This window comes from Aethalodelphis obliquidens, unplaced genomic scaffold, assembly GCF_003676395.1.
Source record: "Aethalodelphis obliquidens isolate GAN/ISIS:26980383/991018 unplaced genomic scaffold, ASM367639v1 scaffold4, whole genome shotgun sequence".
In the NCBI taxonomy this organism is placed as follows: domain Eukaryota; kingdom Metazoa; phylum Chordata; class Mammalia; order Artiodactyla; family Delphinidae; genus Aethalodelphis; species Aethalodelphis obliquidens.
This window is the reverse complement of record NW_020837948.1, coordinates 81,613,137-81,685,225: the sequence shown is the minus strand read 5'-3', so window position 1 is coordinate 81,685,225 and position 72,089 is coordinate 81,613,137. Positions and strand designations below refer to the sequence as shown.

The window sequence follows — 72,089 nt, the reverse complement described above, 5'->3', positions numbered from 1 at the left end:
GGACAAGGGTCTCCAACCCCTGGGCCACGGATAACCAGTCTGTGGCCTATTAGGAACTAGGCCGCACAGCAGGAGGTGAGCAGCAGGCGAGCAAGCGAAGCTTCATCTGTATTTATAGCCACTCCCCATCACTCGCGTTACTGCCTGAGCTCCTCCTCCTGTCAGATCAGCGGAGGCATTAGATTCTCATAGAAGCGGAAACCCTACTGTGAACTGCACATGCAAGGGATCTAGGCTGTGCACCCCTTATGAGAATCTAATGCCTGATGATCTGATGTGGAGCTGAGGCAGTGATGCTAGTGCTGGGGAGCAAATCATCATTAGCAGAGAGATAATAAATCAATCAATCGCTTGCAGACTCATCAAAACCCTATCAGTGAGTGGCAAGTGACAATTAAGGTGCATCTGGTGGCAGGCTTTATAGTGGCAAGTGAGTTGATGTACTTCAGTTGTACAGCTGCATCTGGTGGCAGGCTTTAAGTCAGAATCCGACACTTATTTTAGTCTGCACACGGCCCACCCATTATTTTATTTGCCACTTCCATCCATGCCTCTTTCCCACACTGCACACTTTTCGCAGTCACAGTTTTGGTAAGCCCACAAGCTAGCCCTAGCCAAGATGAGTAAAAAACAAACGTTGCTGGAGAGCTTCTCTGAAAGGGGGGAAAGACCCAATGATGAGACAACAGAAGACTCTAAGACTGCCAACAGAAAGAAAGCTTTAACAGGAGGGCTGCTGATGTGTGTTGTGGACACTGATATGCCTTTATTCTAAAATACTTTCATTTTCTACTTTGGCCTTTGTTTCTTTTGGAAGAAAACCATATTTAAGGATTGTGCACTTGCACAAGCTCAAGGATACCTTGAGAATCTCCTTTATATTGATTCTGTTTTGCTGGAAATCATGACTATTGCAGCCGGTAACCACTGAAGGACCAGATGAAGAAACCATCTACAGAACTAGCCAAAGCCTTAAATCATGTAAGACATAATGATGAACCATGCTGGGTGCATTTGACTTAACTTCTGTAAGAATCAAGGTGCTGGAATCTTCTTAAACATTTAAGGATAAGGACTTAGGTAAATTTCTTTCTGCTGAATCGATTCGTTGTTTGATATATAATTGGGATTCTAGTAAATATTTTAGAGTGTCTTTAATATTTAGATAGTGTGTTAGAGCATACATAATCACCATCATAGGCTCTTTCAATTATGAAGCTGAATAGTAATGCTGGATACTGTAGAAGTGCACTTTGCTCAGTGTAATCCTGGAGTCATTGCAATATTTGATCATCCATTTGACTGTTACAGGAGATTCTTTTCTGGAATAGATCAAGGTTGCCATCACCTACAATTCAACCTCTAGCAGTGAGCCCTTTGTGCTAGACTTTTATATGCTTGAGCTTGTGCAAGTGCACAAGTCTGTTAACCAAAAATTCCAAGAACACAGGGTATATATGTATACGTATAGCTGATTCACTTTGTTATAAAGCAGAAACTAACACAACATTGTAAAGCAATTATACTCCAATAAAGATGTTAAAAAAAACCTTGTATTTGGGGTTTGTTAGGACTGCAGTAGGGGATGCATAGATTCAAGAAAGCACTTGAATTGTGTTCTGATGAACTACAAAATGGGGGAAGCTTAAAAATAGAGCAAGGTTACATGAATTATTTTTTGATAATTAGGATTGGCCTTGGCAAGAAGTAAGAATGCTTGCTAAGCAGGGTTTGGTTGGTGTTGGAAATCATTACATAGCTGTGAAGGGGAGGAACTTTGAAACTACAAGGTTGGTCTAGCAGCTGCTAGCAGGTATTGTTTTGAAAAGGACTGGTGGTGTCCTTGAATTTGATACAGTTCAGAAAGTTCAGGTTCTCAGTGATGCAGAAAGGTGCCTGAAACCATATCCACAATGCCCACTTGGCTCCATTTTGGAGGCCTGAACCATAGTTACTTCATTTTTATTTTCTAAATGATCATAAATATGTCATCAAGTCCATAATTATAGTATTCTTCCAAAAGAATTAAATTACATGGCTCTATCCAGAGGAACAAAGGTATCCTCACTTATTCCAATCATCTTCTATGACATAAAGTATTAGGATTTAAATATTTACTCCATAGATGTCACGTATTAATATTGCATTTTTCATTTGAAACTCAAGCTCACATAGCTAGCAAGTACGAAGGGCTTTGAATAAAACCCAGATACATAAGCAAAGACATAGTGGTGGATGAGAATGTAAGAATATTTGAGAGGAGGGTTCATAAAACAGTAATTGCATAATGTAACTAGTGGATTTTGTCCCAACATTTATATCAATTAGAAGTTGAATGTATTTAAAAATTTTGTTCATTTTATTTATAACTAAATTGGCCATTCTTCTCACTTTCACCTACAGTTTTTTGGGAATAGGGTAAAATGAAGTCTATTTAAACATAATCCAAAAAAATAGCTATAAAATATCTGTTGAAAGCATAATGCAATAAAATAACACGAACTTCTTTATAAATAGAGTAAAATGATGTTCAAACTCACCAAAATTTAAAAACAAAATATTAAACAAACATATAAATTCAAAACATACTTTATTACACCAATGATCATGACATTGTAGGGCAATATACATTTTCTGTAATGCAGTGAAAGTACATTTGGTACAGTAATTTAAAGGGGAATATAAAGATATGAATTAAATTCACAACGAACATATTCTTGACACATAATGTTAACTTTTGGTCACTGTAGTACACAAACAAACAAAATTCCCACAAGTTGAGGATGATCAAATCCAAAACATGGATGTTGGGAAATCTGTAACAATAAGATATTAGAAATTTTAAAAATTGAATCCAAAATGGAATATATGCACTTGAAAAATGCCATGTTATTATGTAGATACAAGATATTAAGTAAAAAAGAGCTAGTTACATAATGGTATGTATATCATGATTCCATTTCTGTTTTTCATTTCTATATAACTAGAAAAATTACAGGTCCACAAAATCATCTCAGAAATTATTTTGGTTGGAATTCAGAATGTGTAAATCATGAAGTGATGATATGTGCTTGCCCTGTAAGACAGTAACCCTGCCTGTGGGGTCAGGACATTACCCAGTAATCACCCATTCCTATTAATATTCATGTTAACTGGATATAGAGTACACTTTAACCTCTTAGATTAAACTCAAAGGGGTATGTCTGCAGAAAGTTTTGGATTTTAGAATTGCTCAAAATAACTGTAGAATTGTACTGCAAATACTACCAGTAATAATGGCAAACAAGTTAATACAGATAAATCACTCTCACCATGATTCAAGGGATAGTTCATTTATTCTCCCCAAATTAAGTATTTTGAAATACTAACTGGAAATGTTGAGGATTAAATGAAAATTTTATTAAATTCAAGAATGTCATTTATTTCCTGTGCTTTCTGATTTCCTTCCTCATGTATACAAAGGACAGGTAGAAACCCAAAGTATTCTAATAAAGGCCTATCAGTGTCTACAACACACATCAGCAGCCCTCCTGTTAAAGCTGTATGTTCCACAAGCTAGCCCTTACTGGAAAAATTCTTTTAGAGTCTGAAAAAGCAAACTATCACCCCGTGGTCCAACAGATTATAAAAATAATATGCTTGCAATTCCCAGTTAACAGGCCAGGGTTTCTGTAACAGCTGAGTCACAGCACCCACGTCTACAGCGGCGGCACATGGAATCCTGGCAGGGAAACGAGGGGGAGGGTGCGGTTGGGTTGCGGTGCCGGAAACTAGAAAAGCGAGGTGAGAAGATTATAGGGGATAGCTCCCAGGGAAGATAGTACAAATTTTCAGACACCACCGAGTTCAATCCTCTTGAACTTTGCTGCCCCTGAGAAATCGCAGTAGGAGAACGATTATAAGTAGAACTGTAGTTAACCTTAACCGAGCGTTTATACCGTGCTGGACATGGTTCTAACTCAGTGCTGTGGCGAGACACATTGTCCCAGAACTTATAGTTTAGATTGTGATGCCTGGAATCAATGGTGGAATGCTTTGGTTTGAAACTGTTTGTACTGAAACTGCTTTTATTGCTAACCCCGTGACTTAGCCTCTGGCAAAAGTGAGCTTTGCTTGCCAAGCATATTGTGAATAGGAAAGTTCTGAGTTCCAGGTGGCCGACCCGAGATGTTAAGATTAGCACGAACATCCTGTTTACCCTGGGGTATAAAACAGCACCTGTGTGAAGGCTCGGGGTCTCACCCTTCTTTTGGGAGAGGCCCCGATCGATCGGTTTGTGTTTCTGTGCTTAATAAACGCTTATTACTAATATACTTTTGATCTACACTGGCTCTTGGTGTTCTTCCTTGGTGCTGGTTCCTCTCCGGGGGAGTTCGCAGGTGTGTGCGGGACCGCAACATTTGGGGGCTCGTCCGGGATCGGACAGTGGAGGTTAAAGATCTGAAACAGGGTCCCTCCCTGTCTTTGGAAGCTCCGAAGCGGAGGTTACAGATCTGAAACAGGGTCCCTCCCTTCGACGACCACGCCTGCATCTCCAACGGGTGAGTTATCAGACCTGGGTTGCCGGCAACATTTCTAAGACTGATAGGGACTTGCCGGACACGGCTATAAGTCCGGAGTCAGGGGAGATCACGGGACGCCGTGATCCCCCGCTGGGGTTTCAACGTCGGGTTCGTTATTCTAACTTCCCGACCTTGAACTGGGACCTTCTTTTGTCAGGTCACTGGTCTTTCTATTTGCTTTCCGCTACTACTGTGTTCGCTTTTATCTTTGTTTGGATTTTGTGGTTCTCTGTTCTAACTTTTCATCCAACAGTAAGCATGGGTCAAGGTAAGAGTAAGACCCCAGCACCCTTGGGACTCGTCCTAAGTCACTTCGGAGACTTTCGGCAGGTCGCCAAGGGCTATGGAAGTCAAGTAAGTCCGGGAAAATTACGTACTTTCTGTGAACTCGAATGGCCTACATTTGGTGTGGGATGGCCATCCGAAGGTACGTTTTTCCCTTCCTACTGTTGTAGCCACCGAGGCAATTGTGTTTAAGGTTCATGATGATCAGATTCCATATATCGAAAGTTGGCGAGTTTTGGTGGAGGAGCCACCAACATGGCTAAAACCCTGGCTCCCCCCCCCAAAACTGCACCAAAAATAAGATTTGTTCTGCAAAACTTACTAGAGATAAAAAGGGTGATTCAAACGATCCAAAAGGACTTTCAGGGCTTCCCTAGTGGCACAGTGGTTGGGAGTCCGCCTGCCGATGCAGGGGACACGGGTTCGTGCCTCGGTCTGGGAAGATCCCACATGCCGCGGAGCGGCTGGTCCCGTGAGCCATGGCCGCTGAGCCTGCGCGTCCGGAGCCTGTGCTCCGCAACGGGGGAGGCCACAACAGTGAGAGGCCCGCGTACCACACACACACAAAAAAAACAAAAACAAAAGGACTTTCAGCCCCACTCATGGAGGCCGAAGAAGAGGAAACCTTTCCTCCTGAAGTTTCCGCACCTCCCCCTCCTTATGTTTCCCCAAATGCAGATTCTAGTTCCACGGAGTCCACTCCACGGAACCAAACAAAGAGACATCATACTCGCTCTAGGAGACAAATCAAGGAATCAGCCCAAACCATCCTCCCCTTGCGTCAGCAGACTTCCCGACCGGGGGAAGCTCGACCCTTTCTTACATACAGGCCATTTTCTACTACTGATCTTTATAATTGGAAATTGCAAAATCCTCCCTTTTCAGAGAAACCACAGGCCTTGATTTCTCTCCTGGAGACAGTTTTTGTTACAACCCACTTGGGATGATTGTCAACAGCTGTTACAAGTTTTATTTACTACCGAGGAGAGGGAAAAGATTCGGAGGGAAGCCCGAAAACAGGTTTTCGGGCCAGATGGGCGACCAACTGAGAATCTAAACCTCATTGAGACTGTCCTCCTGACAACCAGGCCAGACTGGCACCCCAATACAGAGCGGGGGTGGGGGACAGGCCCTTGCCCGTTTTCGCCAGGCTCTGTTGACAGGACTTCGGGCGGCGGCACGGAGGCCAACTAACATGTCTAAGGTCACTGAAGTTACTCAGGGACAAATGGAGTCCCCAACAGCCTTTTTAGAGAGGCTCATGGAAACCTACCGATTATGGACTCCTATCGATCCCGAGGCCCCTGAGAATAGACGGGCTGTTAACTTGGCCTTCGTGGCCCAATCCGCCCCAGATATTAGGAAGAAATTACAAAAACTAGATGGATTTGAAGGGAAAAATTTGTCAGAATTGGTGGAAATCGCTTTAAAAATTTATAACAATCGAGATAACACCGAAATAAGACAATTGAGGCAGGTATCTAAGGTAATGGCGGCAGTCCTAAATGATAGGCCTAACGATAGGAAACGGTCAGGCTTCCAACCCAAAAGAGAGACAAGGACCCCCGGCCCTCGTGTGCCTTTAAAGAAAGATCAATGTGCTTATTGCAAGAAAGAAGGCCACTGGAAAAATAAATGCCCAGACTTGGTGACCAAGAAAGAACAGTCACCAGCTGCTCCTAAGATTTTGGAAATAGATTCAGACTGAAGGGGTCAGGGCTCTAACCGCCCCCCCAACCCCGAGCCCTTGATAAACCTTAAAGTGGGGGGAAAATCCAAGACCTTCCTCATAGACACAGGAGCCACCTTTTCGGTTTTACAAACTGACTCGGGACCAAAATTGCCCGGTACCACCCTTGTACAGGGGGCTACTGGAACCCAGCAATGCTCCTGGACTACTAACCGCAAGGTGGACTTAGGCAGACAGTCACCCACTCCTTCCTGGTCATGCCTGACTGCCCATATGAAGGCCTCTTGGGACGAGACTTATTGCAGCTGTTAAAAGCCAGTATCAAGTTTGACAAAGGCGGCTTCAAATTTGCTTTCGGACCAGACAGGATACCCACAATTTTAATTACGGTCCCTTTGCAAGAGGAAGGACTGCTACTGGGGCCAGACTGCCCTGAAACTGACCCCCTTATTGCTGAATTAAAACAGGAATTCCCCACAATATGGGCTGAAAACCATCCCTTTGGGGGAACGGCACATAGAGTGCCTGTGGTCATCGAACTGAAGGCGGGAGCCTGCCCCATTCAGTTACGGCAGTATCCTACGAATGACCGAGCCAGGAGGGGAATTACCCCTCACATCCAATGGCTCTTGAAGGAAGGAATCCTAGACCCCTGCCATTCCCCATGGAATACCCTCCTTCTCCCTGTGAAGAAACCTAATAGTAATGACTATAGACCTGTTCAAGATTTGCGGGCAGTAAATGACAGGGTGGCTGACATACACCCTACGGTTCCAAATCCATATACGCTTTTAAGCCTACTTCTTCCACAATGCAAAGTGTACTCTGTGCTTGATTTGAAAGATGCCTTCTTTTCCATTCCTTTGGCACCTGTAAGCCAACCGCTATTTGCATTTGAATGGACAAATGAAAAGGGACAACCAGCCCAATTGACTTGGACCCCAACTACCCCAACTACTCCCCTACCCTTTTTAGTACGGCTTTACGATGTGACTTACAGCCTTTCCACAACCAATTTCCTGAGGTGACTCTTTTGCAATATGTGGATGATTTACTCTTAGCAGGGCAGACATTTAAGAAATGTTTAAAGGGGACAAAAGGACTAATAAAATTGCTACGGGAACTTGGTTATAAAATCTCTACGAGAAAAGCTCAGATTTGCCGAAATCGGGTGACTTATTTGGGGTATATTTTGAAGGACGGACAGAGATGGCTGGGGAAATCACGGACACAGGCCATATTGGCACTCCCTGAGCCTAAGACCAGGAGAGAACTCAGGGAATTCCTGGGCACAGCCGGATACTGCCGTCTATGGATACTACGCTTTGCCGAATTGGCCAAGCCCTTATATGAAGCATTAAAAGGAACCACTATAGAGATTGGACAGAAAAGCGGGCCGCTGCCTGTAGGAACATCAAAGAGGCTTTGACCTCACCCCCAGCCCTAGCACTCCTAAATCCAAATAAACCATTTGAACTTTTCATCGACGAGCGGTCGGGAGTAGCTAGAGGGGTGCTAACCCAAAGACTAGGTCCCTGGCGCAGACCCATAGCATATCTCTCTAAACAGCTGGATCCTGTGGCCTCCGGCTGGCCACCCTGTGTAAGGCAGATAGCCGCCACTGCCTTGCTGGTGCGAGATACTAATAAACTGACTATGGGACAGAATTTAAATGTCTTTACTCCTCATACAGTTGAAACTTTGCTGCGTATCCCACCTGAGTGCTGGCTCTCTAATGCTCAAATAGTACAATATCAGGCATTACTCCTGGACCAACCCAGGATAACTCTGGAAATTACATCAACATTGAATCCAGCAACTCTCTTGCCGACCACGGTTCAATCATCAGAAGAAAAAGATTTCCAGCCCCACGAATGCTTATCAGCCCTCCAGACCTACACTACCCTGCGATCTGATTTGACTGACATTCCACTCCAAAATCCTCAATTGACTCTTTTCACTGACGGTAGCAGCTTAATAGATGCAGGGACGCGCAAAGCTGGAGCAGCTGTCACTACAATTTCAGAAATTGTTTGGCAACAGTCCCTTCCCGTCGGAACTTCAGCCCAACGGGCGGAACTGATTGCGCTTACAAAAGTCTTACAACTGGCAAAAGACAAAACCGCTAACATATACACAGACGGCCGATATGCTTTTGCCACAACCCATGTACGTGGACAGATATACCAGGAGAGGGGCCTCCTGACTGCAGAAGGTAAGACCATTAAAAATAAACAAGAAATACTGAATCTTTTGGCAGCAATGTGGGAACCAAAAAGACTTGCTATAATACATTGTCCCGGACATCAAAGAGATGAAACCCCAATAGCCAAAGGAAATAGACTTGCTGACCAGGCAGCCCGACAGGCAGCCATGGGAACTCCTACTAAGGTCTTAACTCAAAAGCCCAAGCTTACCAATTTACTTCCAGATCCATCGCTGCCTCGGTTTCCTAAATATTCCCCCAAAGATTTGGACTGGATTACAAAAAAAGCGGGGGGGATTAACGGAGGCAGAAGGGAAGAATTGGATCCAAGATGAATACCAGCGAGTATTCATACCGGAAACTTTGGGAAAAACATTGATTCATCGTCTACATGAAGGGACCCACCGGGGTTCCACCAAATTATATGAATTAATAAAACAACATTTTCGAATAGCAGGACTAAAGGAGAAGATACAACAGATTACAAGATGCGTGACTTGTGCTCAAGTGAACCAAGGAGCCAACATCTCACACCAGGATTTGAAGAGGTACCGGGGAAATGAGGTTGCCCGATTTTGGGAGATGGACTTTACAGAAATTAAGCCGGGAAAATATGGATATAAATATTTACTTACTGCCATAGACACTTTCTCTGGATGGGTGGAAGCCTGGCCGGTAAGACAAGAGACATCCTCAATAGTAGTAAGGAAATTGTTGCAGGAAATTTTACCAAGGTTTGGACTGCCGCTTCAGGTAGGGACAGATAATGGACAAGCGTTTACAGTGCAGGTCACACAGTGAGTTAGTAAGGCCCTGGGGATAAGATGGAAATTACACTGCGCTTATAGGCCCCAGAGCTCAGGACAGATAGAAAGAATGAATAGGACTTTGAAGGAGACATGGACAAAATTAATTACAGAGACTGGCCAAAATTGGGTAGATGTCCTCCCACTGGCCCTCTTGAGGGTCCGATGCACCCCTTATATGAAGGGATTCTCCCCTTTTGAAATTATGTTTGGTGTTCCTCCTCCTCTTCTGCCTAGGATTAGGGAAGAGCTCCATCTGCTGGCAGAGAGGGAAAATTTAATCACTTCTAGCTTTGCAACGGTTTCAAGGCTTTATTAAACCTTTGTTAAAAGAGCTTTTACATCACCCCCTGCTGTACCCCATGCCTTACAGCCTGGAGGCTTGGTCTGGGTGAAAAAAACATAACCCCCAGACACTGGAGACCAAGTGGACAGGACCTCACCTCATTGTGCTGACCACCCCGACCGCAGTCAAGGTTGACGGCGTGCGGACTTGGATCCATTACAGCAGGATAAAGAAGGACCACACAGTGGGAGAGCCAGAAGGAGAACCTCCAACATGGAAAGCCCAGGCTCATCCGCAGGATCCATTGAAGCTGCGCATTATTCGCAAGTCTTGTTAATATGGGGACTATTGAAAATTTTGGGGGGAGGACCAAATGGAGGAGGAATCATATTGTTAGCAGAAGGGTACCCTTATGTCTGGGAATTGAGAGATGGAATTACGGGCCTCACTATAACTAAAAATGAAACCTCTTCAACTCGGCCCTGTTTGAGGTTCGATCTTTGTGATATTGCCGGGAACAGTCTTAGAGGTTATGGCCACAAAGGCTACGGAAGATTTGGGAGTCAACCCCATGGCTGTGACAGTGCTGAGGTAACCAAAGCCCTTAGAAATACCCAATGGTATGCTTGCCCCAGGGAGGGAAGCCCAGAATGTGCCCTGGAGGAAGAATACTATTGTGGAGAATGGGGCTGTGAAACTTTGGCCCCCTGAGTAACTAATAAGGACCCGTTGATCACCTTATGGCGGGTTCAAAGTACCACCTGCAAAAACCCAAAGGAATGTAACCCTTTGGAGTTGTGTATTAAGGAAGCAAGCTCTGAGGGATGGACAACGGGGCAAACTTGGGGAATAAGATTATATATATATGGTCCAGACCCTGGGGCTTTATTCACACTCTAACGAGTACAAAAGCCCCGAACACTAAATCCCATAGGACCAAACAGAAATCAATACCGACCCCAGGCACCCGTTTTCAATCCAGTCACAGCCCTGAGTTCCCCCAACGAGGAGGCTAAACTGCCTCCTCCTACCCAAAGTACCCTTCTGCAGGAATCACCTCAGGACACCCTCCTTAAACAAGTAGAAGAAGTACATGTCCTCATAAACAGAACTTATCCTTTACTGGCTGAGGACTGCTGGCTTTGTTACAAACCACAGCCCCCCTATTATGTGGGGCTAGCAATTCGGGCTTCAATAGGACAAAATGAAACTCACATCCGCAACACAATGGATGCAAGAGGGTGCTCTTGGGAAGACCCCCATGTAACTTTGGGAGATGTAAAGGGAAATGGAACATGTGTAATTCGTGAAGGGTTTAACGTGACCCTAACACCCTACCATGATATTTGTAATCATACTATAAGCATTCCCAGTGCGTCGGGTTTTGAATATATATTGCGCTCCCCCCGGGGAACTTGGTTTGCTTGTATGAAAGACATCACCCCTTGTGTAAGCTCTACTAAATTTAGCAGCATCTGTATTTTAGTTCATATTTTACCCCAGATTTATCTATTCCGAGGGACTGAAGGAAGAGCCCACCTGCTAGGGACCCGAAGATCTCATCGTGCGGTACCTATTCTGATTCCCCTGTTGGTAGGACTAGGTTTTGCCGGATCCGCGGCTATAGGAACCGCGGGACTCATCACTAGCCACCAAAATTTGAGGAATTTAGAGGTTTTGATAGATGCTGACTTACGACATCTTACTGCATCTATTACAACCCTACAGGATCAGGTGGACTCCTTAGCCGAGATGGTATTACAAAATAGAAGGGGACTAGATTTACTGTTTTCAAAAGAGCGTGGGTTATGTGCAGCTCTAGGAGAAACAAGCTGCTTCTATGCTAGTAAGTCGGGAGTAGTGCGAGACTCCCTTGCTCTTGTGCGGAAGAATATCGAAGAAAGAGAAAAGAATCGACAGGCCTCTGAGTCTTGGTACCAAAGAATGTATACCTGGTCTCCCTGGATGACTGCTCTTCTCTCAGCTTTAGCAGGACCAGCAATCCTTTTATTCCTGGGACTCTTAGTTGGGCCCTGTATACTTAATGCTTTAGTTAAGTTTGTTAAGCAAAAAATTAGTGAAATAAAAATCTTAGCTTTAAGAAGGACATATGCTCATTTAGATACCGATGAAACAGAATCCAGGATTTGATTGATTTACAAGAAAAGGGGGGAATGTGGCGAGACACATTGTCCCAGAACTTATAGTTTAGATTGTAATGCCTGGAATCAATGGTGGAATGCTTTGGTTTGAAACTGTTTGTACTGAAATTGCTTTTATTGCTAACCGCGTGACTTAGCCTCTGGGAAAACTGAGCTTTGCTTGCCAAGCATATTGTGAACAGCAAAGTTCTGAGTTCCAGGTGGCCGACCCGAGAGGTTAAGATTAGCACGAACATCCTGTTTACCCTGGGGTATAAAACAGCACCTGTGTGAAGGCTCGGGGTCTCACCCTTCTTTTGGAAGAGGCCCCGATCGATCGGTTTGTGTTTCTGTGCTTAATAAACGCCTATTACTAATATACTTTTGATCTACACTGGCTCTTGGTGTTCTTCCTTGGTGCTGGTTCCTCTCCGGGGGAGTTCGCAGGTGTGTGCGGGACCGCAACAGTGCCCCATGTCAGCCCCGCACGCGGCGTATACTCTAGTTGAATTCCCCTTTTCTTCAGCGAGGTAAGGCGCCTGGCGCCTTGGAAAGTCCCCAAGAAACTCTGAGAAACTAGCGGTCAGCGGCCGAGAAACTTCGGGGTTGGAGGAAGGAACGGTGCTGCAGCCTACTGGACACCCACTGGGTGCAAATTCGCGTTGTGTCAGGAAAACGGCGGCCCGTTTCGCTCCTAGCGAAAACGCCAACGGAGCGCCAGACGGGCGCGAATCACGGTGCCGCGACGCTGAACCGGCTGGCTACGAACGGAGCGGTGCTAGGACCGAGAAGGCGACGGCACATAGGACCCAGGCCCACGCGAGGGAGAAGAGTTCCCTTTGGTGCCTTGAGGGTGGCGGCCAAAGTGAAAGCGCCCGCTCGGCGCTGCTGGCGAAAGTGCGGCTGAGAAAACGCGGACTGGGCGGCAGGAGCCGGGCCCCGCGCAGCACCCGCGGCGAGCGGAACTGGGCGCTAGCGCGGCCGAGACCCAGCGGCGCTCCTCCGCTCCCGGGCGCAGGCGGCCCAGGGAGCTGCCGCTGAGCGCAGACAGACTCAGGAACTCGGTAGAAAACTACATGTAAATTAAAATACTACAAATGCATAAGAAATCCTAAAATGAAGATACATGTGAAAACAAAACAACAGAGCAAAACACACGGGAAAAGAATTTTTACAAGCCAATCGTTCAGAGAAACTAGCCCTACGAGAAACAAACAGCAAAACACCGTTGAAAGGGGCAGTCCTAGGATTAGATGATCGCTGTCACTCTCGCTAAATCGGTGTTTGCCACGCTCCAAAGCGCATTCCCGGGCACACTCCGACTAGCATGAGTGAAATGTGCAGCATAGCTAATGCGGAACTCTATTTGAAAATGGCTCAAAGCAATTGCGTTGCTGCCAGCCACCCGCTGCGAGGGATGGGGAAGGCCGCGGGGCTGCGACCCTGAGAAAGCTCCGGCTGCACTCTAGTGGAAACTACTTCTAAGAAAACGCCGGCCTAGTGCACTTGCCGGGACCGCGACCGACCAAACACTGACACAGAGCGCCTAAGGGTGCCGGGGCCCAGCAAGGGAGGCACAGCGCAGATAGCGGCGTTGTGGCCAAAGTCAAATGTCCGTTTTGGCGCTTTCGAGGGTGCTGCCACCTAGAAACTGCGGACACTGAGAACTGAGCCGTGCTCACACCGAGAAAGATGGGAGTTGCACGTGATAAGATGAGGTGAATGAAGTGGGGTGAAATGAAATAAAATAGAAACCAGGTTTGAAACCTCCCCCCAGCAAACAAAACCGAATAAGCCACGTAAACAAAACTAAATCGAGTTTATTTCAAAACATAAGGGTAATTTAACTCAAACTATTTCTTGTAAATACCTTTGAAAATCATTTAAAAACAAAAACAAAAAACCCTTGTCTTCCTGTAACGGAATAAGATAATCACTTTAACCAATCCCCTGACCTCTGGAAACCTCCATTGTATTTAATAGCCAATCATTGTAAAGGTCAAACAACTTCCTCTTGTTTATTTTATAAGCTTCCCGGAGATGTCAAGCCTTAGAGCTTCATACGAGTTTTCAGTTTGAAATCTTCATTTTTGCGAACAGTTTGTTTCTTCCTCAATATCCAGTAAAACTCTGAGTTTTCTTTTAAATTATTGTCCTTAAAAGTAGGATGGAAAGACGACCCATGAAGAATCCGGAGGCTGGTGAGTAACTGATGCTGGAACCCATTGTGCTCACTGATTTGTGACTGATCTGGGAACCCAGCTCTACTCCCTTTGTGTTGTGTCCTCCAATTCTGTTGAGGGACCTTTGTGGAAGCTTCTTGGTAAGTCACCCTGCTCTGTTCAAAAGGGGGAAAACTCGTGATTCCATGTTTTTTGAACCGCTGTTGAAAAACGGGCAGAGTTAAGTTGCCTTAGGGAATCTAAAGGCAAAGATGGGTTCTACTTGGTCCAAAACGGGAAATACAATCTTGTGCCTTTTGGGAAAATGGGTGAACTATCGGATGATTAAATTTAAACATAAAACTCTCTCGCTCTCTCCCTTCCTGCACCCCTTTCGGCATCCTTCTTCCCTCGCTAATGTGCATCTGTATCACACATCAACCAGACCTCCTCAAAGACAGTAATGCCTCCTCCACAGCAAAGTTTTTTTTCTTTTCCTGACGCTAGCAATGCAACTTCTTAAAGATTATCATTCTTTCACAACTCTATAGGGGGTCATAGTGACATACTGCTTGCTTTGTATGTGTTTACCTGGACAATGTATTTTTGGTGAACTTTATGTAAAATGTCAGCGTGTCATTTGGTTGTAGGATCGTTTGTCTCAAAAATGTATATGACTGTGCCTTCTACTAACAGGAGGAACAGTTCTCAGAGCTTCTCAGCGTCTGTCTCCTGCGTTATAATCCCCAGTTTGACTTGAATTAAAATTCTCTTTTGCTTCTTATCTTCATTGTTAATTGAATTTCTGTAAACATTTGCTTGGCATAGTTGTCAGGATATCAGAGACACCCACCAGTGGAAACCTGGAGTCTACCCCGAACCGGTGCTTGGTACCAGCCCCGGCCCTTTGAGCCCCACAGGCGTCTAGGTATTCCTCAGGTGCTTTGGTGAGTTCTCCTGATGTCCGGACATCACTGCTTTAAATGACATCCTAAATTTTACTCAAGCTATTTTTCTTGGGACTTGGAGTCCCAGGGATGTACTGACATTTCCTAGGCAAGGACCTAGGGGGAATTTTAGAGTGAACTGGCTTGGCTGGCTTTTTAAGTTTTTGGCTTAAGTTGGAAATATTGTGTATATGTGGTGTATATGTGTATATGGTGTATATGTTGTATATATGTTTGCTAGTGAAATGAGAGACTTAGCCTGCAGCTCAAAAGAAAAGGGACCCTTGCTCCTGCGGCCACAAGGCATTCTCAGGCAACTGGGAACCCAGCAGAAGTGTCTGAGGGTCAGTCCTCATGACTAGCAGTGGCCCCACAGGGGATCCCACTACAACCATTAAGTAAATTCTGCTCATGGGGATGCACAATAATCATGGCTGATCACCCAGTGCTCCAAGCACTCACGGCAGTTTTAGACTGTCAGAGGGAGAAACCGAGACACACAGAAGAGTGGAACCGACCCCAGGGTAACTCCTTGGGGAGCTAGGCTCAGAAGCAGCACACATGGCATTCATCACACTGCCCTGAGAAATTTGTTCAGATCATATCTAAATTAGACTACCAAATTAGTAATGGGAAAACGTGCTTCAAAGGCTCTACAGCTCCCTGATGGACAGCCAGACACTGGAACTCCAGCTGGCTTCATGTACAATTGGAACGAAGCCAACACTTGTAAGCATTATCTTAACTCTTAAATGGCCAGGATAGAGCTCTTCTGACATTCCAAAACTGTTTTTTTCATAAGCAGAGAAAGCCAACTTGATAAAACATGTTTCCAAAATTCTGACTCAGAGAATAAAAGTATTTCTAGGGGAAAGCTTGGATTTATAATACTTATCATGCCCTTGAAATTTAAACACAGTGCTCATCGCCTGAGACTACAGCTCTGGCTAAATTAGAACTTAAAACTGAGAGAATAAAAGGGAAAAGAAACCTTTTTAAACTCAAGCAGGAAAACTATGAGATTTCTGTGTCTTTCTGGATATTCATATGTCTGTGTGTATGTTATATATATGTGTCTACCTTAGGATGGTGTTATCGAAATTAATTTGTTAAAGAGCTGACTTAAAAATAAGCACTTACAAATCAAATATTTCTAAATATAACATAAACTAGCCCAAAATTTTTAAAGAATCACATGATCTAGGATTTTTAATGAATAAAAATAAGATTAAGTTGATGGTTTAATTGATATAGACATGTACTTAGAGTCATCAACATTAAGTATAGTACTTTTAATGTACTATACAATATACTATACTAAACCTAGGTTTACTGAAAATCAGTAAGCTTATGTTATCTCTGTTATAAAATTGGTCAACAATAAAATTAACTTGGTATGATATTTTCATAAGTAATGAAATAGAGATAAATAGAAGTTTTTGGGTGAGCTCTTTAGAAATAATTATGTTTTATATCTGCCTAAAAACAGTTTCTCCAGGTATTTGGTAACTTGAAGCTTTAGAGTTCTGCTAAATTAAATGATGGAAATTCATTGAATGTCTAGATCTTTTTTTTTTTGGCCTCGCTTCCCTGCTTGTGGGATCTTGGTTTCCCCACCAGGGAGCCAACCTGGGTCCATGGCAGTGAAAGCCGGAGTCTTAACCACTGGACCGCCAGGGAATTCCCTCTAGATCATTTTTTAATAAGATAAAATACTGAACATTAATTGCTAAAGGAATTTATGTTTACCTACTTTTGACCTCTTATTACCGAGACACAGAATATGTTCCAGACTATTAATAAATATCTTTTCTGCTTTATTGTAAGATTGTGTTATGAAGTGGTGTGTTTGTAGAAATTAATTTAAATCTAAAAACAGGAACCCTGGATAACCCGAAAGTGGAGGCGGCGGGCGTGAGGGGGGTTGGGGGCGGCGCGCTGGAGCCGGCGTGTCAGCAGCAGCCGTGGCCCGCGGCTTTCTGTGCTGCGCGCGGGCCCCGGCCGCCTGCGCCTCGTCCGGCCACCCGGGCCGCAGCTGACCCGCCGCGGCTCGAAGCGCCACGCCGGCCAGGCCAGCCCCGCCTCGCCCTTCCTGCGCCTCTCCTTCCGCTCCTCCTCCTCCTCCTGCCGCAGGGCCGACGGACTGCAGCCGCCTTGCTTGGCCGCTCGAGGCCGCCCCGATGCCCGAACCAGGCGTCAGGATGAACGGCTTCTCGCCGGGAGAGCTGTGCTGGCTCTTCTGCTGCCCGCCCTGCCCGAGCCGCATCGCCGCCAAGCTGGCCTTCCTGCGGCCCGAGCCCACCTACACGGTGCTGGCGCCCGAGCAGCGCGGCCCCCAGCCGGCGCAGCAGCCTAGCCCGCGCAGCAGCGGCCCGAGGAGGGCACGGGGCCCGGCGCTTGCAGCCTGCACCTGAGCTAGCGCGCCGACTGGCAGTACTCGCGGCGCAAGCTGGACGCCGTCGAGGTCTTCTCACGCACGGCCCGGGACAACCGGTTCGGCTGCATGTTCGTGCGCTGCGCGCCCTCCAGCGGCTACACGCAGCTCTTCTCCCACGGCAGTGCCGTGGACCTGGGCCAGACGTGTAGCTCCTTGTGATACATCGGCCTCCGCTTGCGCATCAACTGCAACATCTTCTCCTACGACTACTCCGGCTACGGCGCGTCAGCTCGGGCAAGCCCTCTGAAAAGAACCTCTACGCTGATATCGACGCCACGTGGCAGGCGCTGCGCACCTGGTATGGCGTAAGTGCTGAGAACATCATCCTGTATGGTCAGAGCATTGGGACCATCCCCACTGTACCCCTGGCCTCCGGGTATGAGTGTGCAGCCGTAATTCTCCGTTCGCCTCTGATGCCTGGATTGCGTGTGGCTTTTCCCAATACCAGGAAAACATAGTGCTTTGATGCTTTCCCCAGCATTGACAAGATATCTAAAGTCACCTCTCCTGTGTTGGTCATTCACGGTACAAAGGACGAGGTCATCGATTTCTCCCATGGCCTGGCCATGTATGAACGCTGTGCCCGGGCCGTGGAGCCCCTCTGGGTCAAAGACATAATGACAAAGAGCTTTATGCACAATACCTAGAAAGACTAAAACAGTTCATATCTCACGAACTTCCTAATTCCTCAGGATGACTTGATTTTATCTCATCTACAAGAGTCCTCTGTTTTGCACATCCTTTAACTGGATAGCTGTCATGGCGTGGTAATCACGAGGAAGTGCCCAGCTTTTCAGGCGTCCTAATCAGTCAAAGAGCTGAGGACATCTTGGTCTTTTGTATCTAGAGGTTCTGCAAACTCACACATGTTAAACTGATTGTGATTTCCAGCTTCATTGCTTTGCAGAATGGGAATGAGAGCTGAGTGGGGGGACCGTTTTCTCATGCTGTAAAAAGGATGCTCACATCCCTTTCTCTACCTAACCCATCACAGTAGGATCCATTTATGCAGGACTCAACCTCTCTCCATCCTCATTCTCAGTATTTGACCTGCAGCTCTCTTTCAGCCCCTGGATTCAGGGGCCCAATCCACTTGTGAAACTGTGATAGTGTAACTGGAAACCATTGTGATGAAAATTCCTTCGTTAATTTTTGTTAACATGCCGATCTTTCCCCCAATCAATTAAAGGGTAATTTACTGGAACTGTTGTGAACAGCATCATCAACTGGAACCATATAAACATAATATTTATAATTATTATAAATTATATTCTTAAGAATATTCTGGAATATTCTTTTTTTTGGAATATTCTTTAACAAAAGGAAACTGGTTAGGTTTTTTTAAAATATATTTATTTATTTATTCTTGGCTGCGTTGGGTCTTTGTTGCTGCACACAGGCTTTCTCTAGTTGTGGCGAGCGGGGGTACTCTTCTTTTTTTTTTTTTTTGCGGTACACGGGCCTCTCACTGTTGTGGCCTCTCCCGTTGCGGAGCACAGGCTCCGGACGCCCAGGCTCAGAGGCCATGGCTCACGGGCCCAGCCGCTCCGCGGCATGTGGGATCCTCCCAGACCGGGGCACAAACCTGTGTCCCCTGCATCGGCAGGTGGACTCCCAACCACTGTGCCACCAGGGAAGCCCCTCGGGGGTACTCTTTGTTGCGGTGCGTGGGCTTCTCATTGTGGTGGCTTCTCTTGTTGCGGAGCACAGGCTCTAGGCGTGCAGGCTTCAGTAGTTGCGGCACACAGGCTCAGTAGTTGTGGCTCGTGGGCTGTAAAGCGCAAGCTCAGTAGTTGGAGCACACGGGCTTAGTTAGAACGCAAGCTCAATAGTGGCACACAGGCTTAGTTGCTCCGCAGCATGTGGGATCTTCCCAGACCAGGGCTCGAACCCGTGTCCCCTGCATTGGCAGGAAGATTCTTAACCACTGTGCTTCCAGGGAAGCCCTGGGTTTTTTTTTTTAAGAGTAAACTTATTACTAGTCCACAGAGTTTTAATATTTCGTTCGTCTGGTTGGTCTAACAAAGAACCTAGCCGACTGTCCTTCTGTAAAGTCCTCCTTGTAGGCTTTTTTAAAGTACTGTACATATTTGCAATTACATTGTACATAGATTCTTAATGGGTAGTTTTCTTTTGTCAGTCTACAACAACAAACTGCAAATTCCTTGTTTGTAATGTAAATGATTGCCTACCTTTTGTTAATATGTTTTCATTTTTTTATTTTTATATTTTTATCTTTTGGCTGCATTGGGTCTTCGTTGCTGCGTGTGGGCTTTCTCTAGTTGCAGACATCGGGGGCTATTCTTTGTTGCGGTGCATGGGCTTCTCATAGTGATGGCTTCTCTTGTTGCAGAGCATGGGCTCTAAGTGCACAGGCTTCAGTAGTTGTGGCATGTGGGCTCAGTAGTTGTGGCTCACAGGCTCTAGAGCACAGGCGCAGCAGTTGTGGCACACGGGCTTAGCTGCTCCACGGCATGTGGGGGCTTCCTGGACCAGGGCTCGAACCTGCGTCTGCTGCACTGGCAGGCAGATTCTTAACCACTGCGCCACCAGGGAAGTCCCTGTTAATATGTTTTTATTCCTATGTTTTCTATTAAAAATTTAATAACACTTGCAAGACAAAAAATTACAAGTTTATGCTTTGAAAAATTTATGTAATTAAAATTTCACTAAACTAATCTTTCTAGTTTAGGAGTTATTTGGGTTTTCACACTGGAGTTGCTCCAGTAAGCATCAGAAGTGTAAGATGCTTAAAACTGCTACACTACTTGATTGGTTGGGGGTTTGGGTTTGAGGGTTCTTTGGTTTTATTTAAAAAATTTGTTTCCAAATTTAAAAGCATTAAATGCACTGTAAGCCTCCGATCGTTGTACAGGTGAATTGCGGTTGGTTGCCAGTTTGTGTACTGTTGCTTAGATGCAGCACAGCCGTTGGTGATGGAATGAAGGATGCATGGATCAGAAAAAAAAAATTTAATAAAAAAAATTTTTAAAAAGGAACCCTGTAAAAAGAGTTTTATGCATGGTCAGGAAAGACTAAGAATAGACTGAATTTAATCAAGTGAATGAATTTTGATAGTAAAGTTGTACAAAACTAGAAATTGTTTTCTTACTCTGTTAAGAGAAAAAAGTTTTCTTGAAATATCAATCTCTTTTGATAAATAGCTTGTAAAGTTTCTTTACTAACTCTTAAGCAATCTGTTGTAACTTTCCGTATTTGCCTTTGAAATTTTTTATTGTCACTTTGGTTAAATGACTATTGTTTCACAGCGACTATGATCCTACTTAGCCAAACATTTAAAACCTTTTGGTTTTTTTGTTTGTTTGTTTGTTTTTTACCTTTTGGTTTTTTAAGGAACCTCCATACTGTTCTCCATAGTGGCTGTACCAATTCACATTCCCACCAGCAGTGCAAGAGTGTTCCCTTTTCTCCACACCCTCTCCAGCATTTATTGTTTCTAGATTTTTTGATGATGGCCATTCTGACTGGTGTGAGATGATATCTCATTGTAGTTTTGATTTGCATTTCTCTAATGATTAATGATGTTGAGCATTCTTTCATGTGTTTGTTGGCAGTCTGTATATCTTCTTTGGAGAAATGTCTGTTTAGGTCTTCTGCCCATTTTTGGATTCGGTTGTTTGTATTTTTGATACTGAGTCCCATGAGCTGCTTGTATATTTTGGAGATTAATCCTTTGTCAGTTGCTTCATTTGCAAATATTTTCTCCCATTCTGAGGGTTGTCTTTTGGTCTTGTTTATGGTTTCCTTTGCTGTGCAAAAGCTTTGAAGTTTCATTAGGTCCCATTTGTTTATTTTTGTTTTTATTTCCATTTCTCTAGGAGGTGGGTCAAAAAGGATCTTGCTGTGAAAACTACAAATAGAACTACCATATGACCCAGCAATCCCACTACTGCGCGTATACCCTGAGAAAACCATAATTCAAAAAGAGTCATGTACCACAATGTTCATTGCAGCTCTATTTACAATAGCCAGGAGATGGAAACAACCTAAGTGTCCATCATCGGATGAATGGATAAAGAAGATGTGGCACATATATACAATGGAATATTACTCACCCATAAAAAGAAACGAAATTGAGCTAATTGTAATGAGGTGTATGGACCTAGAGTCTGTCATACAGAGTGAAGTAAGTCAGAAAGAGAAAGACAAATATCGTATGCTAAACCATATATATGGAATTTAAGAAAAAAAATGTCATGAAGAACCTAGGGGTAAGACAGGAATAGACACAGACCTACTAGAGAATGGACTTGAGGATATGAGGAGGGGGAAGGGTAAGCTGTGACAAAGTGAGAGAGTGGCATGGACATATATACACTACCAAACGTAAAATAGATAGCTAGTGGGAAGCAGCCGCATAGCACAGGGAGATCAGCTCCGTGCTCTGTGACCACCCAGAGGGGTGGGAGGAAGGGAGACGCAAGAGGGAAGATATATAGGAACATATGTATATGTATAACTGATTCACTTTGCTATACAGCAGAAACTAACACACCATTGTAAAGCAATTATACTCCAATAAAGATGTAAAAAAAAAAACCAAAAACCTTTTGGTGTCTTTGACAAACTTCCTCAAATCAAATTCTAAATGTTCTTTTGACCTCTAGTTAACTTCGGAATGTTTCAGAGGGTCCCTGAACACCTCAAAGAGAGATATTAAACTAATTAGCCTTTTTTGGTATGTTAAATTACATGGGAAATATTGTCAAATAAGTAATGATAAACCTTCTTAGAAGGTTCTAATGTTCTAGAAATTATATGAACTCCCTAAAATTTGAAATGTTGTGGTATGTTCTCAGTCATATTTCTAGTTATTATTTTAAAGTGTTGTATGTCACAGAAATAGCCAAATTTCCTTAACAACTGCATTGTAATCAGGTCTTTAACCATGTTTTTTAAGTGTTTTGTCACTTATAGAGTTGTCTTACTCTGATGCTTTTACAAAAATGTTTGTAGATGACTTGCTTTTATGCTCTGAAACTAAATTTGATTCCGTAGCAAAAGGACTTCCACCTTGTATGGGGGCTATTTCACTCCTACATAAGACTATTGAAGAAATAGCAATGGGGGTATTCTTTATGCTCCACACTCAGTTGAGTCCTTCTAAACTCTCACCACACTCAGCACTTCTGTAAACCGACTAGTTTCTTATGAAGTATTGTTGCTTTCTGTAATAACCTTAAGCCTGCAACTTTGCTTCCAGAACTACAGGAAGAAGACAATCACGACTGCATTTATTAACAGATTATCTTCTTGTTCCCAGGAATGACAAGAAGCTCCTATTGATAAGGCTAACCTAATTTGATTTACAGATGGGTTCTACTTAAAGGATAAGCAGGGGCATTATAGAGTTGGATATGCAATAACATTCACAGTGAACATAAGTGAAAGCTCTTATTTACCAGAAAAAGTCAGCACAACAAGCTGAATTAATTGCCCTAACCTTAGCTTTTCAACTTGCTAAAGACCAGCTAGCAAATATTTATACTGACAGTTGCAATGCCTTCTGGAGTGGCACACAACTTTGGAATGCTATGGGAACAATGAGGTTTTTAACTTCTTCAGGACAACCTAAAAAATGAAAAACAGATTGCAATTATTAACTGCTATACAACTGCCAAAAAACCAGTTAGCAATTATTGACACCAGGACATTCCAAATCGACACTATGGAAGCTAAAGGAAATCAGCTTGCTGATGCTGCAGCCAAACACGCAGCTTTAAATACTCACGCCATAAAGCCTTGAAATTTTCTGTCCACTGCTCTCTGTTAACCGTGCTAATCCAGTAAAAGATGTCATCTATAAGCTCAAGAAATTGCTACTAAAGAAGACAGACAGATACGGTAACAAAAACGGGGAATTTTGACCCCACCACACAAATATGGTTTGGACCTAATTTTTTTTTTAAAAAAAGCTGTAAGCGTCTGTTGGAGCACGATTGTCTATCAGCCTTTGCCAGGCGTTCTACTAGCATAACTCCTAAAAAGGAAAGAAAGAACTGGGGTAATGATGGATCCAGAGCAAATAAGCACAGACCCTGTTATTGGGGGAACAAATATTTGATCACCTAATGCTATCTAAAGATTAATGATCAAAAGGGGAAAGTGAAAAAGGAAATTATATTTTAAGATAGGTAAAGAAAAGTTAAACATAAAATTCTCTCTTCTCTCTTCACTTGAGCCTCCTCCCTCCCTAATGCATCTGCATCACATATTAACCAGACCTCCTCAAAGATGGGAATGCCTGCTGCTCCACAGCAAAGATCAATTTGTTCCTTTCTTCCGATGCTAGCAATGTGACTTCTTAAAGATTAGCATTCTTTCCAACTCTGTAGGTGGTCATTGAGACTTACTGCTCAATTCGTTTGTGTTTACCTAGACTGTGTATCTTTGATAGACTTTATGTAAAACGTCAGTATGTCATTTTGATGAAGGATCCTTGGTTTCAAAAATGTAAATGACTGTGTCTTTGCTAACAGTAGGTCAGAGCTTCAGACAGCCTGTCTCCCACGTTATGATCCTCAGTTTGACTCAAATAAAATTGCCTTTTTTCTTCTTAACTTAATTGTTAACTGAATTTTCATCAACAATTGTAATTACTGTGGCCACTTCGGGGAACTTTTACATGAGACCACTTTCAGGGTTCCCAGAAAAACAGAGAGAATCCCAAAAACTCTGGAGGCAATAGAATTCATTCTTTCATTTGTATGCAGAAGCTACTAAAAGACAAAATGATTCCATAAATAGCTTCACTAAAAGAATCTTTATAATGGAAAAAAAAATTAGTAGAAAGCTTTAGCCATCTAAACGGGTAACATTAACTTAATGCATCTCCCAGCATCACAGTTTTGAATCAGCTAATCTTTTTTTTAGTTTTGTATTATTGCACCTGACACATAGTTAAAAATTTAAAATAAAATCTACAATATCTACAAATCTACAATCTGTGTATGTCTATTTGTGTAAATCTGTTACTGTGTATCTAAAGGTTTATGTATATGTAAGTATGTATGTTATGTATGTGTGATATGTTTAAAGATCTCTAATTGGCAAAAGAAAAATAAGTAATTATATAAATTATGTCATGAACTCTCAGAATTATAGAAACTAACCCAAAAGGTTTTTCAAGCTCATATGTCCTGGAATAATCTTTGGTAAATATAGGCTACTTTAAGTTTTTAGGTTTCAGTAAAATGCCCATGTCTTCAGAATTGTAAAGATTACTATAAAGCAAACATAAAACTTTATCTACATGAGCTTACTGGTCAAATAAGCTCATGCTATCTCTAACAAAATTTGTCAGCAAGAAAAATAACCTAAGATGACAGTTAAATGTCTAATATCAAATCCAAACATATACATAATTCACAGCAATGTAAGTAGCTATAAGTAACATAAATGTTTATACAAAGTTAAATGATGGATGTTCCTTGAATATCTAAATCATTTCCAAATAAGCTAATATACTGAAAATTAATTACTTAAAGGTGTACATAAAACAATACAAAATTTTAAAACTTCAGTACCTTTAATGAAGAACGGTAAATGAATGTACAGTCCACCATGCTTCAAAATAACTAGAGCCAACCAAACCGTTTAGGCCGCCTAAGCAAAATTAAATCTACGTTATCTCATAAACATAAGCAACACTTAAATTTATGTTATTTCTTGAAAATGCCTCTGATAGGAATTAAAGAATGTCATTCTTTGGAAATGGAACAAGGTAATCACTTATAATCAAACCGTGCAGTCTGGACACCCCCAAAGTAATTACCAAAATTTCAAAGGTTAAAAAAAGGTCCTTATTTTCACTGTAATCACATCTAGGCAAACGCGTTCTGTGAGAGAAAACCCTCGGGCTCAGAACAACCGCGGAAAGTGCCAACGGGAACAGGGGCTCCGTGCCACCCCCAAGGGATACGACTATGAGATAGGCGTGGGTAGGCGGGGCTGCGGTGATGCTAGGACCCAGTTAGCTCCTGGCCGAACTTAGGGGTTCTGCAGCGGAGAGCTTCGCCACGCCCCGCACTCCGATGGAACTAGAGGGCGAGAAACCAGCGGTTTCGGTGCAGCTTACCGCTTTTGCCAAGGAAAACACCCGGGGCTGCTCAAGTAGCTGTGCTGCCGGCGAGAAAGAGTCAACCCGCCTGCGGCCCAGAAACACGACCGGGTTTGGCGCGCTCCTTCGGAAACACTTCCGGATGGACGGGGAAACCGCCCTCCCGGTGCACCAATCAGAGGCTCGACCCAGAAAACAGTCCCCGGACGCTTAAAAGTACCGGGAAGGAGCGAGCGCCCGCAGGAGGCGACTACCGCTGTTGCCAGCCGGCGAGCAATCTCTGGCTCCGCAACATGGGCGGTACTGCCACGGGCAAACGACCAGCTGGGCGAAATAGCGGATATATCAGTATTTTTTTCCCTACGCTCGCTCTCCAACAAGCAAGTTGCAAGTGCTGAGCGACCAGAACTGCAACGAGAAACTCAAGGGGAAAGAGAAGCAAACATTGATAACGAACTCGGAAGTTAGGTCTTACTGCATTTTTATTCCATGCAAGAGGGCAGGTTTTGTAACCCAGAATCTTTTCACGGGGCAAGTGCCCAAAACTCCGGCTGCAATCTCAGGGTTTCTAGGCGCCGAAGATGGACCTGCAGCAGCCGCAGCTCAAGGTGCGCAGGGTGCGACCAAACCGCTCCAAGCAGCCCGAGAGGAGACGCTCGTGGCTCCACCAAGCGGGGACCGGAGGAGGGCGGCTCTCAGAAGGGGGCCCGCTGTCAGGAGTCTCGATGTCCTGCTGTCTGTCGCCGCCGGGTCTGGCAGGCCTGGCCAAGGGAAGCTGCTGGAGCACGGGGCCGTCGAGTTCCTCGGCCGGCTCCCTCTCTCCTGCGGGGGTCAGCTGGGCTGGGCTTGGTTCCAAGGTGCTCGGGGCTCTGGGACCGAGTCTTGTCTTGGCGCTCCCGTCTGAGCCTAATTCAGCTCCAGCACAGGAGAGTGCTGCATACAAAGTAGCTGCATGTGATGGAGAAATGCCAGAATTTCCCATTTGGACTCAGAACCGAGAGACAGTGCTCACGGAGGCAGGGGTCCTGGAATTCTGTTCTTCTCTATTCGTAGCTGGGTATGGGAACCCCAGTGCTTTCCCCTCCCACTCAGACCATGCCTTCCAAACCCTGGTGCTACGGCCACCAGCCTGTCCAGAGCTGAGGACCCCATACTATAATGATAACCTCTGGGATGTATTTTCAAAATAATGCATCCATTCTATTTCTAAGGACTGCATACGTTTAGACTGTGCGGATGCATCATGATTTATTTTTCTCAGTCCTTTACTGAAAAACACGTTTGTTTTTAAATATAATTTCTTGCTTATACAAGAAACGAAATTTCCAGTCAAAAGAGTATTGATGTTGAAATGTTTAATGCATGTTGCCATATTACGATTCTAAAGATCCTATCAAATTCATTCCTACCAGTAGTGGTTGGGAGTTACTAGTTCACCAACGTTGGTTATAATGAAAAGTTTCACATATTAGCATATATTAGTCTAAATTATATCTCATTGTTTTAATTTGCATTTTTTAAAAATTTAATGAGCCCAGTCACATCTCTCTTATTTGTTTGAAAGAACTTTTTCTATTTATGGAATTTAACCTTTTGTAAAAAATTTAAATTATTCCCCCACTTCTTGATCTTTTAACTTTTATTAGGGTTTTTTTTTTTTTTTTTTTTTTTTGCGGTATGCGGGCCTCTCACTGTTGTGGCCTCTCCCGCCGCGGAGCACAGGCTCCGGACGCGCAGGCTCAGCGGCCATGGCTCACGGGCCCAGCCGCTCCGCGGCATGTGGGATCTTCCCAAACTGGGGCACGAACCCGCATCCCCTGCATTGGCAGGCGGACTCTCAACCACTGCGCCACCAGGGAAGCCCCAGGGTTTTTTTTTTAAGGGGAGAGAGAGCAAAGATTAACATTTGTGTTCATCTTTTTCTCTTTACGCTCTGAATTTACATTCAGTTTTGTTTGGACAACTGGGAACAGAAGCCCAGGGCAAGGACAACAAGTGGTAAAATGCTAAAGAATAAGAAAACCATATCATTAACTTTGAACTCCTGAGGTAGGAGCTGTGCAAAGTACTTCACATCCTCAGTGGGAAACTATGGCTCAGAGAGTTGCCTCATCTATCTTTACAAAGTTGCAAGAAAGTAAGATGTGAGAAAATAGAATAAAACATCCTTAAATGACTACAGTGTCGCCTGCCAAACACACAGTTGCCAAATTCCCCCTCCATTCACATTTTTTTTCCTTGACCCATAATGTTTTCAGAGTAAAAGTATTACAAAAGGGACTTCCCTGGTGGCGCAGTGGTTACGAATATGCCTGCCAATGCAGGGGACACGGGTTCGATCCCTGGTCTGGGAAGATCCCACATGCCACGGAGCAACTAAGCCCCTGTGCCACAACTACTGAGCCCATGTGCCACAACTACCGAAGCCCATAGGCCTAGAGCCCGTGCTCCGCAACAAGAGAAGCCACCACAATGAGAAGCCCGAGCACCGCAACAAAGAGTAGCCCCCGCTTGCCGCAACTAGAGAAAGGCCGCGCACAGCAATGAAGACCCAAAGCAGCCAAAAATAAATAAAATTTTAAAAATGTTACAGAATACTTAGAGGTTTTCCTTTTTTTCCCCCATTAGAAACATGATATTGAGCAACAGAGTAATCCTAATCTTTTGTTAAAGACACATTTTCCCAAATGGTGCATACACTTACATTTATTACTTGTTTACAATAATGCATTAAGCTGACAAATCTACCACTCAAAAAAAATTATGAATTGACACAGTCTAATTTTCAACAGTTACCACATCAGAGACACATGATATTCGGTTCCTATTGTTCAATTTCTTTCATCACAGCCTGTGGATGAAAAATGTTGCCTACCCTAAGAGCAAACAAAGGATGCTGGGGCCGTCAAGCCAACAGGCACTACAGCCACCCCAGACGGTGAGTCCTGAGGGAACTCAAGATGGGAAAGAACAGGATACTGGCCTTAGATAGCTAAGGTGCACATCAAAGAAATGTTTCCAATGAGCCCCGACTCTTGCATCTTCCATACATAGAAAAGCGCTAAATTCACTAACTTGAGAAATCGGTTTTCTAAAAATTAACAGTAATCTTGTGATGTTCCGACTACCTGGTTTTCGTTGCAAAACTCATATATCCCGGCTCTTTCCTTACTTCTCTGGAGCGGTCCCTCAGAGCTATTTGAGAGCCTGCCTCTCCAGCTTGAAGTCCTCAGAAAGTCCACTGAATAAAACATAATTCTCAACTTTTATGTTGTGCATTTTTTTCAGTCTACAAGCTCCATTTACATGCTATTTTTTTTCTTGCCTTCTCCCTGTTCTACACTATTTACTCTCAACCCTTCTCTTTCATATTCTCAAACCTTCCTATACTCTGATCTTAAATTTAAAATTTTTTTCCTGGAATTTTCTTTTCTTTGTGCTAGCTTGTTCTTGTTCCTAGGATTCCAAAGTTTAGCAGCCTTCTGGTTTCTCTTTGTCCGCTGTTTCTATCTATTCCACAAGCCTATTCTGTTGAGCCCTCCCATCCCGTGTCAGTAAAACCAGAGGCATTGTCTAGTGAATGGTCTCAGCGGAAGTCTCAGGGCTCCTAGGAGCGCAGACGGCGGAGGCACAGGCTCCGCTTCAGCAGCACTGGGCTGGGTGATGGTGGCTCCTTGCGGGCAGGAGCTGAGCTATGAGGCTTGGAAGGGTCCACACCAGGAGAGATCTCAGGCTCCAGTGCTCAGCCCCCGGAGCCGGGCGACCCCGCCTGGAAAGGTTCTGAGATCCGTCATCAACGGGTCTCCGCGGCGTCCGCCTCTCCTGGGGTCGCCTCTTATGGATCCTTACGGGTCGCAGGGGTCGGCCCCAGGCCGTCTCTGCGCCCCGCCACTGGATGCGCTGCGATCTGGGTCTGTGTCGCCGACAGTTGCAATGCACAAGCCCAGAGACTGGAAAGCAATTCTCACTGGAGGTCCCAAGAGAGCTGGCTCACCGTGGGATAGGATCAGAAGCCGAAACCCCAATCATCTGGTTCCCACATCCCAGACCATCCTTTAGGCGTCCCCTCCACGGCCATTCCCCCGGGCAGAGGGACCTGCGCTTCAGTCTCTACTCCAGCACTGCTAGCATGGTGCTCTGTGTCAGCTGGTCTGACAGCTACGTGCTGGAATAGAACTTCCCGGTGGTGAGCAGCGGGCCTGGGGTTGAGCAAAAGAGTCGCCAGCGCCAAAGACGCCCCCAGCCTAAAGATCGACAGATTCTGGACCCCGCCCGAGCCACCTCTCTTGGGATCACCTGGATTTAAACTGCAAACTGCTTTCCAGTCTCTGCGAGCCTCTGCGTTAGGATTCAGAAACCAGACCATCTCCAGGCGGGGCGCAGAGCCGCCAGCCCAGGACGGGGTGCCCGCGACCCACCAGGAGCCAGAGGAGCCCCCGGGAGAGGTGGCCGCCGATGACGAGGAGCTCCGCAGCCGCAGCCACAGCCAGGCAGCCTCCCTCAGCAGGTGACGCTGCTTCCTAGGATGAACGAGTGGAGCCCTAGCACCCTGACGGCGGGGACCCCTCGGAGCATCGCCTGGCTTCTACCCCGGGAGCCACCACCGCACGTCCCAGTGCTGGTAGCAGCGGATCCGACGAGCTGAGACCTGTAAGAATACGGGCTGCCTCCATCTTCGGCGCTTAGGAGCGTGAGATTTCCGCTGAAACCCTTCATTGGGTGGTCCTCGGCTATGGAAGTTGCAGCAACATCCCTCCGTTTGCTCACACGATGAGCGACATTGTGTCTTCAAACGATGTGTACCCATTTTTTCTGCTCTTTTAATAAAATTGTCCATAAATGCGAAATTCTTCTTTCTCAGGTCTATTCCTACTTTGACTGTTGGCGATGGAAGAGGTGCAGGGGTGGAGATGGCTGGTGCTCTCACTTTCCTGGGCGTGAGGAGGGTGGTGGAGTCCCCTGTGCACACGGAGGTGGCCGGGTGGCTGCTTGTCAAATTTGCAGACGTGCACTGGTCGTCTAGGAGATCCGGCAGACAGGATCTCTGAGAACGTCACTGGGGCTGGGATCTACCCCAACTAAGTCTTCCTGGACCTCCTAGGGTCCTAGCCCTCCTCAGGGGCCTTTCTGAGATCTTCCAGGTGCTCTGGCATCTCTACCTCATTCCTCTGGCTTCTTAACGATTTGCATCCAATTAGTAGTCTGCAAATGAAAAGGGGTAGGGGGCAGATCTCTGATCCTGACTTTTGCGAGCGTCATGCTAGCATGGACTTCCAGAAGCTCTTTCCTCCTCTTGGTGTGTGGGCAGGTGCCCTTCCTAGCCCTAGGCTTGGAGTGTGTATGAGATGGGTGTCCAGAGTGGCCAGTGGCAAAGGAGTTCCAGTTGTTGGTCTCAAAGTCAGCCTTCAAATCTGGGACCAAGACGAATGTGGCTCCGGATTCTGGTTCAGCTAGAAGCCTTCCTATTGGATAATTTTCCTTCTGGGTCTAGCTAAGGAGCTGCTCTTCCACCTTCAGTTTCAATTCCTCTCCATTCCCTGCGCCCCTCATCAACCACCACTCCTGGCCCCTCCCCATATTCAGACTCCTGATGCCCCAATCCCTGGGCTAGTTTAGTGACCAGCAAAGATCAGAAGAGCTCCTGGCGTTGTCCTGGGATCCTACATTAATTAAAGTAACACATAGAAAAGAAACAAAACGTCATTATTTAAATATTTTATTTATTTCTTGATGGAAATACACGTACAAAGGGAAAACTGTAAAAGTTCAAGATGAAATATTGTGAGGAATTTTTCTTCTTTTTCCTTTTTTCTCATTGAAAAATCATGATCATAACAAAACAAACATCCTCAAAATACCCTGAACGCAGAAAGTAAACTTCAAAAATACATATTTCATTCAGGGCACCTAGATTTTTTTTTTTTTTTTTCCGGTACGCGGGCCTCTCACTGCTGTGGCCTCTCCCGCTGTGGAGCACAGGCTCCGGACGCGCTGGCTCAGCAGCCATGGTTCACGGGCCCAGCCGCTCTGCGGCATGTGGGATCCTCCCGGATCGGGGCACGAACCAGTGTCCCCTGCATCGGCAGGCGGACCCTCAACCACTGTGCCACCAGGGAAGCCCATAGATTCGTTTCTAAGAGGTTAATTAAAGAAAGAAGATTGTAATACGTTAGTAAGGATGAAGATGAGTGTGTTGTCACTGTTTTATTTATTTTATGCTTTTTAGGAAACAAACAGAACCCTGGAATGGTTTACACATGCGATTTATTAGAGGAAGAAGATAACTGAAATTTGATGGAAAAGGAAGACGCAGACATCAGACTGAACATTCCTTGGGAAAAGACTCTGAGAACCAAACTGTAAACTGGCCCCTCAAGAGAGACACTGTCAGAAATCAAAAAAGAAAAATGTTGAATCAGAACACCCACCATAGCTGCTCTCTTTGGAACCATGCAGCTCATGGCATGAGGTAGAATGCTGGGTCCTACCAAATATGTGGGGAATGTATGCATAATCTGTAATCCTCCTGCACTATTGTCTGTCAAGGCTGCATTTGGTCCCGGTGAATTTAAGGTTCTTGTCTCGTCGCAAAAGAATTCGGAGATGAAGCAGGGAGGTTAAGAAAGTAAAGTGAGATTTTATTTAAGCAAGAACACACTCTCAGAAGGAGAGCAGGCAGACAGTGAGGAGTTGCTGCCCTGGGCTTCTTTGGCAAGCCAATTATGAGGGGCATACAAATGAAGGGGCGGAATATTCACTAAGGAAGGAGGAGTTTGGGGGTCATATTCCCTGATTTTCATCCCAGCTCCATCTTCCCGAGGGGAGGAGGCCTTTTTGTCTTTATTTAGCTTAGATCAGAAGTGTCATGGCGTCGGTGCATGATGGGTACCTTTTTTTTAAATATAGTTTAATGTATTTTAATAGCAAACTTACAGGAGCAGCACAGAAGACAGACAACAATAAAAACATGTATTTGCATGTAGGACAACTCAGAAAAGTATAGTGAATGGATGGAATCTACTGTATGATAAAAATGCTACAAACACCGTTTAGTTTCAGTCAGTAAGAAATTTACTTGTTTTAAAAAAATCCAAATGCTGGCATTGTCCAGAAAAATTTAACAGGTTTATTTATAATTGTTATAAAGTTGAACTGCTGGAACTTCTTCACTGAAACTTTTTTTTTTTTTTTAATGATATGCGAGACTCTCACTGTTGTGGCCTCTCCCGTGGCGGAGCACAGGCTCCGGATGCGCAGGCTCAGTGGCCATGGCTCACTGGCCTAGCCGCTCTGTGGCATGTGGGATCTTCCCGGACTGGGGCATGAACCCGTGTCCCCTGCATCGGCAGGCAGACTCTCAACAACTGCGCCACCAGGGAAGCCCCACTGAAACATTTTGACTTGCATTAATGCTTTATGACCCCGCATTTATGTTAAGAATTCACACACAAATGAAAATGGAAAAACTGCCAATATTTTATTTCTGTCCCCTATCTTTCCACTTGCAATCATATACTTAGGTACCTGTTGACCCCGTGGGGGAAAAAATATCTAACGTTCAGAACTACCAATAACAGGAAGAAGAGAATTTTTTTTTTAAGAATGAAATGTTTCCCATCTTAGTGGATTCTTAAGCATGTTCTCCACATACGCGGTGCGCTAGCTAGATGTCTTTTTGGCATGACTGTTACACGTTTGGCATGGATAGCACAGAGGTTGGTGTCTTCAAAAAGGCCAACCAGGACTTCCCTGGTGGCCCAGTGGTTGAGAATCTGCCTGCCAATGCAGGGGACACGGGTTCGAGCCCTGGTCTGGAAAGATCCCACATGCCGCGGAGCAACTGGGCCCGTGAGCCACAACTACTGAGCAACTAAGCCCATGAGCCACAACTACTGAGCCTGCGCATCTGGAGCCTGTGCTCCGCCACAAGAGAGGCCGCGACAGTGAGAGGCCCGCGCACCGCAATGAAGAGTGGCCTCCGCTCGGCGCAACTAGAGAAAGCCCTCGCACAGAAACGAAGACCGAACGCAGCCAAATAAATAAATAAATAAAATTTATTGTTTTAAAAAAAGGCCAACCAGATAGGCCTCATTTGCCTCCTGCAAAGCACCAATAGCTGCACTCCGGAAGCGCAGATCTGGTTTGAAGTCCTGAGCAATTTCCTGCACCAGATGCTGGAAGGGATGTTTGCGAATCAGAAGTTCAGTGGACTTCTGATAACATCTAATTTCAGGGCATGCCCCGTACCAGGCCTGTAACGATGAGGTTTCTACACCCCTCCAATAGAGAGCGCACTCTTGCCAGTGGCTTTGGTAGCCAGTTGCTTCCTTGGTGCTTTTCCACCGGTCGATTTGTGGCAGTCTGCTTTGTAAGAGCCATGGTATAGAGACCTTCTTACTTACCCCCCTTCACCTTCAGCTGGAGCTTGGGGAGCTAGAGAAGGCGCTAGAGTTGGAGAGCGAACGGCATCGCACAGGTGGCTGCGAACATAATTGAAAAGATGATGGGTACTTCTTATCTGCAAGGATAATTTTATTGTAATGAGAGCAAAATGAGCAACAGGGTACATTCAGGTGCAGGACATTCCCACCTTTCCTCACCTTTCTTTGCTTCCAGGACACATATCACGCCAAACTTGTGGTTTCCTGTCAGTCTGGAGGTTCCTGCTTTTCTTTGCCCATGGACCCCTGCTGTTTACAAGCTGCGTAATTTCCTGCCACCCGGCGCCTGCCCCCATTCCTCTGCTCCTCTATCTACCTGCCTGCTGTAACACAGTCATCCCAAAGAATGATCTGGTAGTACTCTCTTAAATTGGGCTTATACATTTTCTGTTCCACAATTGTGCTTATGGGTACCTATCCTAGAGAAAGTGTCTCACTGATCCATAAGATATGATTCCATACGGTAATGGTAACTCAGTAGCAATCTGAAGGTCCCCTGGGGTACAGTGGAGGGGTAAAGTGTGGCAGAAGCTCATCAGAGGGGAACAGGCATGAGTTGGAAGCAGCAGATGAAATTTGCATATAAAGATCTTGTAAATTAGCAAACGGATGGAAAGTAATGAATAAAATCAGAATAGAACACATTTCCTTTACATGAATACGTGGGCACACAAAACAGTATTATATATAGTACAACACTGAAAAATACCAAATACACATTAAAAATACAATAGCTATTAACAGGAAAAATTACACCTAAGGGGAGCAGAGAAATGAGAATCACTAATGATAGAATGTCCATAATTACATAAAACAGGATAGGGGCCCTACCAACAAACACGATTAAAAACATGGTGTTCACTCAATTCAACGTGCCCTGTAGCTTTGAAAATCAGGGCAAACTTGAGGTGTCCCTTTGATTCGGCTGAGCTAGTGTAGACCAAAATAGAAGTATTAGAATTCTAAGTAGGCATGGGACTCTCCTTTTCCCGCCCCTACCTAATCACTCCGTTCCTCATCTCCCCACCTGATGAGGGAGTAGGAGAACCTGGAATCTCAGTCCAGCTGCAGCATGAACTACCTTTGTGTTCTGGCAAAGATGGAACCTGGCTGTTTCACCTCTTAACACTGGTCCATCCACTCTTGTGCTAAAAGAAGAGAACCTGAGGTGTGATATGCATAGCTGTTCCTTCCAAGTAGTGAGGCTTCTTCCAGTGAATGGAAGCTGCCAGGGACCCTCGTCCCCTCCCATCCCCCTCCTTTAACTCAATCAGCAAAACCACTCGGAATTTCCAAACCCCTCCCAGCAAGATGCAGTTTTCTCCTTAATCTCGCGAGGCTCCGAGGCAATTTGCAAGGCAAATGAGTGTCTATCTCCACTTATCTGGACTTGGGTTTCCGATCTTCTGTACTAGACAGACCCTATAAAAGGCACACTCAGCATGGGGCTGAATCATTCGCCCCTTTGCTTGGACCCGCTACGCGTCTGGCCTGGGAGGAGGCTGAAGCCATGGAACCGCACGCGTACTACACCTGGGAAGAGCTGTCCTGGAGGAGGGCGCATCCAGAGCCCCACATGCCAGCGGGCCTCAACCGAGAACAGGCCTGGGCCTGGGCTCTGGATAACTTCCCTGCGCTGAGCCGCCCCTCCTGCCAAAGCCCCCAGTTCTGCGAGGACGCGCACTACTGTGCATGTGGGCTGCCGCGGCGCGCTTGCCCCGGACACGCAGACGGTCGCCAGGCGGAGAGCGGCCACAAACGCTGGCGAGACCCACAAGCCCAGGAGCCAACGGCTAACCCGGGGTGGAGCGACAGTCCCGTCAAGAAGAGGCCGAAGCCACACACCGCAGGGCACAATCGGGCCTGAACAGCCAGGAGATGCCCGCAGCAGCGGAGGCCGACAGACACGCGGCCAGATGGCCTCCAGGAGCCCAGGACGATCCCCATCCCCTACCCCGAAGCTGCGGAAGCCCTGTGGAGGCATGAAACCCTGTGGAACTCGGCAAGGAAAGGAGTCACATTCTTCTGTCCGGCCCACGGCGCCCCTTCAACCCATGCCCTGGCCTGGAGCCTGAGTCACCCCAGTGGAGGCCTCCTTCTGCCTGGCTGGACTTCTCCCCTGGGCCCCACCTTGCTCTGGGATGAGCCTGGAGGACTCTGTGGGGCAGACCAGTCCTTAGTTGTCCCTCCTTTCCTGGATTACTGACAGCTCTCTCAATTAGAAATCTCTCTTCAGGGAATCCATACTGTCTTAAGGAGCTTTCTTGCAGTTGTATTCAGAATTGTCATGTTTCTTATGTTGATTCCAATTATGAGCAATGATTAAAACTTGCTTCCCTATTCTCTGCCTGTGGATTGATTTGGGTGGGTAGAGTCAGGCCTGGAAGCGGTATAGGGGCTTCTGTGGCTGAAAGGGGAGCTGGGACCCGGGCCAGGGCTCCTTAAGATCAAAGAAATGTAAAGTGAAACCATGACATATAACTTTGACTACCACGGTGGTCTGTATTAATCTTTTCCATTTGTTCTAATATTGCTAAAGTAGTAACTCCCCAAAGCAGCTTTTGAGAAATGAATTTGAAAGGGTCTTTGGAAAGCCAACGTGACAATATGCATTAAGCATTTCAATATGAATACCCTTGGGGACTTCCCTGGTGGTCCAGTGGTTAAGACTCAGAGCTCCCAACGCAGGGGGCCCCCAAGTTCGATCCCTGGCCAGGGAACTAAGATCCCACATACCACAACTAAGCCCGCTTGCTGCAACTAGAGAAACCTGCACACACCAATCAAGAACCTGCACACCAAACGAAGACCCGGTGTAGCCTAAATAAATAAATAATTCTCAAAAAAAAAAGAATACTCTTGACCCAGAATTCCAGTTCTACAAGCCTGAAATTGTGGTTAAAAAACGGACGTGTTTTCCAATACAGGATAAAAAAATATATAAACAATAGGCATATTTGCACAATCCCAAACTATGCAGCCCCAGAAATAAAATGGGAGGCATGATTTTGAAAAGATATCCCAGAGAACAAATGTACAGTAGGGGAACTAGAACACTGGGCAGGAGGTGACTGTAGCAATGGGACTTGAATTCAAGGGGATGGTTCTAACCAAGTTAGAGGGGAAAGCGCTGAGATAGCCAACCAGGTAGGCTTAGAGAGGGCAGAATTCCAGGTCCTTGCCCTGTGGGCACCCCGTGACTACCTGCACCGGGGTTTTGTAGCTTTTCCGGATCCAGGCAGCCACCTGATCTGCCATATTTGGCTTCTCTGGGGCTGAAGTTGGACCAGGCAGGAACCCAAGTGTCTACTCCCAGGCAGGCCTTTTTGGGAGCTTCCAAACTACTCATGGCACAGAGAAAGTCTCTGAGTCCTCATTATGTCTCTCCCACAAAGTAGGTCCTACCCTACCAGAAGTGGAGCATTCCCCTGAGCCTCTGCTCAGTCCCTGGAGGTTGTCTAGACCCAGGCTACTACCCAGAGCAGGGAAGGCAGTAGCCAGGTTCCTGCCTCTTGCTTGTAGACAACCGAACCCTCACAGCAAGACAGATGAAGTTCCAAACCTTCACTCTCTTACACCGTGAAACAGCATGACTGGGCCAAGAGAGAGAAGCAGGAAGCAGATGTCCTCTAGCCTAGGAGATCTAAGACATCAGAATTAAGATGCTGAAACACAGACGTTGGTGTTAACCTTCAGTGCACATTGCTTCAGGATACCAGACCCCCGAGAAGAAGCAAATTAATATACTCTTCTGAATGACATCCAATAAAACCGAGCTGAATGTGGCTTTGGTCAGATCTGATTGGTTGGGTCATCCCAGCATTTGATGCTCACAGCATGTTTACCAGCATTTCTGAGAAGCAGCAAGGAAACACAAACAAATAAATCCTCCCAAGAGTTATTTTTCTCCTTTTCAGTGCTATCTGATCTTCCTCTGTTCAGCCTGTGGCTAGAGAATATTTTTTTCTATATTCATTCCTTTTTCATTCCCAAAGCTTTACTAAGCACCAATATTATACTACATGTATACATGATCCTGGAGCTAAAGCCATCAACCAGCAGACATGGGACCTGCCATAAAGTGTCTGACTTTCTTTTTTTTTTAATTTAATTTTTTATTTATTTCTGGCTGCATTGGGTCTTCGTTGCTGCGCGTGGGCTTTCTCTAGTCGCGGTGAGCAGGGGCTACTCTTCATTGCGGTGCGTGGGCTTCTCATTGCGGTGGCTTCTCTTGTTGCGGAGCACAGGCTCTAGGCACGCAGGCTCAGTAGTTGTGGCACACAGGCTTGGTTGCTCCGCGGCATGTGGGATCTTCCCGGACCAGGGCTCGAACCCGTGTCCCCTGCAATGGCAGGCGGATTCTTAACCACTGCGCCACCAGGGAAGTCCTAAAGTGTCTGAGTTTCATGGGAGGGACAGACAGTAAACATGCCAATAAATAAGCAAACAGAACTCTTTTAGTATAAGTGCTATAAAGAATGTTTTCTAAGTTAATTGAAAGAAGGTAACTGGGAGGGTACTATACTTACCTTGAAGAGTCAAAATAGCATAATTAGAGATATGAGCATGTCCTTTCAACTTAGATCTCAGTAGTGTGATGGAAAATCTAGAGGAAGGAAAATCTCATCATCGAGAGAGAACATCCAATTCACAGGCTCAGCCTAGAAAAAGATTAATAAGGTCATTGATGGAGGGAAGGCAGATACTGGCTTTCTGTGGCCCTAGTGAGATATATCTGTACCACAGCAATCTCAGAGTCTTCTGTCTCTGCTAGCATCCAATCATACTTAATAGGTAATTATGATGAAAGATTTAAATTTTGTGTTAGATTTGATCGAATAGTTTAATTGCTGACTTTGACTACTCAAATATATGATATTGACCTAATCAGTTATCAGATTGACCATAGATGTAGCCAAGGAATTGATAGGGAAGACCTAACTGATGGTATTTGAAGGTGTGTTCACAATTTCTTCTTCACTCTCTCAGATTATATGACCCCATATTTAGTTTATTTAGTTTCTCTGTTATGACACTGTATTTTCCAGGGTAGATACAAAATAAAGTGGAAGAGAAAAATATTGTGATTATTCAAGAAGCTTTTCCAAGACACTAGAGAACAGTAAAATTTGATTTAAATAGTATAACAGTGTAATCTGGAGTGTGTAAATTGAAGATCCCCTAATACATCATCTCCCCTCTTAGTGAGCAGCTTCTGTCTAGGGAAGTTGAGAGGAACTAGTGCCATGATTTGCACAGTTTGGAGGGAGAGAGATGTCAGCTGGAGGGCTGCTCAGTAGGTGTTTGTCTAGGGAATCGGGCTCCCCATTGGGAAACCTCACTCCTCTGTGTGTTACAGCCATCCAGGCACCTTCCTTCCTCTACGATGCAAACATCCATTCACTGTTCACACCTGAACAGACATCTCTGCTACTTAGCACAGCAAAGCTGCAGTCAGCTTCCTGGGACCACTTCTGAAGTTCCCCCAATAATCACTTGCCATTCGAAGCTGCTCCTGCTCTCAGGATCCACCATCTAGACACCTAGAGTCCACTTACAGAGACGCTTGAAATTTCTGGTTTCAGGAGTTTCCATTCTAGCTTCTAAATAAGGCTCTCTGTTTACTAGAATAAATAGTATTTATCTGTTCTTTGTCTAGATTGGATATTGCAGTGCAGGGTGCAGGCTCATTTCTCTGGATTTGTTGCTGGACAGGGACTCTTTTGAAGCCACATTATTTCCCCCATATCTTCCAGGAAATGTATATTATTTTTATCTTTCCTTCCTGAAGAAAAGTAAATTGAATAGATTGTGTAGGCATTCATTAGGTATATGACTTCGGATATATCCTGTAGGTAGGAATAGTGGATAAAGAAAGGAAGCTTATTTTATTCTAAAATCCATCTACATTTATTTCACATCAATATCAGTGATCACTTATGAAATCTATAAAATATTCTTTTTCCTTTCCTTCTTTTTTATTGAGGTAAAATTGGTATAGAAGTTTCAGGTGTACAGCATTATGATTCAACACATGTGTTCATTTCAAAGTGATCATCCTCAAAACATAGTTACCATCCATTACCATACACTTGACCCCCATCACCCATTCCAACCAGCCCTCAACACCCATCCCTTATGGTAAATACCAATCTGTTCTCTTGTTTTGTTTGTTCAGTTTTTTTGTTTCAGTTTTTTTTGGGGGGGGGTTGGTTTGGGGTTTCTTTAGATTCCACATATAAGTGAAATCATATAGTTTTTGTCTTTTATCTTTTGATTTATTTCAATTAAGGTAATACCCTCAAGGTCCACATGTTGTTGCAGATGGCAGGATTTCATTCTTTTTATGACTGAGTAGTATTCCATTGTGTATATATACCACATCTTCTTTTAAATTGAAGTACAGTTGATTTACAATATTATGTTAGTTTCAGGTATACAACATAGTGATTCAGTATATTTGCAGATTATATTCCCTTATAGGTTATTATAAGATAATGGCTGTAATCCTTGTTGTGCTATACAGTATATCCTCATTGCTTATCTATTTTATACATAGTAGTTTGTATATGTTAATCCCATACCCCTAATTTGTCCCTCACTCTTCCCTCTCCCCTCTGGTAACCACAAGTTTGTTTTCTATATCTGTGAGTCTGTTTTTGTTTTGCATACACATTCATTTGTATTATTTTTAGATGCCACACATAAGTGATATCATGCACTATTTGTCTTTCTCTGTCTGGCTTATTTCACTAAGCATAATATTCTCTAGGTCCATCCATGTTGCTGCAAATGGCAAAATTTCATTCTTTTTATGGTTGAGCAATATTCCACTGTATATACTTACCACATCTTAATTCAGTCATCCTTTTTTAGGCACTTGGGTTGCTTCCATGTCTTGGATATTATAAATAGGTGCATGTATCTTTTTGAACTCATGCTTTCATTTTTTCTGGACGTATACCCAGGAGTGGAAAGCTGGATCCTATGGTATTTCTATTTTTAGATTTTGAGGAATCTCCATACTGTTTTCCATAGTAGTTGCACCAACTTAGATTCCCACCAACAGTATATGAGTGTTCCCTTTTCTCCACATTCTCTCCAACACTTGTCATTTACTGTCTTTTGCAGAATAGCCATCCTGACAGGTGGGAGATGATATCTCATTGTGGTTTTGATGTGCATGTCCCTGATAATTAGTGATGCTGAGCATCTTTCATGGGTCTGTTGGCCATCTGTGTGTCTTCTTTGGAAAAATGTCTGTTGAGGTCCTCTGCCCATTTTTCAAGGAGGTTGTTTGCTTTTTTGGGAGTTTAAATCATATAAATTGAGTTGTATAACTTGAGTTAAAACCTTAAGAGGATGTAAGAGTTCTCTGTATATTTTGGGTATTAACCCCTTGTCAAATATGTGATTAGATATATCTTCCCTCATTCAGTAGGTTGCCTTCTCAATTTGATGATAATTTCTTTTGCTGTGCAGAAACTTTTTAGTTTGATGTAGTCCCATTAGTTTATTCGTGCTTTTGTGTCCCCTGCCTGCCTTCCCTTCTTGAAATTATCCATTTCTAGACTTGAGGAAATAGCTACATATAGGTACCTTGCTCTCCACATGCCCCATATTGAATTGCATGAATTAGCAATCATGTAAGAAATTTTGACATTGTGTACATTTGTGAAAATTCCTTTCCCTTACTTAAAAATTACACAAAAACATTTCTTTAAGAAAAAACAATCTTTTTTGATAATAAAACCTAACAGCTTAAAAAAAATTCTCTTTATACTGTGAGTCATTGTTTTAGCTGTTGGGAAGTACAAAGGGCAGGGGTAGAGGTGGCTAATACAAGTCAATTTAAAAAAATTTTTTAAGTAAAAAGAAAAGAAAAAATGGAGCATGCAAACCCCATTACTAGAAATAGTTACAGGCAATGGCAGAAGCAATCTATTCCAGAACAGAATTTTCTTTGACAATGTTACGGATGATCAAATACTGCAATGACTCCAGCTTCCTACCAGCAAAGGGCACTTCTACAGTATTCAGCATTACTAGTCAACTTTACAACCAAAAACAACCTATATTGTATTTTTAGATATTGCTAATACATTATTTAATATTAAAGATACTCTAATATATTTATTAAAATACTGGGGTCTAGATGTGTGTTATAATTTAAAATGTAAGGAATTATAAAGTGACAATAAGAGCTTGCGTGATAGAGTGTACCTGTCTGCATGGTCTAGGACAGTCCCAGTAATCAATCATTCCTATGAATACTCATGCTACTTTGGATAGAGTACACTACGGCCTCACATCAGTCTATGCCATATTTTGCTGTCAAATGAGTTTTGTACCAAAATTTACACACCAAATTGTAGGTTGCATAAAATTTTGGATTTTAGAATCGCTAAAGGAACTGTAGAACTGTACTCCAAATACTGCTAGTGATTCCTGACAAGTGGGCTTATAGACAATTGTGTCTTTCCATGAATTCAAGGGCTATTTCATTTATTTGCTTAAGAGATTAAGTATTTGAAATGACTACTGAAGAAGGGAGGATGAAACTTAAAAGTGATTTCTTTATTTCCAGTTCTCACTGATTTCATTTCTCATATACACTCTTTAAGAAATAAAAGACAAAGTAGGAAATTAAAGTACATTAATAAAGACATAGCAGTGTCTACAACACACACCCATGTCATCGCATCCTCTTGTTATGAGCTGTATATTTCCCATGCTCAGGCCTCAATGGAAAAGTTCCGTTTGGGTCTAAAAAAGTAAACTATCACCCTGTGGTCTAACAGATGGGTGAAAAGGATAATTTTTGCATTCCCCGGGGACCGGCCAGGGTTACATACTGGTTGAGCCACAGCATCCAGGCTGCACAGGTGGCCCATGGAATCCTGGCAGGGAAAGGAGAGAAAGGGTGAGATTGGGTGGGATGCCAGAAACCAGAGCGATGAGGTGAAGGGTTTCCAGGAAACTGCTCCCGCGGCAGGGAGTCCCCACATTCAGACTCCTGTGAGATTAATCCCAGTGAAGGATTTTGCCCCCAGAAAAATCACAGCAGTTGAGAAATTCTCAGTATAATTGTATTGACATTTATTAAGCACTTACACTTTGCCTGCCATTGCTCTCTCAGGCCCCGTTTCAAACCCCGGACTGGGTGGACACTCTAGTTCAACTCCGAATGGTAATGAGAAGTCAGGCGCCTTGGGAAGTCGCCAAGTTGGAGTTAGGAAGTGACGCGAGCCTAACCACTCGAGAATCTGGCCGCAGAAACGCCCCGCCGCAAAAGACAACCCCTAGTTTTCTCCTGTCCGGGGCCCCAGCGCTCTGGCTGCAGGTCAGCTCTGAGGAGGGGGCTGGAAGTCGGCTTTGGGGCGAGCAGGAAGAAGGGACACACCCAGGAGAGTGCCTGAGGGAGACGGAGGCTCTGCGCTACCCGAGGCCAACGCTTCTAGATGCGTTTGGAGCGGCGACAGGCGCTGGGGGCCGTGGAGCAACGTGAAGGTGACTGGACGGCCCCACAGATGGACTGGAAGGGCCAGGGCCAGGGCGAGGGCGCAGGAGCGTTCGTCGGGCAAAGTGGAGTTCTCAGGGCTGCTGGCCGCTCTTTGCTGGATGTCTCGGAGCCCAGCACGTGTGACCCAGTTTGGCAACGCCTATGCTGGACCCCTGGCCGCCCGGTGTGCCCAAGAGACCCCACCGGCCTCCCCCCGCCCAGCAAATCAGGGGACTGAGGGTCCCTGGTGAGAAGTGGCACCGGCCACCCCGCCCCTGCGTCGGGTCCTTCCCCAAAAGCCAAAGTAAGAGAGAGAAAGGCGTTGGAATTTGGTATAATTTATTAAGTAAGCGAAAGAAAACTTCACAAATGTCTCTGAAGACGAATTCTTCCATGATTGCTGAACGGAGAGGTGTTATTGTAATAACATCTGTCGCAAGGGATCATCCAATGAAGGGTCTCAGCGGAGATGAGGGCTCCTGGGTCCAAAGGCGGCGGGAGAGGCAGCCTAGGGTCTTCCCGGCCACTGCGTGTAGGTCCGCGGCCACCAGCCTTGGGACGTCCGGTGGTGTCTCTCCAGGCCAGGAGGAGGGCGATGCTCCGGAAGGGTCCCCGCGGTCAGAGGTCGCGGGTTCTAGATGTTGGGTTCCCGATGCCGCAAGACCCGCCCAGGGAAGCTTTGCGGGTGGGCGGCGGCCCCACCTCCTGAGGACGATTGTGGCTCCTGGCGGGTCGTGGGCGTCTTGTCCGGGGCGGGCGGCCCAGCGCTCAGCATGCAGGTGCTCTGCGCTCGGGGTCGGTGTTTCGGGCAGTGTGGGTGCAGACGCCCGCAGGCGGTAGAAAGTGGTTCCCCATTGAAGTCCTCGTCGTCCCCAGAGAGCTGGCCCAGCGTAGGATAGAAAGGGAGCTGCCATTCCTCAGGGTCCGCTAAGCTCAAGATTTGCAGCATCTCTGGTTCCTGGGACTCCTCTGCGGAATCCCAGGCCTCGCGCATGCAGCGGGGGAAGTTCGGCTCCATCGCTTCAGCCCCTGAGAGGAGGAGAAGTTTTCAGGGATCCCTTCCCTGCGAATTTATACCTTCCCGTCCAACTTTTTAGCTGTCCAACCAGAGGATATTAGGATGGGTGGTGTCGTTTTTCTCAGGTTTCAAATTGCTTCAGAATGCGGGCCCTGAGGAGATTAGGGGAAAATCCAATCATCTTGGATGGAGTTATTCGAAGTTGAATCGATTTTGTTGATTTGATAGAATTAAATTTTTGTTGTTGTTTGGTTTTTTTTTTTTTTTTTTTTTTTTTTAAGAATTACAGGTACAGCGACTCTGCCAAGACGAGCTCTTTGGAAGGTTACTCCTTTATGAAAAGTATCCTATGTGCCCGACACTTTTAGTTAACTGTATGTCCATTGATTCTCAGAGCCCTTCTGCTTGGAAAGTACCATCAGATTTTACCCAGATGATCAGAATGAGAAGTTGGTCATCTTTGCATGAAATCACACTGCTGGTCAGACTGACAGTCTGATCTTCAATTCTAAGTTAAAATTGCTTCAGACTTCCAGCCAACGTGTAGGAGGGGAGGGCTCAAAGTCTAGAGATCTAGATGCAGACTGTTTGGGTACAAGTTCTGTCTATTATTTCTATATGACTCAGCTAGTTACCTAACCTCTCTTATCCTCATGTTTTTGCCTGGCTGGTAGCTAAAATTTAACATTTTACAAGGTAACTTTTATGATTAAATTCAATAACAAAGGTCATGTAATTAGATATTCCCAGGCAGAAAATAAGTTGTTGAATTACAATTATTATTATTTTCATTGTCATTCTTAGTGACATGATCATGGATATTAAACATAACATCAATGAATAACAAACTCAAAATGTTGTCTTTTTGTGTGTGTTTAATCTGAATGGATTGTTTTTTCCTTCTTGTGTCAGATCTATAGTGAAATCGTATTCCCTTACATCCTTCCTGAGCTGTTTCAGACGTTCTGTTTGCAAACATGTCAGTGCCTCTAAGCCTAGACTTCCTTGATCAGTATTTCATCTTCAATGTAACAAAGTCAGTTAAATTCAGAGTTTTTAACAAGCATGTTTTGACAACCTGCCATGGGCAAGCTGCTGTGATGGTGCTGCACAGAGCTGTAGAACTGGGTCCTGCTTTGGCAGAGCTGAATTTTAAGGGGAGAGCAAAGTCACAGTTAAGAGACCATGAGGACACAGCTAAAACTTTTTCCTTATGGAAGTTGATTCTCTGACAGGAAGGAAAACTCTAACGTTTAAGATGACTCCCAGCAAAGCCTGTGTTTTCCATGAGCTGAGGTAAAAAGAAATGGTATCAATAAAAATGAGAAATAAGGGGACTTCCATGGTGATACAGTGGTTAAGAATCCACCTGCCGATGCAGGGGACATGTGTTTGAGCCCTGGTCCAGGAAGGTCCCACATGCCGTGGAGCAACTAAGCCGGTGCACCACAACTACAGAGCCCACGCTCTAGAGCCCACGAGCCATAGCTACTGAGCCTACATGCCACAACTACTGAAGCCCGTGCGCCTAGAGCCCGTGCTCAGCAACAAGAGAAGCCATTACAATGAGAAGCCCACGCATCACAACAAAGAGTAGGCCCTGCTTGCCGTAACTAGAGAAAGCCCGTACACAGCAACGAAGACCAAATGCAGCCAAAATTAATTAATTAATTAATTTTTTAAAGCAGTAACTGTAAAAAAAAAAACAGAAATAAGGAAACAGAGAAAAGAGGGAAGAGAATCAAAACCAAAAATGAGAAATAAGGAACTAAAGAAGATGAAAGTATAGACAATGCAAGAGGCAGAGAGTTGGAAGTTCTGGGCAAGGCAGCCAATAGTGGTGAGTTGAAGGGGTTCATTAGACCAGCATGCAGTGACTGTAACTGACTTGGGGGAGTCTAATAAAGATATTCAAGACACAAAGCTCTGCTTGGCCGGGTTTAAGGCAAGGACAACAACACTGTTTCCTTTGAAGGCTCAACATGGTGCTAATAGGCCCTGGTGGTGTAGAACCTTCTCAGAAAGTTGTTTGAACACCAGTGACATTTGGTTTTCCCCACAGAGGTTAGGAGCAGCTAGCCTGTGTTATACACGCAGCAGAAAGAAGCCACTACAGTGAGAACCAGCAATGCGGTCAGACTGCAGATGACCAATACCAGTCACCAACAAAGGGGGGAACAACTGATTTCAGATAAAGTCTACCCATTACATGTAGTTGGGAGGTCTTAATACTTCTTTTAATCTGTAGAATTTCCCCAACTCTTCTATTTTTTTTTCCTTTTTATTTTTTGAAGAAAAGCGTATGTCAAGTACAATGTCTCACCTATTTTTTTAAAGTTTCACTCATAAACAACCTTTCTGAGCATCAAAAATAGGAAAGTTCCACTGACCGTATAGACCAGCACGGAGCAAACTCATCCTTCAATATTGGGCATGTGAAATAGCAAGATATCTACCAGGTAGCTATTTTCTCAAGACAGGAATGAGGTGATTTCAAGAAGGGAAGGCAGAAAGAGTATTTTATAGATTCCACAAATAATCATTGAAATGGATGTGAAATAAAGTAGATGGATTTTAGAATAAAATAAGTCCATTTCTTTTTCCACCTATACCAAAAATAAGTTTTGGTCTATTGTTAGGGAAAAGGGTGTCATGAAAGAAAATAGATAGATCTGTGAGAAGAGTTAACAAGGACATGTATAGGCAGGGATTGCCTTCTGGTGAGAGAATCAGGGACAGTCTTAGTGTGGGGAAAATATTCTCAGGGATCCTAACTATATGGTTCAAAAAATGGGTTCCTTTTCCTGCAGGTTGTGATTCCAGTTTTGGGGTGAGGAGGTCTTGCCTATGGATTGTCTTCTTATTTTTTTTAAATAAATTTATTTTATTTTATTTATTTTTAGCTGTGTTGGGTCTTCATTGCTGCGCGCGGGCTTTCTCTAGTTGTGGCGAGTGGGGGCTGCTCTTTGTTGTGGTGTGCGGGCTTCTCATTGCGGTGGCTTCTCTGGTTGCGGAGCATGGGCTCTAGGCGTGTGGGCGTCAATAGTTGCAGCACGCTGGCTCAGTAGTTGTGGCTCTGGGCTCTAGAGCGCAGGCTCAGTAGTTGTGGCACACGGGCTTAGGTGCTCTGCAGCATGTGGGATCTTCCCGGACTAGGGCTCGAACCCATGTCCCCTGCATTGGCAGGAGGATTCTTAACCACTGCACCACCAGGGAAGCCCTGGATTGTCTTCTTATTGCTAATCTTTTTGCTTTTGAGAAAGAAGTGAAACAAAACGCAGGCTCCTAAGAGGAAAACCACAGTGCTATCTCTCAGCCCTAGCAGCACAATTAGGTGACAGCCACGGGTCCACAATTTTTAAGGGAGAACTGTGGTCTGGAGAGTCTGGGAAACCTGGTTGGCACTGTTTAGTGCACAGGGTCAGTAAACATTCTGATTCTCCTTGGAACCATTATCGTGCCCTGTAAGGAAACGAATTCTAAAGAGGTTCATTTTCTATAGTAGGTCATAAGGTATTCTCAGTAATGATAACTTTAAAAAAATTCAATATTTAGTTTAAATTTTTCCCTTCTGCTGTGTAATTTCCTTCAGTTATCCCAATCCTTCGATAAAAACTGGTACAGCTGTTCAACCTTGTGTGATGATACTTGGTGGGATTAAAGAATGGGCACTAGAAGAAATGCATCCTGAAACAGAGCACCCTTTTTCTGGAACCAGCGCCCAGACAACAGTGTGCTATTGGTGACCATGTCCTGGCATCCAGGGGAAGACCAGCAGTGATGCAAAGTTTTCTTATAGAGGAGCTGGGAATATCCGGGTGGACTGCAGTGGGGACTGTGTGGCTGTATGGCAATCCAGGAAGAGACATGAGAAAATCCCTTTACACATAGACTTGAGACAGGTAACAAGAAATTGGGAGGCATCTTGATGCTTGACGTACATATTATGATCAAATTCTAAGTCTCAGTTGCAAATTCCCAAGGTAGGCACTTGTGGAAGGAACTGCAGCAGAGCGTTTACATAGGCAAGGCTCTGGAAACCCTGCCCTCTCTCAGCCTAATGGGTGGCTGTGCCTTAGTGCTTTCCCTTCCAACTTGCTTAGAACCACCCTTAGTTGCTACAGTCACAACCTGTCCAGGGCTCAGCCTGGTACATTCAGCCTCTGGGTATCTTTTCAAAGTCATGCCTTCCATTCTACCTCTAAGAGCAGCATAGTTTGGAACTGTGCAATTATGACTATCATTTATTTTAAATCTTATATTGGAAAATCGCCTGTTAACCACAATTTCTGGCTTGCAGAACTGGAATTCTGGGTCAAGAGTATTCATATATATATATTTGAGATTTATTTATTTATTTAGGCTGCACTGGGTCTTCATTTTGGTGTGCAAGCTCTTGATTGGTGTGTGCAGGTTTCTCTAGTTGCAGCGAGTGGGCTTAGTTATGGCATGCGGGATGTAGTTCCCTGACCAGAGATCAAACCTGTGGGCCCCCTGCGTTGGGAGCTCGGAGTCTTAACCACTGGACCACCAGGGAAGTCCCCAAGGGTATTCATATTGAAATGCTTAATGCATATTGTCACGTTGGCTTTCCAAAGACCCTTTCAAATTCATTTCTCAAAAGCTGCTTTGGGGAGTTACTACTTTAGCAATATTAGAACAAATGGAAAAGATTAATACAGACCACCGTGGTAGTCAAAGTTATATGTCACGGTTTCACTTTACATTTCTTTGATCTTAAGGAGCCCTGGCCCTGGTCCCAGATCCCCTTTCAGCCACAGAAGCCCCTATACCGCTTCCAGGCCTGACTCTACCCACCCAAATCAATCCACAGGCAGAGAATAGGGAAGCAAGTTTTAATCATTGCTCATAATTGGAATCAACATAAGAAACATGACAATTCTGAGTACAACTGCAAGAAAGCTCCTTAAGACAGTATGGATCCCCTGAAGAGAGATTTCTAATTGAGAGAGCTGTCAGTAATCCAGGAAAGGAGGGACAACTAAGGACTGGTCTGCCCCACAGAGTCCTCCAGGCTCATCCCAGAGCAAGGCGGGGCCCAGGGGAGAAGTCCAGGCCAGGGCATGGGTTGAAGGGGTGCCGTGGGCCGGACAGAAGAATGCGACTCCTTTCCTTGCCAAGTTCCACAGGGTTTCAAGCCTCCACAGGGCTTCCGCAGCTTCGGGGTAGGGGATGGGGATCGTCCTGGGCTCCTGGAGGCCATCTGGCCGCGTGTCTGTCGGCCTCCGCTGCTGCGGGCATCTCCTGGCTGTTCAGGCCCGATTGTGCCCTGCGGTGTGTGGCTTCGGCCTCTTCTTGACGGGACTGTCGCTCCACCCCGGGTTAGCCGTTGGCTCCTGGGCTTGTGGGTCTCGCCAGCGTTTGCGGCCGCTCTCCGCCTGGCGACCGTCTGCGTGTCCGGGGCAAGCGCGCCGCGGCAGCCCACATGCACAGTAGTGCGCGTCCTCGCAGAACTGGGGGCTTTGGCAGGAGGGGCGGCTCAGCGCAGGGAAGTTATCCAGAGCCCAGGCCCAGGCCTGTTCTCGGTTGAGGCCCGCTGGCATGTGGGGCTCTGGATGCGCCCTCCTCCAGGACAGCTCTTCCCAGGTGTAGTACGCGTGCGGTTCCATGGCTTCAGCCTCCTCCCAGGCCAGACGCGTAGCGGGTCTAAGCAAAGGGGCGAATGATTCAGCCCCATGCTGAGTGTGCCTTTTATAGGGTCTGTCTAGTACAGGAGATCGGAAACCCAAGCCCAGATAAGTGGAGATAGACACTCATTTGCCTTGCAAATTGCCTCGGAGCCTCGCGAGATTAAGGAGAAAACTGCATCTTGCTGGGAGGGGTTTGGTGATGGTGTTTAGGGAGGGGGATGGGAGGAGAGGCAGGTCCCTGGGGAGACAGGTCCAGTCCTTGTCTTTTCCATTCACTGGGGAAAAAAACTCTCTACTCGTCAGGCAAGGCTGACAAATGTCTAGTAATTTAGCATATTAGAGAGGATTACCTGGTTTCAGAGTTGAGACTCTGAGATGATAGATTCTTGCCAGGACACAAAGCTAAAGGGCAGCTCAAGCATCAATTTTTTAGCAGCAGGAATGTGAATATACACAGCTAAGGAGTAAGCCACTCGGATGATGCAGCACGGCGTCCCGTGCTGAAGATCTTGAGGGTCTTCCCGTTCCAGGTGCCGGTGCTCCCGGAGGCGATGTGGTTCCCGCGCACGTTGGCCACATACGTCTGCGACTGGAAAATGGCAGCTTTGGGAACAATCAGACGAGTGGAACAATTCCCTATTTCTGCATAGATTTAGCTTCTCCATTACAGTATCCCTTTCTTTCAGTTTTGGCACTCAGCGAGACTGGACCAGAAGTGAAAAATCAACAGCCAACCATCTTTTGTTGAGTTTTCAATACAGGGGTTAGTAATGCTGGTGGGTTGACATCGATGTGACCGACGACCTGGAGTTCCCGCTTAACCTTCTGATCAGGTCGTTCCCAAACCGTTCTCACACAGTACTGAACACTTCCATATCTCCAGGTGAATGAGGTTACCAAAAGTTCCGATGGACGTTGAAAGCTGAATGGGAATTCATGTTTTCCAGGCTGTAGTAAGACGATGCCGTCGCCGGCCGGGGGCTCGCGCAGGCTCAGGCGCACTGTCAGGTTCTCCATCCCCGAGGCGGCGGCGGGGTCCGCGGCGCCGGCGCTCCGGCCCCAGGCGGCGGTGGCGCGGCCCTGGGCCTCCAGGCGCTGCGCGCGCAGGGTCACCGGCTCGGCAACCTCCAGCAGCACGTGCCCAACCACAGCCTCGCCGCTCGAGTCGCAGCCCTTGCGCCTGTCCTCGCACAGCGGCCCTCGGAGCCCACCCCCGCCGCGGACCCCGCCTCGCCGTCCATCCTACCGGGCGACGCCGCCGCGCCAAGGAGGTCGGCACCGGCGCGGGGCCGGGGTCGTGAGCAGAGCGGCGCCGCTATCACAGGCGCCACGCGCACGCCGAGGGCCACTGCGGCCGCTGTGCGGGGCCCGGTGGAGGCCCCACAAGTTATTTTTTTATCCCCCAATAAATTATTTTATGCTTAAACTGTTTGAGTTATTCCATTTCTGTTCCTAAAAACCACAAAAAGAAATACAACAGGGACATCACAGTCAACATTATATTTACTGATTACAATCTTTTTCTCTTAGAAATCTTAGAAGAATGAATCTAGATGTCCTTAATAACATATGTAAATGTTCACATTTTTCTTTTGCTCTTCAGGATGTTTTGAGACTGGTTGTTTTATATTCATCATGGTTTTTAGATGAGACCATACGGTTAAAAGATGAAAATTCTCCCTCAATATTTTATCTTGAAGTTTTACATCTTTCCTTTCTCACACGTCCTTCCATCACGAATTAAATAAACCATTCTAATAAAGACATTTGAATGTCTTTTGTATGTGTTAACCTTTTTAACACAGGGCTCCTGGGACAGGAGCAAGGAGCTTCTCTAATCCCTGCTGGGCATTGAAGTAGCCCAGAGACTGAAGTAGCCCAGAGACTGGGGCATCTGGAGTCTCGTGGTGAGGGGCTGAGCCTAGTGGTAGAGTGAGTGTGCAGGGTTGAAAGAACCCTGAAACTAAAGAGCAAAGAGCAGCTCCTTAGCTAGACCAAGAGGGAAAATTATCTGCGAGAAAGACTTCATGCTTAATCTGGCTCCTTCCTCACCCTAATCACACTCCCAAGACTTAAAGGCTGACTTTGCTTGAGACCAAGTAATAGAGTTCCTTTGCCATTAGCCTTCTGGAGACACCTCACCCTGCCCACTGCCCGCCATAGGGAGGGAAAGTTTTTCTCTAAGTCCATGCTAGTCTCACCTAAGGGTCACTAAGGATGAGAGTTTCTCCTTACCATTCTCCAGCCCAGTTATTTGAAACAAACCATTAAACAGCAGGGCATATGCGATAGAGCTCACAGAGGAAAAGAAGATGTCACTTAGGATAGCAAATGTCATGGAGTGTCACTTTCAAGAGGAGATTTTAAACGCTATGACTGTGTCCTGCTGGCACTCCCTGTCTGGCTCTTCTCTCCTGCTTGCTTTACTGAAGCAGGATAACTTGTGGCTCCCTGCCCCCTGTAGAGGCCCACTTGGCAAGGAACTATGGGCAGCTCCTAAACTGTGTCAGCAAGGAATTTCATCCCAAACAGGTAAAATTCAGTTGTACAGTTTTGTTGAAAGCAAAACACCAATCATCTTGCATACATTTCTTTAAAGTTTATTTAACGAGGTTCACATTCCTACAAATGAAAAAATACAGAAATTAAAACAATAGCATGTATCTTTCATCTTGTTATACAAATTCAGAAGACATTGTACATTGATTTTATCAATGATCTTCACATTGCAGGGTAATACGCATTTCATAAACTGCCAATGGGACTGTACTTAGTGAGGGACTCAGCGCAAATCTCGGGGCTCCTGGCAGCCCTGGGTCTTCCGGGCCACTGAGCGTCGGATCCGCTGCCACCAGCCTTGGGACGTGCGGCGGGTCCCGGGGGCAGGAGCCGGGCGACGCTCCATAGGGTCCCCGCCGTCAGCGTTCTCGGGCTCCGCTCGTCCGTCCGGGAAGCGGTGCCACCCGCCGAGGGAGGCTGCGGGGCCGGCGGCCGCCTCTCCTGGGGCGCCTCTGGGTCCGGGTGCGTCGCGCGCGTCTGGTCCGGGGCAGGTGGTTCTGCGTCCCGTCGCGAGGGCTTCGGCCTCCAGCAAACTGTCCGTTTCGCGAACGGTCCCAGCGCAGAAGCCCGCCGCAGGGAGTGGAAAGCATCTCCCAGTCGAAGTCTGGGCCTTCCCAGGAGAGCTCGCACGGGGCGGGGTAGAAAGGGAGCGTCCAGGGCGCAGAGTCGGCTGAGCTCGGGGCTGGCGGCGTCTGGGGCCCCGGCGCTCACAGTCGGGAAAAGGCTGCACCATTGCGTGGGTCTCACACCGGGCGATACCGAGTGTCTGGGATTCGGAAGCCCCCAGCCCGCGAGTTTTTATGCTCTTTTGGCCTCCTGGCCAGATAGGGGGAGTTCGGGTGGTGACATTAATCCTACAAGATAATTGCATCAGAAGACCTGATAATATTAATACAAAAACCAATCATCTTGGATAAAATGATTCATGGTCAAATCTGTTCATGATAGATGGGATTAGGGTTGAAAAGGAAAAGTACTAGTACACCCGAAGGGGAAAAAACTGTTTGGGGGGACAATGGGGTGTAGAAGGCCCCAAATCATACTGCTAGTGTTGGAACAGACTTGGAAACCCAGATCTCCAAGCAAAGGAATGCTTGCAGGGGTGGGGGAATGCCAAAGGAAGGTTTGTGATGTAAAGGAGGGCCAAGGGTGGTGACCTAATTCTCAAATTGGACTTTCTGACTTTCCCAGTTTTGTCCTCTCCTAGTGAATTGCTCAATTCAAAGAACTTCAAATTGTGTTTGGACCAGAGTCACGACAAGAAGCTCCAGAAACTGAACTGCTTGGGTGCAGGGGCAGTTCCACCCGTCTCTGGATGAGTGACCCTCAGCAGATTATCTCCTCCCTCTAGGCCTCCTTTTGTCACCTCTGAAATGGAAAGCAAATAAACAAGGCAGCTTTCATGAATGCATTCAATAATAAAAATGAATATTTAGGATTACCTGGCAGAAATTAACGTGCTCAAGTATTATTATCATCATCATGGATAGAATGATAATTTAATGAGAACAAATGTTAAACACTGCCTTTTGAAGGGAGGTTTTTTTCCCTCTAAATGGATTTTTTCCTTAACATAACATATCCATGGTGTATTACATTGTAATATATCCTTCTTCATCTGTGTCAACCTGTTGACAAAAGCATCAGTGGCTACATTATTGATGTCCTTGACTAGACATTTATTTTACTGTGATAAAGTACAGTCATTCCCAACACTTAGGAAGCACATTTTGATGTCCTTCCGTGTTCCAGGTGCTGTGATTGGAGCCACACACAAAAAGATGAAAATCTGGCTACAGCTTTCAGTCCTTACATCCTAGTGAGAGAGCGAAGCGGCAGTCAAGAGACCATTCAGAATACAGCCAAGTCCATGAGCATTGCCGTAGCTGATTTGCTGACCAGAAAGAAACGTTCTAAATGTGATGCCTCCCTTCAAAACCAGATTTTTATTGTTTGCTTAACTGCAGGGAGGAGGGAAGAGCATGGTAAAATAATAAATGATAAATAACAAAACAGAAAAATCAAACAACAGGACAGTAAAGATGGCAGGTGATTGAAAGCTCAACTAGTTGCAAGGTTTACGGGGGCAATTTAGGACACTCACAGCTGAGGTGAAGATTCTCACAAAGATACCCAGAATAGAAGAGCTCTGCCTGAGAGGATGGAGGTCGAGGCCAGCTCAGAATTGTTTGAACCCAGTCACAGCTGAAATTCAAGGAGGAGGGGGGGCACCGCAAGCAAGTGATGTGGGTGCACAAGGAAGAAGTCGCTTCGGTGAGATCCAGAGTGGGGTCCGTCTGCAGATGCTTGGCATCAGTCACCAGCAAGCTGCACGATATATGACTATAATAGCAGGGCAGGAACAAAGAGGTATCTTGGCCCCCATAGTTGAGTGTGCAACATCTCCCTTTGGATTATCTAAAGCTCTGACGTTCAGACAGAATCCTGATGCGTAAGAACACCAGCACATTCATATTAGAATTAGTCTACCCCTTTGCCTGGCAGAAACTGTCTGATCTGCATAGTGATCTGACAGCTTTCCTTCATTCTTTTTTCCTTTCATAGGTATTACTCTTCAATAAACATTTGCATGCCTAACTCCGTCCCTGCATCCTCTAGAACCTGACCAGAGAGAGTGTTTAAATAAATTCTACTCATTATTTTATTTGATATTCAAGTGTTGTTATCTTTGGTCAATGATAGCCCTGTAATCTCACTCTTTTTCTTTGCTGGCATATGATCTCCTAGTCTCTTACAGTTTCCTTGTTTTCTGGTGCAATGAATTGTCCCAGGTGCAGCTTTTACTTTCCTTGCCCCAGACCTGCAATCAGTCTTTTCTCCAAGGAAACTAGGTTCCTTTCATTGGTAACTGGTATGTGAAAACCACAATTTTTAAATTGATGTGCTCAATACTATTTTGTTGATAATTGCACCTAGTACTTTCAAGTAGATAAATTTAGAAAGCACAATTTTTTAGGAAAAAAATCAGGAATTTATTCTTACCTTCAAGTTTAAAGTTACAGATTGCTTTGAGCATAGAAGAACTCCAGGGTAAGAAAATATAGAAATTATTAGAGAAGCTTCCAGGTAAGAATCATGCTTCAGTATAAGCTTCCTTTTATGAATTATGTAGAAAAATTAAACAATGGGACAACAGTTGCTAAAAGTATGTCATTGTTGTATGCCCTGGAAATAATGACACAGCACACTCTCCAAAATGGGATGACAAACATAGTGTATAGAAAGAAGTATTTCTATACCATGAAGGACACATGGGTAAAACTGATTGATGACAACTAGGAAAAGAAATTTTCAAAGTCTAAAATTCACAAGTTATTACATCTATATACATATAACCTCGGTAAGTTAAATGATAAGGCAGGAAACCCAAAGGAAAATGTTCAGAAGATATGAATAGGCAATTCACAAAAGAATAGTATAATACAAGGACTTTCCTGGTGGTCCAGTAGGTAAGACTCCACTCCCAGTGCTGGGGGCCCAGGTTCGATCCCTGGTCAGGGAACTAGATCCCACATGCACGCCTGCAACTCAGAGTCCGCATGCTGCAACTAAGAAGTCCACATGCTGCAATGAAGATCCTGCGTGCCGCAACTGAGACCTGGCGCAGCCAAAATAAATAAATAAATATTTTTTAAAAATAATAATATAATACAAATTGGCTAAAGAGTGTGTGAAGAGAGGCTCAAAATCATTATAGATAAATAAATGTTAGCTTTTTCTGCTGCACAGCACTTGTGGCCTCTTTCAATTTTGAAGACAGCATAGGACACTCTTGACAATAGTACTCCAACCCATTTAGTCAGTGACTCAGAAGGCTCTGAATGCTGACTGGGGCCCAGAGGAAGAGAGGGATCATGTCCAAAGGAGGACAAGGCAGCAGAAATAGCCAACTTGCCACTTAGGCCTTATGACTCAATATATCCAATACTGGGCACCAAGTGACTATGCATAGGTTTATTAGATCCACTAAGCCATAAAGTTGAGCTTCCACCACTTTAAATTCTCCCTGGCAGTTTATAGCTTATATTAGTTCCCTGCACCTGCTGTAACAAATTACTACTAACTGGGTCACTTAAAACAACAGAAATTTATTCTGTCTTAGTTCTGGAGGCTAAAAGTCTGAAATCAAGGTGTCAGCAGTAATTACCCCCTCTGAAAGCTCTAGGGGAGAAATCTTTCTTTGTCTCCTGCAGCTTCTGGTGGCTGTCAGCATCCCTTGACTTGTGGCTGCACTACTCCAATTTCTGCCACCATGGTCCATTGCTTCCACCTCTGTGTCAAAACCTCTCACTGCCTCACTCCTAAAAAGGCACTAGTCATTGGGTTTGAGACCCACCTGGAGAGTCCAGGACAATCTCCTCATCTCAAGCTCCTTAATTTAATTATATTTGCAAAGACTTTTCCCAAATAAGGTTAATTTCATAGGTTCTGGGGATTAAGACAAGGACGTAGCTTTTGGGAGGCGACCATTCAACCCCCTACAAACACTATGTCATATCTTTATGTATACAATTTCTTCTGTGTATTTTCTTTAAAAGGAACATCAAATAAACACATCTGTCTATTCCTATAATATTCAGAATCCAGGCAGGTGACAGAAACCACACCAGTTATTTGAGCAGAAATTAAAATATAGAATTGGAAACTAGGTAGAAAGCTATCAATTATGTAACTGAAAGAGTAAAAAGAGAAATCTAAGATATCACAGAGATAGCAACTGCAAGGGCAGCTGGGGAAACAGAAGCAAGAGACTGGATTATTAAACTTTGAAGTGTAAAGAACAGGTGTTGCTGAGCTGAACCCAGACTGGAGAGGCAGGGGCAGCACTGAGCTGCCGCTATTTCTCTGAGCTCACAGGGGCTGTGCGGCTCGGGCCCAGATCTTTGAGGAGAGGGTGAGCTGATGTGGTGTTTCCAGGGGGACAACATGAAGCTATATGTTAGGAAAAACAGCAGATTGGGTTCAGCTGTTGCTTTGAAAAGGCTCACTACACCTCTAGAGAGAAAAATGCTGCTTTGTGGGAACCAACAGGAAATCCTCAGGAAGCAGCCAGGAAGAAGCAAGTGCTTTCTCTCTCCTCCAGCCTAGCCGTCTCCCTCCAGCTTCTTACGAACAGGGAACCTACTCTGGAGCTAGGTGACAAAGCGGAAATGTGACTTGCTGAGTCCCAGCTCAGCATTACAATACAAGAGCACAGAAAAATGGGTTCGGGGTCCAGAGAAAAATACTTTAATAACTCACATATTTCCATACATCAATTTCATTAATTCCCTGAAGGCTACTCCATATTATCCTACAAATTGATCTTGGCAGGAAAAGGTAGATGAGGAATTGTGCAAAAAGTAAAGAGACGGCTTCATTTTCCAATCCATAAATTTTTAAAATATATATTTTTTAATTAATTTATTTTTGGCTGCGTTGGGTCTTCATTGCTGCGCGCGGGCTTTCTGTAGTTGCAGGGAGCGGGGGCCACTCTTCGTTGCGGTGTGCGGGCTTCTCATTGCTGTGGCTTGTTGCGGAGCATGGGCTCTAGAGCGCAGGCTCAGTAGTTGTGGCGCACGGGCTTAGTTGCTCCGTGGCATGTGGGATCTTCCCGGACCAGGGCTCGAACCCGTGTTCCCTGCATTGGCAGGTGGATTCTTAACCACTGCACCACCAGATAAGCCCAAATCCATAAATTTTTAAAAACACCATTTTTTTTTTTAAATCTAGAAAATTCAAACTAATCTATATGGACAGATGCAGGTCAGTGGTAGCCTGGGGGAGGGGGCAGGGGACAGTGTGGAGGGAGTACAAAATGGCACAAGACAACTTGATTGTGGTGATAATTTCACAAATTGTACACCTTAAATTATATACTGTAAATTATACACTTTATATGTATGCATTATGGTGTCAATTACACCTCAATAAAGCTTTAAAAAAACTCATCCAACGGACTTCCCTGGTGGTGCAGTGGTTGAGAGTCCGCCTGCCAATGCGGGGGACACGGGTTCATGCCCCGGTCCGGGAAGATCCCACATGCCGCGGAGCGGCTGGGCCCGTGAGCCATGGCCGCTGAGCCTGCGCGTCTAGAGCCTGTGCTCCGCAATGGGAGAGGCCACAACAGTGAGAGGCCCGCGTACCGCAAAAAAAAAAAAAAAAAAACCTCATCCAGTTTTCTACCTTGTCAGGACTTCAAAAGCAGGGGGCAACACTACTGGGCATACACCCTGATAAAACCATAATTCAAAAAGAGTCATGTACCACAATGTTCATTGCAGCTCTATTTACAATAGCCAGAACATGGAACCAACCTAACTGTCCAACAACAGATGAATGGATAAAGAAGATGTGGCACATATATACAATGAAATATTACTCACCCATAAAAAGAAACGAAATTGAGTTATTTGTAGTGAGGTGGATGGACCTAGAGAGTGTCATACAGAGTGAAGTAAGTCAGAAAGAGAAAAACAAATACTGTATGCTAACACATATATATGGAATCTAAAAAAAAAAAAAGGTTCTGAGGAACCTAGGGGCAAGATGGGAATAAAGATGCAGACCTACTAGAGCATGGACTTGAGCATATGGGGAGGCGGAAGGGTAAGCTGGGACAAAGTGAGAGAGTGGCATGGACATATATACACTACCAAATGTAAAATAGATAGCTTAGTGGGAAGCAGCTGCATAGCACAAGGAGATCAGCTCGGGGCTTTGTGACCACCTAGAGGGGTGGGATAGGGAAGGGGGGAGGGAGCGAGACGCAGGAGGGAAGAGATATGGGGATATATGTATATGTATAACTGATTCACTTTGTTATAAAGCAGAAACTAATACACCATTGTAAAGCAATTATACTCCAATAAAGACATTAAAAAAAAAAAAAAAAGCAGGGGGCAAGGGGCAGGGAGGGCAGTGGGTCTCCTAAAAATGGAAGGAGGCAGAAAGGGGAATAGGAGATAGTACAAGGGGAAGAAAATCAAAAAGTAGTGTTTGGCTCCCAGAAAATTTTAGAGACCTCAGATCATGGAATTTTCCCCCGAAGTCTTAAGTCAACCCTTCCCCCTTCCCACTCCCTCCACAACTCACACATACACCAACACCCTCCCTCCTGCACAGGGGCCTTTGCAGGCACTTCACATAAAAATGACCACTCTGGAGCACCAACCCCTCAGCCTCAGCTCTTGGAAAGAGGAACTCTGACATCCTGCTCAACAGGAACACAAAGAATCTAGAAAGTCCAGGGAATCACCTTTCTACATTTGGAAGGAAATCACCAGGTCCAGGCCACACTGGAGAGAAGGAGACTATAAGAGGGACACAAAGACCAGGAGGTGGGGACAATGGGGGGGGGGGCATTGCAAAGGCTCCCTGCACACTGGGAGAGAAGAGCACCCATTCCAGGGGAACAATAGGCTTTAGGTCCAGGGGTTTGGGAGGGTGTGGGAGTGCCAGAAAACATTGGACATTGGTTACATGCAGAGGGACTGTAAGACTTTTTAAAATTTTATTTTAACATATGGAGAGTCAGGGCATGTCTCACAGACGGTGGTGTTTATATTCTATGAGATACTGAGGCTTCCATATTGTGCAGAGTTGTTTTAAGTCTCAATGTTGTGTTCCGTTGGTCCGTCGGTCTATCCCTTATAAGGCATTTGTTTCACTGACTCTTCTGTGACAGTGGACTCGAGTGCATCTGTGAGAGGCAGAGACAAATGATGAGGATAATAAGGGAGAACTGGGGCTCATTTTAAACACATCTGCATTTATGCCACACCCCTCAAAGGCCACAACGGTCTTGGTTTTAGGCTTGGAAAAGATGACGATGGTGCAGAGGCTCCGAGTTATCAGAGCAGGGGAATCTAGGGAGAAAAATAAGTTGGAAGAAAGAAGAAAAGTGAGAGGGAAGGAAACTTTGGGTCAAAAATCCTGTAGAATTGAGAGGGAAACCAAACTGCGATGCAGACGTAAAGTTTTGTCTGCTAGAGTCGCCCCCTCCGAAACCAACGGTCACCAAAATTCATTTGCAAAAGCTAAGCAAAACAAAACAAAAAAAACTGAAACAAAAAAGCCCAGACAGTTTAGATCTGGGTCCCTGCCAGAAGATCCACTCTGTCCACTTTCTATGTCGTGTTCGTTTTGCACCCCTGCAAGCAGGGCAATAGCGCTGACTGGGTAAGGGCTCCTGTCCTGCACCTCAGTTGAGGGACTCCATCTCAGCCCACCCTCCCAGTGCTGGGCGTGACGATTCCTGCTGACTGACTCAATTATTTGGGGAGGTTTGAGGGGAGGAGATGAACTGTGGGTGGTTTCAATAGTCCAGCCAGTTTCAACCTTTGTTAACCTCCAGGCTGGAAGTTTGGGGCCCCCTCAGGCTGGAAGAAAAGCAGTGGGGCCTTTGCCGCCCACTCACCATAGGGGGCAGCAGCACGCCAGGCTCTACCGTGACACTGTGGTTCAGGGGCAAACCTGGAACCTGCAGTGGCCTAAATCTGCACACTTGGTCTGAGACGATGGATCAACGTTACCGTTTTAAATTCAGCCACCAGGGGGTGGTGCTGCTTTCTTCAAAAAACATTTTGGTTTTTTTTTCTCCCCCCCCCCCCGTTTTTTTGATATGTAATTGACATATCATATTGTGTAAGTTTAAGGTGTACAATGTGTTGATTTAATACACATATATTGTGAAAGAATGACTACTGTAGCATTAGTTAACACCTTCATCACCTCACATAATTATCATTTCTTTTTCTGATGAGAGTATTTATCTACTCTCTTCGCAACTTTAAAGTATACAATGCAGTATTGTTGACCATAGTTTCCATGCTGTACATTAGATCCCCCAGAACTTATTCATCTTCTAACTGGAGTTTGTGCCCTTTGAGATCTCTCCATTTCCCCTGCATCCCAGCCCTGGCAACTATCATTCTACTCTCTGTTTCTACGAGTTCAGCTTTTTTAGACCCCACCTGTAAGTGAGACTACGGTATTTGCCTTTCTCTGTCTGACTTACTTCAGTTAGCATAATGCCCTCAAGGTCCATCCATGTTGTTGCAAATGGCAGGATTTCTTTCTTTATCATGGCTGAGTAGTATTCCATTTAGTATATATACCACATCTTCTTTAGCCATTCATCTGTCGACTGACACTTAGGTTGTTTCCATGTCTTGGCTATTGTGAATAATACTGCAGTGAACATAGGAATGCAGATAACTCATCAAGATCTTGATTTCATTTTCTTTGGATATATATCCAGAAATGGGATGGATGGATCATATGGTCATTCCATTTTTAATTTTTTGAGGAACCTCCATACTATTTTCCATAATGGCTGCACCAATTTACATTCCCATCAACAGTGTACATCCACATTCTCACCAACACTTGTTACTTCTTGTCTTTTTGGTGATAGCCATTCTAACAAGCATGAAGTTTTATCCCATTTTGGTTTTGGTTTACATTTCCCTCACGATTAGTGATGTTGGTATCCTTTTGTACCTGTTGGCCATTTGTATGTCTTCTTTAGAAAAGAATGTCTATTCAGTTCCTCTGACCATTTCTTAGTGGTTTTTTTTTTTTTTTTTTTTGCTATTGTGTTATGAATTCTTTATGTATTTGGATATTAGCCATTTATAAGCTGTATGATTTACAAATATTTTCTCACATTCTATAGGTTACCTTTCCATTTTGTTGTTTCCTTTGTTATACAGAAGCATTTTATTTAATATAACCCCACATATTAATTTTTGCTTTTGTTGCTTGGGCTTTTGTGTTGTAGCCAAAAAATCTTTGGCAAGACCAACGTTAAGGAGATTTCTCCTATGTTTCCTCTAGAAATTTTAAGGTTTCAGGTTTTATGTTTAAGTCTTTAATCCATGTCAAGTTAATTTTTGAGAGTGGTGTAAGATAAGGATCCAATTTCACTTTTCTTAGAGTGGTTATCTAGTTTTCCCAACACCATTTATTGAAGAGACTATCCTTTCCCCATTGAGTATTTTTGGCTCCCTTGTCACATATTTGTTGACTGTACATGCCTGAGTTTATTTCTGCGCTCTTAATTTTGTTTGACTGGTCTACTTTTATGCCAGTACCATGCTGTTCTGATTGCTATATCTTTTGTAGTATAGTTTGAAATCTGGAGGTGTGATACCTCCAGCTTTGTTCTTCTTTCTCAGGATTGCTTTGATATTTGGGTCTTTTATGATTCCATACAAATTTTAGGATTATTTTTCTATTTCTGTGAAAAATGTCAATGAATTTTGTTAGGGGTTGCACTGAATCTATAGAAGGCTTTAGTTAGTGTGGACATTTTAACTATATTAATTCTTCTGATGCATGAACATGGGCTATTTTACATTTATTTGTGTCTTTTTCAATTTATTTCATCAGTATCTTATAATTTTCAGTGTACAGATCTTTCACAGCCTTAGTTAAATTTATTCCTAAATATTTTATTGTTTTTGATGTTACAGTTAATGGGTTTGTTTCCTTTATTTCTTTTTTTTCCTTCTTTCTTTTTCTTTTTCAGATAACCTGTTGTTAATATATAGAAACACAATTGATTTCTGTATGTTGATTTTTAATCCTGTGACTTTGCTGAATTTGTAGGTTAGTTCTATCAAGTTTTTGGTGGAGTCTTTGGGATTATATAAAATCATACCATCTGCAAAGACAATATTACTTCTAGCGTTCCTGGTGGATGTTTTTTGCTGTTGTTGTTTTGGTTTGTTTTGCCTGATTGTTGTGGCTATAGGACTTCCAGCACTATGTTTTTAGGAGTGGTGAAAGTTGGCACCTTGTCTTGTTCCTAATCTTACAGGAAAAGCTTTCTACCTTTTACCATTAAGTATGGTATTAGCATGGCTTGTCATATATGACCTTTATTATGTTGATGTATGCTCCTTCTATACCAAACTTGTTGAAAGTTTTTATCACAAAAATATTTTGTATTTTGTTAAATTACTTTTATGAATCTATTAAATTATCTAATAATTTTTATCATTTCTTCTTTTAATGTGGTGTGTCATTTTTTTATTTGTGTATGTTGAACCATCCTTGTATCCCAGGGTTAAAACCTATGTGATCATAGTGTAGGATCCTTTTAATGTGCTGTTGAATTCAGTTTGCTAGAATTTTGTTGAGAATTTTTGCATTTGCATTCATCAGAAATATTGGCCTATAGTTTTCTTTTCTTACAGTGTCCGTATCTGGCTTGGGTATCAGGGTAAAACTGACCTCATAAAATGAGTTCGAGAGTGTTTCCTTCTCTTCAATTTTTTTGGAAGAGTTATGAAGGATTTGTGTTAATTATTCTTTAAGTATTTGGTAGAACTCACCAGTAAAACCATCTGGTCCTATGCTTTTCTTTTGGGGCAGGTTTTTGATTACTGATTTAATCTTCTTACTAATTATTGATCTGTTCAGATTTTCTATTTTTTCATGATTCATTCTTGGTAGGTTGTATGTTTCTAGGAATTTTCTATTTCTTCTAGGATATCCAGTTTTTTGGTGTTCATAGTAATTTCTTATGATCATTTGTATTTCTGTGGTATCAGTTGTAATGTCTCCTCTTCCATTTCTGATGTTTCTTATTTTATTCTTCTGTCACTTTTTTCTTAGTCTGATTAAAAGTCTGTCAATTTTGTTTACTCTTCAAAAAAACAGCTCCTATTTCCCTTGATCTTTTCTATTGTTTTTGTGGTCTCTCTTTCATTCTTTCTGCTCTGTTCTTTTTTTCCTTTCTTTGCTAACTTTGGGCTTAGTTTCTTCTTTTTTTTCTAGTTCCTTAAGCTTTAAAGTTAGATTGCTCATTTGAGATTTTTTGTTCTTAATATAGGCATTTATCACTATAAACTTTCCTCTTAGAACTGCTTTTGCTGTATCCCATATATTTTGGTATATTGTGTTTCCATTTTGGTTTGTTTCAAGATATTTTTTATTTCTCCTTTTATTTCTTCTTTGACACTTTTTTTTTTTCGCGTTACGCGGGCCTCTCACCGCTGTGGACTCTCCTGTTGCAGAGTACAGGCTCCGGATGCTCAGGCCCAGCAGCCATGGCTCACGGGCCCAGCGGCTCCGCGGCATGTGGGATCCTCCCAGACCGGGGCACGAACCCACTTCCCCTGCATCGGCAGGCAGACTCCCAACCACTGCGCCACCAGGGAAGCCGACACATTTTTTGTTCAGGAGTGTGTTGCTTAGTTTCCACATATTTTTAATTGGTCATTTGTCATCCTGTTATTGATATCTAGTTTTATATCAGGAGATACTTGGTATGATGGTCAGGAGATACTTGGTATGATGTCAGTCTTCTTCAATTTGTTAACACTTGTGCTGTGATCTATGATGTGGTCTGTCCTGGAGAATGTCCCAGATAGAAGGATGTGTTGGATGGAGTGTTCTGTATATGTCCGTTAGCTTCATTCAGTATAAAGTATAGTTCAAGTCTACTGTTTCTTTGCTGATTTTCTCTCTGGAGGATCTCTCCATTGTTGAAAGTGAAGTATTGAAGACTTCTACTATTACTGAATTGTTGTCCATTTCTCCTTTCAGATCTGTTAGTATTTGAATAACATGTTTAGGTGGGTATATATTGATTATTATATCTTCTTCATTAATTGACTTCTTTATGATTACATAACGGCCCTCTTTGTCTCTCGTTATCATTTATGGCTTAACGTCTATTTTGTTTGATACAAGTATAGCTAGCCTTGCTCTCTTTTGGTTTCCACTTGTTTCAAATATCTTTTTCCATCCTTCACTTTGAGCTTATGTGTGTTATTTTATCTGAAGTGAGTCTCTCGTAGGCAGCATATAGTTGGTTCTTGTTTTTTTAATCTATCCAGCCACTCTATGCCTTTTTTTTTTTTTTTTTTTTTGCGGTACGCGGGCCTCTCACTGTTGTGGCCTCTCCCATTGTGGAGCACAGCCTCTGGACACGCAGGCTCAGCGGCCATGGCTCACGGGCCCAGCTGCTCTGTGGCATGTGGGATCCTCCCGGACCGGGGCACAAACCCGTGTCCCCTGCATCGGCAGGCGGACTCTCAACCACTGCACCACCAGGGAAGCCCCCACTCTATGCCTTTTGATTGGAGAATTTAATCTGTTTCCAAATAGAGAATTATTAATAGGTAAGAACTTGCTAATGCAATCTTATTAATTGTTTTATGGCTGTTTTATAGTTCCCTTGTTCCTTTCTTCCTCTCTTGCTGCCTTGCTTTGTGAATTGGTGATTTTCTGTAGTGGTATGCATTGATTCACTTTTCTTTATCTTTTGAGAATCTACTGTAGGTTTTTGCTTTGCGATTAACAGACGGCTTACATAAAACATTTTATAGATAGAACAGTATTTTATGCTGATAATCACATAACTGATTGCATACAAAAACTACCCTTTTACTACATCTTTTTGATGTCACAATTTACCTCTTTTTATACTATGTATTCATACAAATTATTGTAGCTATAGTGATTTTTAACTCTTATCCTTTAACATTTATACTAGAGTTAAGTGGTTAACACACCACCATATTACAGTGTTAGAGTATTTGACTATATACTTACCTTTCCCAGTGTGTTGTATGCTTTCATGTTTTCATGTTACTCCTTGACTTTCCATGTTCCTTGAAGTTTTGCATCATTGTCTTCTCATTTGAAATAGCACTCACCTCCTTCAGGCTTTACTAACTGCCTTTGGGAGAGAAATGTCTTCTGTCAGTCCTTCTAGGGATTCTGAGGCTATCTCAGACTGGCTACAGGTACACCTCCTCCACTCTTCTTGCTCTGTCTTGTGGCAGAATTCTTAGCTTGTATGCCTTCTCTGGATTCTGCAATGAACCTGGCCTAGGGATGACTGCCTCTCTTTTGTTTTCCCAAAGGTGGCGCTCAGTCTCAAGTTTGAGCACACTCTGGCTTGCAGAGTTGGGCAGGTTTTATGCACATGCTCACTAGCCATCTACCAAAGCTCACTCCTGCTACCACAGTGGGAGAGGGCCTCTTTGTCAGCATCTTGCAGAGCTGGGGAAGCAGTGTATCTTATTTTAATATAAGGAAGATCATAGACCAAGAAAACCTCTCTTGGCCTTACTGTGCTGCTTTGGGGGAGGGGTGATGCAAGTAAAGTCAAGCTGTTTTCTTACACCCTTTGATGCATCTAATGTGTGTGTGTGTGTGTGTGTGTGTGTGTGTGTGTGTGTATTTTTCCCTCCAATGATGTGCTAGAACTTCTCTGGAAACCTGGACTTCCACAAAAGGGCCTTGTCATCCATTGGTGATTTTCTAAAACGGTGCTTTCCAGGGGCTCCTGGGCCACAACCAAAGGAAGCTGGAGATAGATCACGGACCACCATAGTGTCCATAGGCAGGATCAAGGTCTAAATGCATATTACCTGGTGCACAGGTGGGCAAGACTTCTCCTGGGTCCCTTGGCATATGGTATGAGATCCCACAGCTCCCACAAAGGCACCTCTGTCCGTGAACAGATGGCAAATTAATGTTGTTGACAGGGAAGACAAAAACAAGGGACATCGTATTCCACCACAATGCTGATGCCACTTTTCTGAAAACTCCTTTTGTACCACTCTTCCTAAAAATATCTGCTGGGAGAGGTGAAAGGAAAGAATAGAAGGCAAACCTTTGTAAAGTTGAGCGGAAGAAAAATCAAGAGCTAGGGATGACTTGTGCAGGTATGGCCACTGCTGACCCTTTTAGCCAAAGGTGCTCTAAAGGAAGGGATGAAGATTATATTAAAATAAGACACAATCCAGGAAGAGCAGGAAATGGAATTCTAATACATTTATCCCTTTTCATTTTATTTTTTACATTATAAAGATTAATTTTAAATTATTTATTAAGCATCTACTATATGTGAGACACTGTTCTGGGCACTTCAGATACATAAGGAAACAAAAAAATGTATCTGTCTTCATGGAGCTTACATTTAATAATAGCACATGCTTGGTGTAAAACATTTAGAAAATACTGAACTTTGTAAGGAAGAAAAGAAAAACAGACTATTACTCCACCAACAAAAGATAGTGAGTTTTTAGAGAATGTACTTGAGGACATGGGGAGGGGGAAGGGTAAGCTGGGACAAAGTGAGAGAGTGGCATGGACATATACACACTACCAAATGTAAAATAGATAGCTAGTGGGAAGCAGCCGCATAGCACAGGGAGATCAGCTTGGTGCTTTGTGACCACCTAGAGGGGTGGGATAGGGAGGGTGGGAGGCAGGGAGATACAAGAGGGAAGAGATATGGGGATATATGTATATGTAGAGATGATTCACTTTGTTGTAAAGCAGAAACTAACACACCATTGTAAAGCAATTACACTCCAATAAAGATGTTAAAAAAAAATTCCAGATAGTTAGACTAGAAAATGGAATTATCTAGCACAATTATCCTCCACAGAAGATGAGTTGATAAGTTTCTGGAAAAACACATTATTTAGTGATATGGACATAATCAGCAAAATAATTAAAATTTTAAAAATTTTAAATTTAAATGTTTCAGTCTGGGAATGGGATAAGAGTGTGGAAAAATTAAAACTGAAAGGACATTTTTAAAAATTCATTTATTTTTATTTTAAAAAAAGTGAGTTTTAACTTTTTTTTTTGCAATACGCGGTCCTCTCACTGTTGCGGCCTCTCCCGTTGCGGAGCACAGGCTCCGCGGCCATGGCTCACGGGCCTAGCTGCTCCGCGGCATGTGGGATCTTCCCGGACCGGGGCACGAACCCGTGTCCCCTGCATTGGCAGGTGGACTCTCAACCACTGCGCCACCAGGGAAGCCCCTAATTTTTGTTTTTTTAATGAACCTCCATACCGTTCTCCATAGGGGCTCTGCCAATTTACATTCCCACCAACAGTGTAGGAGGGTTCCTTTTTCTCCACACCCTCTCCAGCATTTATTGTTTGTAGATTTTTTGATGATGGCCATTCTGACCAGTGTGAGGTGAGTGATGTTGAGCATATTTTCATGTGTTTGTTGGCAATCTGTATGTCTTCTTTGGAGAAATGTTTATTTAGATCTTCTGCCCATATGTTTTTTTAGAAATTTATTTATTTTATTTATTTACTTTTGGCTGCATTGGGTCTTCGTTGCTGCACACAGGCTTTCTCTAGTTGTGGTGAGTGGGGGCTACTCTTTGTTGCAGTGTGTGTGCTTCTCATTGTGGTGGCTTCTCTTGTTGTGGACCACGGGCTCTAGGCACGCGGGCTTCAGTAGTTGTGGCACGAGGGCTCAGTAGTTGTGGCTTGTGGGCTCTAGAGGGCAAGCTCAGTAGTTGTAGCATACAGGCTTAGTTGTTCCTCGGCATGTGGGATCTTCCCAGACCAGGGATCGAACCCATGTCCCCTGCAGTGGCAGGCGGATTCTTAACAACTGTGCCACCAGGGAGGTCCCAAGGTCTTCTGCCCATTTTTTTTTTTTTTTTTTTTTTTTTGCGGTACGCGGGCCTCTCACTGTTGTGGCCTCTCCTGTTGCAGAGCACAGGCCCCAGATACACAGGCTCAGCGGCCATGGCTCACGGGCCTAGCCACTCTGTGGCATCTTCCCGGACCGGGGCACGAACCCATGTCCCCTGCATCGGCAGGCGGACTCTCAACCACTGTGCCACCAGGGAAGCCCTTTTCTGCCCATTTTTTGATTGGGCTGTTCGTTTTTTTGATATTGAGCTGCATGAACTGCTTGTATATTTGGGGGATTAATCCCTTGTTGGTTGCTTCATTTGCAAATATTTTCTCCCATTCTGAGGGTTGTCTTTTCGTCTTATGGTTTCCTTTGCTGTGCAAAAGCTTTTAAGTTTAATTAGGTCCCATTTGTTTATTTTTGTTTTTATTTGCTTTAGGAGGTGGATCAAAAAAGATCTTGATGTGATTTATGTCAAAGTCTGTTCTGCCTATGTTTTCCTCTAAGAGTTTCATAGTATCCAGCCTTACATTTAGGTCTTTAATCCATTTTGAGTTTATTTTTGTATATGGTGTTAGGGAGTATTCTAATTTCATTTGTTTACATGTAGCTGTCCAGTTTTCCCAGCACCACTTATTGAAGAGACTGTACTTTCTCCATTGTATATTCTTGCCTCCTTTGTCACCCACAGGTGTGTGGGTTTATATCTGGACTTTTTATCCTGTTCCATTGATCTATATTTCTGTTTTTGTGCTGGTACCATATTATTTTGATTACTATAGCTTTGTAGTATTGTCTGAAGTCAGGGAGCCTGATGCCTCCAGCTCCGTTTTTCTTTCTCAAGATTGCTTTGGCTATTCGTGGTCTTTTGTGTTTCCATACAAATTACTCAGCCATAAAAAAGAATAAAATAATGCCATTTGCAGCAACATGGATGGGCCTAAAGATTGTCATACTGAGTGAAGTAAGTCAGACAGAGAAAGACAAATATCATATGATATTGCTTATATGTGGAATCTAAAAAAAGGGTACAAATGAACTTATCTACAAAACAGAAATAGAGTTACAGACGTAGAAAACAAACTTATGGCTACCAGGGGGTGTGGGGGAGGGACAAATTGGGAGATTGGGATTGACATATACACACTACTATATATAAAATAGATAACGAATAAGGACCTACTGTATAGCACAGAGAACTCTACTCAATACTCTGTAATGGCCTATATGGGAAAAGAATCTAAAGAAGAGTGGATATATGTATATGTATAATTGATTCACTTTGCTATACACCTGAAACTAACACAACATTGTAAATCAAGTATACTCCAGTAAACATTTAAATAAAAACCATTATAAGACCCAGAAAAATAAAATAAAATAAATTAAGAATAAATAAAAACAAATTTCAACGAACATTTGTTGAATGTCTGCTATGAACCAGCCACTGTGCTAGGCTCCTGGTACAAAGATGAATAAGACCAGGGCCAATGCAAGAGTTGGAGCCAGAGGAGGCAGGAGGTCCATTTGAATTAAGACATCATATACTTGAAAGGCCTCAGAAACAGAGCTACAGTGACAGGAATGCAAGGTGGTAATTTTACAACTTTAACTTTTTGTCCCTGTTTGGCACTATTAAGTATCTTCTTTTTAAAAATCCTGTCATTTTTTTTGGAAAAGCATAACTATATTATATTATACTTTAATTTGTGAAAAAGCAGAAATTTATTAAATCAGAATTTTTAAACAGGCTACAATTTTTGGAAAATTGTTTCAGGATTTCTCGGTGTTTTAATATGTGAGGAACTTCCAAAAATGAGAGAGACCCCTGAGAGACCACAAACAAGACATAGTCTCAACCCTCAAGAAACTTGCAATCTAAGGGGAGAGAGACACACATTAACAGGCCATTTCAGTTTTGTGTGAACCTGAAGCTTTCTTAAGCCCTATGCGAGAATCTTTCAAGACAAACCAGTATCAACAACAATAACAACGGTTTGGCCAGAAACAGATACTAAATTGAAGTACTTAGTGGTGAGGGGGGAAATGCTAAATTATTTCACTCCATTTATTCTTCAATTTTCAACTAATTCCATGTCCCATTCTGCTATTCCTATCATTTCATTTCAATAAAGGTTCAAAATGTATTGAACAAGTTACTTTGCCTCTTGTCATCTAGTTAATGTCATCTTATGAAGTGAGATTATGAGCTATATCTATTTCAAGGGAAGACAAATTATTTGGTTGGAAGTCTATCCAAATTAAGAGTCTGCACTAAGACCATCCCAGGTCTCCTCCCCACTACAGGTTATAAACAGACTGTTCATACAGCACAATCCTCAATGTCTTCCTTTATACCCACTATAATGTTATTTTTCTTTTTTGACTGACATCAACTGCAGGACTTTGTTTGCCTGATCCTCAGAGGAAAAAACAAAACAAAACAGGAGTTTAAAAGATTCAGAAGAAACAAGTGAACATATAAGAAGGTGCTACCTTCGTCAATAAAAATAATGTTCTGGGCTCTAAAGCTTACACAAAAGGGAGGACCTCCTGGTGGTGAGAGAGGGATCCTCACACTAAACCCATGTGCCCTCACTCTATCTCAGTGGTTTTCCTTAGACCTGAAAAACTCTTATTTATCACTATCACCTCAGGCTAGCCAGGGCATGGCACTACTTCCCCTTTAACTCTGTCTGGCCCAAGCAAGTACAAAATATTGATTACCAGCATAGACAATTATGGAATATTATAACATTCCAGAAACAATGAGAAAAAATCCAAACAATATTGACAAAGAAGAGGCTTTGATGTGGGTTAAGAACCTATACCCTAGGATTAAAGGAGAACAAGAAGTAGATTGTTCCTCAAAGGGCAAGAAGTTAATCTTTGAATCACC

General features: G+C 44.2%; 1 long non-coding RNA gene and 3 pseudogenes across 1 annotated transcript; 1 reads left to right on the top strand and 3 right to left on the bottom strand.

Annotated features, from left to right (window-relative positions):
• The first annotated feature begins 12,484 nt into the window (after positions 1-12,484).
• On the top strand, positions 12,485-18,802 carry LOC113617584 (alpha/beta hydrolase domain-containing protein 17C pseudogene; annotated as a pseudogene).
• A 13,856-nt stretch (positions 18,803-32,658) lies between these two features.
• LOC113613942 (uncharacterized) lies at positions 32,659-33,043 on the bottom strand. Its single transcript, XR_003430413.1, has 2 exons — positions 32,996-33,043; positions 32,659-32,777 (listed from the first exon to the last, which is right to left on the bottom strand). It is a non-coding gene; the product is annotated as an uncharacterized LOC113613942 (long non-coding RNA).
• A 189-nt stretch (positions 33,044-33,232) lies between these two features.
• LOC113613935 (histone H3.3C-like) lies at positions 33,233-34,063 on the bottom strand (annotated as a pseudogene).
• Positions 34,064-50,570: 16,507 nt separating this feature from the next.
• On the bottom strand, positions 50,571-51,455 carry LOC113617699 (arrestin domain-containing protein 4 pseudogene; annotated as a pseudogene).
• Positions 51,456-72,089: the final 20,634 nt, after the last annotated feature.